General features: G+C 36.8%; 1 protein-coding gene across 1 annotated transcript; it reads right to left on the reverse strand.

Moving 5' to 3' along the window:
• Nucleotides 1–589: 589 nt before the first annotated feature.
• On the reverse strand, nt 590–26036 carry LOC100376175 (2-acylglycerol O-acyltransferase 2-A-like). Its single transcript, XM_006819526.3, has 8 exons — nt 25834–26036; nt 15183–15335; nt 13878–13994; nt 13261–13472; nt 2750–3251; nt 2324–2498; nt 1508–1707; nt 590–881 (listed from the first exon to the last, which is right to left on the reverse strand). Exons 1-8 carry the CDS (start codon nt 25925–25927, stop codon nt 727–729), a joined length of 1608 nt encoding a protein of 535 aa, XP_006819589.2. The 5' UTR covers nt 25928–26036; the 3' UTR covers nt 590–726.
• Between the last annotated feature and the right edge of the window lie 31227 nt (nt 26037–57263).

Consider the following 57263-nt stretch of genomic DNA (forward strand, 5'->3'; position numbering starts at 1 on the left):
CTCATCGAATTTTAAGGTACCAATACAAATTGTTAAAATGTAACAATGCAGAGAGTAATTTGTGACTTGTTTACGCTGAATAAAAAAAGGTGGAGAGGTGTTAGACCTTCAGCTTGTTAAAGCGGGGGAGTCGTCACCTGCGCATGCGTCTGTTGGCCATAGCGTGTCATTGTTTACAAACAAGCGCCTACCCATGAACCTGTGCGTTTTTAGCGTGTGTTGTTAGCGTCGCTTGGGACTCAATTCCCGCGCGTGCGCAGGTGTCGACCCTTCCGCTTTAACTTTTGGCCTTAATGCAGTAGGCATCTAGCTTGTAATCAAACAAACCAGCACTTTAGTCTACCTTGGATTTTACCCATGAAGCTTTGTAAAATTTTCGAGTAGATAATCAAATTTACCTCAATTTTTCTCTTTAAATGTCTATGAATATATCCCTTTGCTTATAGATACGCTAAATATTGTGTTTGAAAATAAGTGCTCTGCCTGCTGCCAAGCTTCATATGATGACATCACATATTTAAACAATGTGTTATGAGTAGCGTCTATCTTTAATCGTGGTTCCATGTGACATCACATATTCCGGACACTGTTGAATAGTTCCGTAAATGAAGTTTATTAATGGATTAAATCTATTTGCAAACACAAGTTGTCGATCTGAATGGCTGGGAGATGTTGCGCTCCCATATACATCAACATTTGTAACGTGCAGTGTGCGTTATGTAACAATCATATGTAGATAAGTTCCTTGTCTTTATAGCCTTCATAATTAACTTTGTGTTCCTCGAAGAGAGCCTTTAATTTCTCACAGTATATCTGATGTAAATTGCGCAAGTCGTCCCGCGTTGGTTCGGCAATCTTCTTCACGGGAATGGGAGCTCCAACTGCGTGTAAGCAAATTAAATGTACTACGTCAGTATTTGTGACAATCGCGAAAGTTACACATATTATATATATACTGTGTTTGTGAAGCATTTTTGGAGATGAACCTTGACGTCATACATTTATATTGCATGTCATGCTAAGCACAATAGGTAATATTCCTCCCTTGAATATTCAGATATATTGACCTTTAATAGTTGTCTTGTTCTGGTTATAACACACACTGTGTAGTTGACGTTGTCGGCAAATTTATTTTATACACAAAAAAAATGCATACTGCGTGCAGCCTTATGCCACACATTACTTGTATCACTACTGTCTAGAATTGGCCAATGAGCATTCTATAATTTCCCTGTTATATGCCATGACCTGGGCTTCGAACACTCCAAATATGCGACAAATTGGATATTAATCAAGTGTAATCATAACAACAATTTGATTGGCCAAAACTCACCAATTCGCCATAGCCGTGATACAAATTAATTGCACTTTACGCCCGAGAATTATATGCAGTAACGATCACGTGATGACCATGATTTAGCCAGTACATAACTGTATACGTGTAGTTCGATCATTGGTCCCACCCACATTATAATATATGAATAATTATTGGCACATTTGTACTTACCCACAGTGTTGATTGGATGTCTATGAGGCAATAGTCCAAAATTGTAATTAAATATTCCTCTACCATGAAAGAAAGGGATAGCAAATCCCATCAACTTTTGCATGAAATTCTGAACACATCTGACCTTTGACCCCTCAGGATTATCGACTTGAGTATAGAGATCAGACTCCCCAAACGAGTAAACAGGAACCAAATGAGCACTGTAAGAACGCAGTGGAATTAATTATACTGAGTAACGTAGATAGAAAAGAATCAAACAAATATTACCAATTTGACATTACAAACACGAACTGATAACGACTTTATAAATCAATGTGTTCAAACATTTCCAGTTGGAACAGTTTATATATATATATATATATGGTATCTTATATTGAACCTGCACTGTAGAACACCTCAGTGAAAGTCTGGACATTTCTCAACTTTTGCATGCAGTACAACATGAGAGAAATTAGAGAATGATTTTGATACAGTTGAGGTGGATTAACTTGGCCAATACGAGGTTAACAAAATGTACAACCTAGCACACATGGAATAGTAGACTGTGGATAGTCCTCGGGCCTAATGTAACTGTGTATCCTGGACATTCAGCAGTCATTCGCAATCTATTCACACCTATTACGTTTATACACAATATTTAATAATAATATAATAATTTAATATTAGGTACGACCGACTGTCGACAGTCTAATGAAATAGCTACATTGTATAGCTTGGCGTAACTCGTATAGTATGGTGCGGATGGGATGCATGTACACACTAGTATATCGATGCAGCATAGATGCAAACATTAACAGTACACATGGCATAACCTACCCATGCTTTAAAGCCATTCGACAGAACCCCATTCTATTCTTCAATAATACAAGACAAGTGCCCGGTTTAGATTCTAAAGATTCCTTAGCGCCACCCACCAATATAACACATGCATTGCCCCTTTCGCTATTTTCAAGTATGTATTCAATACTATCCCGACTTACATCACAGCAACCTATAGTGTGAAATATAAATATAGTGTTGTGCATTATTATATCTGTGTTTATCCCGGCTTACTTACATTACAGTACCTATACATCGAAATACAGTATAGTCTTGTGCAATATTACATGTGTATCCTAACTTACATCACAGTATCTATGCATTGAAATATAACGTGGTGTTGTGTAGTGATATAACACATGTGTGTCGTGGTATAAGTATATGTACTCATTTATCAAATAAACAAACATGACGTTTTCTTACCTGGGAGCATATAATAATCATGTACTATCGGCAAATTGAGCAAAATCTTCATGATCATTAAGTAAGGCGTGATTCCGGGAAATAACTTACTAACCCCTGTTGCTTCGGTGCCAAAGTGAATAAATGCGCCCATTCCCATGATACCATGCGGATGATAAGCAATCACATAGTTATATTGTGGATCCAGTTCGTGCGTTTTTATCAACTTGGCTGGGAAATAGTCTCGGAAATATCTCCATAGTACCCAGGTACGATACCACTTTGCTCTGCGACCACCGCGAGAAGGGGTATGCCAGTCGTAGCAAAGCCAGCACAGATATATCAGAGCTAGCCAGTAATATGATGTATAAAACACCACATACAGGACAAGCAAGGTGGCCATAGTATGCATTATAACAAAACTAAACACAAATTTCAATGCTGCCAGTGTCTCCAAACGTCGATGTAAAGGCACTTTAAAAGGAGCAAAATCAATACCCAAAAATGTAGTCATGTTGGTGGCCTGAAAACAAGTAGAAAAGAAATTACTCAAACCTTGATTAATAATTTGCAGTTAGTATAGCAGCCAGCTGTCATCCGACGAGTAATGCATACCGGATTGATCCGATTGCACGTTTGATTCAGTTTTTCATATAATTAAATATTTGACTGTGACGATCTCACTCCAGAAACTTAGGTTACGTTATTCTCAAAGCCTCGGTCGTGTACTTCCGTTGGTGACGTGCGGATTTTTGTCGCACTCAGTCGATCCCTTAGAGAACTTATCGACTTTAGTATCGACTGTAACAATAATGCCATTGCATTACTAAGATTTGCTGAGACAGCATTGCCGAAAGTAAAGTAAAATGTTATTAGAATGCACTTATATAAGAAATACCCAAGGATTTGGCTACAATCAGGCAAACTTCCATCCTAACAGTTAAATTGACATCTTGAAGAAACAAATAATATTCATCAATAAAAGGGATACGATATAAAATAATCTGGGTATTCTTATATCAACAAATATCCCACCCACAATTTTCTGCGAGTTCTTAAGCTCAAGTCGAGGGATAATGGTAACCTTAGCATAACACAGTAATTACAGAAAACATTCAGTTAATGTACATGTATGCAGTAAAGCAGTGAGGGCCACAATAAGCAGGGATACCATTTATTATTTAAATCAGATTACCCCATACTAAGTATTGTGATGATGAAGTTTATTCCAGTGTGCGAAAGAATGTCTAAACTAGTCAATTATTACTGCACAATTTTGCACCAACTTTCAACAATACATCAATTTGAAAGTAAACAGTCAATGTACACTACATTAAAAGGCAATGTTTAACAAATATTTCATAATGAGGGAATTATTTCTGTGCCATTTCAATTGCGATTTTTTGAAGAGTTGTGGCGAATATTTATTTTTTCGCAGACACTTTTTCTCTTCGTAACAATTGACTTAGGAATTGGATTCATTGTCATTAATGCGACTCAGACATATAACATTGCCATTAACAATGAATTAATTAACAATCAATTTTGCGTCTTATCAATGACATTTAGTAGGTGGTTATTATGCAGATAAAAAACAGACAGGGGGCCCAAGAACTGTTTAATTTTCTCCATAGGTCATATGGAGTAGTATTTACTTTGCTGTCGTGTATTTTATTGCATTGAATGATAACCTATCATAGTAGGCATGTAGGGGAGTGAACTGTGTGCGTGTGTGAAATACACATTGAGTATTTTTGGAACAGGTAGATGGCTATTGACATCTATTTCCGAATATATACTTGTTGATTTCAGTGTGTAGGCAAGTCGCGTGACTGTGATATAATGTTCAAGTTAAGTTCAATGAAATATACATATATCATTGCGATCGTAGGAAATGTATGCTTGAAGTATGTTGTCATATCTATGTCTGATTTAATATTTTCACCAATTAAGTCCGGAATATATTTATAAATAATGCATCTAGAACCAACCTTGATTTAAAAACTAGTTGATCGCTATCATTATTTATACCAAACTGAATTAATACAATGCTGGATATCATGTATACCACATGCCTTGACTATAAAACACTAAAGTGTAAACTAGTATTTCATATCAATATACAGTGCAGAACACATCAAACCTTTATGATTATTATTTTGCAGGATTTATTTTGTAATTTTGGTTGTGCATTAAAAACCGTATATTTGAATATTCAGCCAGAGAAGCATAAGAGAACCAAACATGTGTTCAATTGTGAAACGAGCAGTTAGGTCAAGTATTAAGTACTGCCTGCAGTGGATAACGTGATGCATCGTTAGTATCACACACCTAAGGGCTGATAGGTCAGATGTGATATAGGTCATCTAACTACAGTCACGGTGAGAGGTTAATACACACTCATGAAAACACCCATAGTAAACAATGTCCTTTACATGATAAAATCTCTCCTTTGCCAATGCCACCACGATATGGCGGAATGTTATCAACTACTGAAAGAAATTAAATTGAAAATTATAATAAACATTTCAAATACTGATCGTTTTACAATTAATCAAAACATGCATTTTCATTGACCAAGCATATAATGTGACATCATAAAGTTGAATAATGTGTAGGGGGCAAGGGGGGATAGCTGGTACAGGTTACAGGAATTAAAAACGACATTTTACATTTTTGCAGGAAAAGAAAATTCTATTTACAGTAAAAAATAGGTTTTTACACTTTACAAATAAAGCAAATTCCTAACTACATTTTACATTTTTATAATATTTTTGATAATTAGAGTTTAAGAATCAAAATTGAAAACTGTGTACGAATTAAGACATTTAATTTGGAAAATGCTTTATACGCTTACAAGAAATAATACATGTATCTTTGTACAAATTGTGAACAAATACAATAGCTGATTACATTTTACACCTTGCCCATGTCTACGGATTACATTTTTTATTTATTTAAATTACCTTATTACGAAAATAAAAACAATTGATTACAGCTTACGAAAATACCGATCCTCTGTGTAGTTTTTACATGTTTACCAGAAGTCGGTTCTCCATATGACCCAGCTAAGGCATATTGTATTAGATTAGACTACGGTTTCAATAATTAATATTGAAATGTTTACCATAATAATAACTGTATGCACCATTGTCCAATAAATCAACATACCGGCTTTCGTTTATTTTACTATTACATTGTAGCTGTTTCGGTGCATGATAATGATTACACTTAAAGCGCGGTGGTCGTCTCGCAGCGCGTGTTCGAATGTCATGTAAATAAACAATGTATTTTATACGCGTTGTATACGTCGCTATGAGTCCCACATCGAACAGGACGCAGCACGACGACTACCGCCCTTTAACAAAAGTATACTGTAATAATACTATCTAGAATATTCCTATTCGGACATTGTGCCAAATGTGCTAGATAGGAATCATCTATTTATATCCTCAAAATGATACCATTGACGGAACAGCGATATCTGCCTACAACACTAGATTTCAAACCTTTTATAAACACTTGTAAAACACATATACACTAGTAAGGTTGATGGTGAGGTGGGGGGGGGGGTATCAAATTAGTGAAAACGAGAACTTATTTCACTCACCAAGTTATCAGGAAGAACAAATCAGTGTATGTCAATGTGCGGTCACACAGTTCAGGACAATTGTGATTGCAGTAGATTCTAAAACGATTTACACAGTGGTCAGTGACATTTCATCATTAGAACTCGGTGATGCCGTAGTTCCAAGGGACAGCACACTGAGTAAGCGCACCGCCAAATGCACTCTTCTATTTCCCTGATATAAGACGTTATGACAGAAATGGGTGTCGTACAATTGACAAACAAGTTCGAAGTCCATATCATATCTTATCACAGCCCCGGTCACAGCCATACATGCTTGTCACCCAACTTGTGCAGCGCCATCATACACATTGTGTTACATAACAGAATATTTTAGAGCGAATACTTTTCTTTGCAATAAAGAAATATATATTAGGAATCAAAGATTTTCATAATAATAATTTAACACACTACCATGATCAGCAATAATTTCAAATAATGTACAAAATCAACCACAAATATAGTATTATTTTTCTTCAGCGAAAAAAGCTCAAATCACGGATATATTTGCAAGAATCTTTGAAATAACTTCTAAGATAAAGTTTATCATAAAGCAGTATTCCATAATATCCCATATCTAGAATTACATCTCAATAATTGCTTTGTTTGAACTTGCTTCCAAGTCTGTTCTAGGAGAATACAACATTACTAAAATTAATTCTGCATGTACTAGCTAGCCACAGATACACATTGTAAGTCTATGGAAAGATATATTTGATGCAAAATGTAGGTATGAATGAAAAAAACAATAAATCAATGATCAAGAAAAACAAACAAAAAATAGACTAAACTGAAGCTTAGAAATAAAATAAGTATATTTTCCCCGAGATGCTGAATTGTTCGAGTAATGAACATAGAGTTACAAACATGACCACGCCCTTATTTTAGAAACCACGGCCAAATTGTAACCTGATGTTCAATTAGCGTTTTACAGAACTTTGAGTTACGGGCAACATATATTTTTGTCTTTGTTCACATTTAGTAACGCAAACTTTAATTAACAGTTGACCGAACTTCGAGTTACGGGCAAGATGGATTTTGTTTAACGTTGTGTATTTCCCATAATTCAATGTTTGATTAACTGATAATTAAAATTGGAGTTACTAAATTTGAATGTTAAACAATAACTAAAAACAGTGATGGTCCTAACTTGTAATATACCGGTACTTGTTTTTAAAACAATTTATAATCACAAAAGAAAACGTATGTAATGAAAATAAGTTTCACATTGTGTAAAGGCTATTATATCCCTCAAATCTATTATGTTGTTAGTCACAAGGGCAGAGATATGTCACAAAACATGCTATGTTTTTTGTGAGTTCTGTGCTACCTGTCGAAGAACGGTGAAAAAAAGTTGAAGAAACAGCATAAACTCTATTTTGAAGCAATCCGGAGCAACAAAATTTCTTACATGTTGCACATGTAGGGGTAATCTTGTTACATTGTTCAGGAGTCTCAGCAACTATCCCAGAGTGCAGTTTCACCGTGATGGTTGCTAGATGGTGAAAATACCCAGATGTCAACCCTAAAGATTAGTGGAGATTCTAACCTTGCATCTCACTGATTGACTGCCTAGGAAGACTACTGATGCACAGAAATACAACCTGTACATAGACTTTTGAATGTGCTGAATTATTCCGTGTCAAATTGTAGATTTTTTCATGAAAAATTTTGGGAAACTGTTATATTTTGTGGACAGGTTATTATAAACAAGCCATGCATGGCACAGTCCCAGTTAGTTGTCGAATTTAAGATATATAGTTTTGTTTACAGTAATATAGCTGGAATATAAACATGTCAGGAATATGATTTTGATGATTGTTTAACATTTAAATGATTGACATTTGTATCTGGTTGTCAAACGAGTATTGAGAAATATTGCTCTGGAACTGCATTAATTAAGACAAAATCAGCCATTTTGAAAACATGTATAATGAATATATAAAATTTGAACATAGTCAATCAAAGCATGTCAGAGATATGGCTCTAGAAGCCCATTCATTAAAACAAAATGGCCACTAGTCAGCCATTCTGAATCCGATCTAAAAAATAAAATAACGTGCATCAGGAACCAGTAATGTCTAATGCATGTACCAAGTTTGAACAAAATCTATCTGTAAACAGCAGAGAAATTCTTGATTTTGATGATTTTTTAGCCAAAAATGGCCACCATTCGGCCATTTTTAATAGAATCATCAAACCAATATATCTGTATATCTATGACATGATGTATAATGAATATTTAAAATTTGAACATAATCAGTCACAGCAAGTCAGATATGGCACTAGAACCACATTTATTAAAACAAAATAGCCACCAGTCAGCCATTTTGAATTTTATCTGAAAACAAAATAATGTGCATCAAGGTCCTATAATGTCCAACGTATATACCAAGTTTGAACAAAATCCATCTGTAAACAACAGAGAAATACTTAGTTTTGATGATTTTTAGAACAAAAATGGCCACCATTTGGCTATCTTGAATCAGATCGTGAAACAAATTGATGTGCATATGTACAATATCATGTATGATGTATGTGTGAAGTTTGATTGTGATTGGTCCAGGCATTTCTAAGATACAGGTCCGAACGCATGCATGCACGGACGGACGGACGGACAGACAGAGGTCAAAACAGAAGTCCCCGTTTTCAGACTGCAGGGACTAAAAACCATCTCATGGGGTAAAATTGTGTAGAATGCATGACCATCTTCAAGTTTAGTTTCATATACATGTATTATACTATATTATACATGTACATTTGGGTAGCAAGAAAAACATATCATAATCTTAGCCACAGTGACAAATAAACAACAAATGCAATATTACAAACTTTTATTTCTGAAACTTTATGAAAATGTTTTATTTTATTAAGTATACATATTTCATGGTGAATTTGCACAAAGAAACCACCCTTTCCCATAATTCATCAAGTTTACTTGCATTCTATGCATGCTAATTGATAATCTATACTGGTTTTATTACTATATACATGAATCTATCATCAATGGCAAACACCAAGTACAAATGATAATGTCATGACAACAAGCCGAGGCATATGACAGCATTCTACATTGTGGTTTGAATGCGATGCAGACAAACAAACAATTTAATGGTTGACCAAGAACATGAATTGTTTCATATTGTTAATCCCTGGCAGTATAACTAGGAACAAATGGGGGAATACAGCATTTCACACACAAAAATATTTCCAATAAATAACTGTTGCAAAAGAATGTTCCACTAGTAGAAAAAAAGAAAGAAAAGTGTACACAATTATAATAAGTGAGGCGCTGTATAAAGATTAAGATACATAATCATGGGTTACACTAACTCATTGCCAGTGGACATTATCTGGGTTTCTACCAACTTTACGCCAGGTTTGGCTACAAAAAATTTCATTTTCACCACCAATGAATAACAATACATTGATTCTTCCTGTTGTGATATAAAGAAATATAATGTATATATAATGTATGTATATATATATATATATATATATATATATATATATATATATATATATATATATATATATATATATATATATATATATATATATAATATATATATAGGACGTGGGTTGAAGCAGAATTCCTATTGCATAATAATGCTAATTTAACATAAAAAATCAATAATACCGGTAATGTCAATTTATTCAAAATTTGAAACATAAATCGTCAAAATACCTCATTTTATTTTTTTGGTCAGCCACCTTTGTTTGGATCAAAAACTTATGTTGATGTCATAGAATTCATGGAAAAACAAAATGGCCATCAGTCAGGCATGTTGGATCAAATTAACAAATCGTTGTGAAATGCATCAATTACTCATTACAGTTGATCCTTCCACCAACTCATAGATACCCAAGATCTGGTTATTACACTGGTAATATGTCAAAGAACCTCATTTTTTTATCTTGTCAAAATACTAACAACCATGTTGATTTTGAAAAGAGTGATCTATGATGTCAAAAGGGTCAAATCTTCTAGGTCATAAAGATGGCAACCTGACGAAGGGCGGATATTACTCCCAGCATTGGAAAGACGTCGTTGCCATGTTTTGTCACAGAGAGAGATGATTACCAGATGAGTTGGCAGTGATTTTTCCTAAACTGAATTTATTGCTTTCTAAACCATATTGAGACCATGAATGAATGTTTTTTATATTTTATATTTCGCTATATGTACTCATTACAAACCACCTCAGACTTTGGTTTTAAACTAAGCTGCAACATTGTATACACAAACCACATAGGTACATTGTACACGTAATAGGATTTTATCGATAATATCAGTTAAATTAAACATCAGAACATTGATAATATGAAGCATATTCCAATTTTGTACATGCATCTGACAAATGATATTTCAATGTTATTTGCTAAGTGGTAATTGCTAAGAAAAACCTGTATTAAACATCATGGCTAAAGCTGATTTACTCTTAGCAGAAACTAAGCCACTAAAACAATGAAATATGTGACAAAACTTGGTGTTCCTGTATTGTACAAAAGTAAAAACGAATATTAAGCATTAAATTTTAATTGTTTAAATACAAATATGTTATTTTGTTTTCTTGCTACCACTTTTTGAATTAGTTTTAGCTTTCTTCTTACTTTTTGGATTTGCATATTTTGCTTCAAGGCTAGAAAAGAAGTCGTTCATTTCTTGTTGCCTTGAATTTTGTTTTCTTTTGATCATAGCTTGTAAAGCATCCTCGCTATCACCTAATCCAAGTCTCTTGGCAACATCCTCAGCTTCAGCTGCTTCTGCCATTGCCTGTAAAATAATACAACATAATTATTTTTCTGTAAATGAGTTTTAATTATTGTAACAAAAACATAGACAATTTTATTTTATTTTAATTAAATATTTAAATTAGATAGAAATAAACATTTGTATTTCCAAAAAACTTAATACATAATCAAACTGAGAAACTTGTAATAAGACCTATAAAACCTCTCATTTTTGATGTAAAAAATGTTTGCATATTGTGATGAAAGAATATCCATACTGCATTATGTGATTATATGCAAGTAACACAATAGATGTTCTAGTTTCTCCTTTTCCACACACCTGCAGACACACCAAGATGCGAGTGTGTCATAAATAATACCTATTCATATGCATACAATCATAGGATGTTTTATTTGATACATCATGATATATAGCACTGAAATGTATCTCCTTTAGTCATTCACTTTGTACAGAATCACTAGATGATGAAAAGAATATCTGCACTAGAGTACGTAATTTTATGGGGAGACTTTAAAAAGTGGACACACATACATGTAGCCTGCAAACACTCACCTTTCTCATTATTTTCTTGTAATCAGTCTGCCATGATCGAAAAACGGCTTTATAGTTAGTAGTATACCTCATGTAGTGAGCAGTACATAATAGTACTTGTATGATAGTGTACATGAATTTGTAAATTTGCTAGTATTAGATAAACTAGTGCAAGGCCTCACTATTACAAGAGAGGCAAATAACAGGCAAAAATATATTGCAGGCATTTTAATTTTAGTGCTACAATGCAATTGCATGAACAGCACAAATTATTTCCAATTCTACACTCAGTTGAAATCTGAAGACCAGGAATTCTCACCTTGCCACAGAAAACAATCAACACAATATCATCATTTAAATAGGCCAAAGCTGTTTTGAACAGCTCCAAACTTAAGGCTAACCAGGTGAGCTTTGCAAAAATATAATTGAATTATTGTAATATGGTCACACATTAACACAAGTTTGTGTGAATCTAGTGGGAAAACAAGACAGCACTGCAAAAGGAATATATGCTGTATATGTCCGATATTCCACCTTGAGCAATGCTTCAAACACTGCCCAGGGCGATCTTTAGGCACATTTTTTAATCGCTATCTCAGTCCATTATAGTCTCAATAAAATAGTCATGACAAGGGTTACAAGATATCAAGAATAATCCTGTCAGTATTATAAGTGAGACTTTTACAATCTAAAAGACATTTTTTTTCGTGGTATATTTTTTATGTAATATAATAAATATGCATTAGTTTTAACTTCATTGGTATTTTTGAGTATTTAAAACGCTGATTATTACTCAGTCATGATGATAATAGCATCAATTTGTAACGAAATACAAGTAAAATTCAACTTATTTTCAATTAACACTCAATGTAAAATTATATTTGTTTCATCCATGGGTTGACCTGAAACTGTGTCATTTTACCTGATAGGTCAAGCCAGTTGTTAACCAATCAGAATGCTCAGTGGTGCCAGTCAAAAGTATTCAAGAATTTCTGATTAGCATCAGATGCAAATTGCAACACAAAACAGAAATGATTCACAAGTGTTACAGTTACGGATGTTTGCCACTGATTTTTATGGGAAAAAAATGGCACAATATTTTGTAAAAGAAACAATAAATTGGGATTTTGGGGAGATGAACTTGTTTAAGGTAGTCACAATTTCACATCATATTCTTGAACAGGTGTCAGTGGCTACAAATTATGTAAACTGAACTCCAATTTAGGTGTCTATATGATTCACAAGTGTTACAGTTACGGATGTTTGCCACTGATTTTTATGGGAAAAAAATGGCACAATATTTTGTAAAAGAAACAATAAATTGGGATTTTGGGGAGATGAACTTGTTTAAGGTAGTCACAATTTCACATCATATTCTTGAACAGGTGTCAGTGGCTACAAATTATGTAAACTGAACTCCAATTTAGGTGTCTATATAGATTGAAATGTTCTAATACTGACTCCTAAATACTTACAGGACATTTCTGACACTTTGATCTGCACTAGATATTTTCTGTGACTCAAATATAAATTGCTGAAACATTGCGATTTTGGATGAGTGATGTATTAGATAAATATGGTATATATAAGAAACCAAAAAACAATAGCATACAATACCTTTTTCTTTCTGGCTTTTTTCATCTTCTTGTTTTCCTTTGTAAATGCATCAAATGGTGGTAATTCAGTTTTATCAACACAGTCTTTCAGAATGGTTTGAAATCTGTCTTCATCTTCAAATGTAGCACACAATACTGTATTTAATATCATTTCCATATCACCTTGGCAACTCATGTAAGCACTTTTCAAATCATTTAACTCTTCATCAGAACCTGTAAGAACCAAAGTGAAGGTTGCATTCATAAATAGATGACAAATGATGTCTAGAAAACAAGTGGGTTTTGTTGTTTGTTGTAAATAATCTACTTTATGACTACCGGTAATATGAATATATTCATAATTAATATATGACATTTTCCTTCAAGGTTGGAATATTTTGCCAAAAAAATGAAATATTTTTTCACAGAGGTGGTAGATATAATGCTGTGATTGTTTTGTTATCACATGTATACTAACTATTTAGAGGTATGGCAGGTATTTTTAGCAAACTAGTAAAACAATTACCACATGTCATATCTGACTAGGAGCATTCAGAAATTCACCCCCAGTAACTGACTCAATGATGTGAATTTACCATGATCAGCTGACCAATAGGGGTTAACAAACATGATATATACCTTTGTATTTCTCTTCAAATTCTTTGATATCTTTAACGGAAAGTTCTTTGTATATTAATTTCCAGTATGCCAACCAATCACGGTTCTGTTCTACATCTATTTCATCATCAACCTCACCTACAAAAACACAATACACATCGTGTTGGTCAGTAATGTAACACTGCAATAAACATGGAATATACAGCTTTAATTTGTAATCAAATAAAATAAATTACACAATGTGAAGCCATGGTTGTTCCAAAGCACAAGTTCGATATTTGTCCCACATAAACCAGTAAGCACATACATTGTTTTTTGGCTCTCCGCTCCACTAGGATTGCCCTTAAAATCACTTTTGTGTGTGGTGTCAGCGTTATTTTCTGTCTTCACATATTATTCTTCTGTTATTTTTTTGGCTGGAACTAATTCGCCCACTGTTGCCATGGTAACACCAAACAAACTTATTTTTTAATAGCTTTGTAACAAATGAATCTCCTCCTACAAATTTAGGACTAAAACTGTTGGACACAGCTCATTCTATTCACCTTGAGTGTGGGCAGAAGAATACTATTTGCTTTTTGACATCACTGAGAAATTTGACCTTAAAGTTGGTGTAACTTCTCACAGGGAACAGCTTTTTAACTTCTCTGATTTTTTTGGGCTAGGCCGATTTCGTCTATACTTTTCGTTCATATTGTTGAGTGGTAAAATCTGAAATAAAATTCTGACTCACTGTTGCCATGGCAACAGTCCCAAAACACTGATTTTTGAATACTTTTGTTTCAAATGTATTTGTATTTCCTACCAGTCTTGTATTACCGGTAACAGTGTTCAAATGATCATGCTTTTTATTTTGGCCAAGTTGCACACTGACAAGAGATCTCAGGCACCGACATTGTTTCACTGTAACAACATAAGTCCCAACACAACTATGAACTTTGACTGGACTGTAAATGCTGTGTTCAATCAAAGAATCTAGAAAATACAATCACAAAACAGTTGGGAAAAAAAAAAGTTTGTAATTTAATTGAAATCTAGGTTAAAGGGTCAACTTGCGTGAATATAATGATAACATCAAAAGATGTACATTTTGTACTAGTAATATAGTGGTGTGACCTCAGAAGACTGAATGCTCGTTGCGAGCGTATATGGGGCCCCAGTTTTAGTTATAAACCAACGTTAGCTTCGTTAGCTTTGTTCTATCATGGCAACAGCCGAAAACATGTTGTTTGTTTTTTTCAGCGAAGCGAATTGCCCATCAGCCTACATGCTTGTTTAAATTTCACACTTCTTGGCAACAACCACCTTATAACAAAATGATATTACCTGATTCATCGTATAAAGCTCTCCTGTTAGTGTCAGAAAGTAATGTATAAATTTGACTCAAAACTTGGAATTTTTGAGTAGCATCTTCCTTATCCACATCTTGTACTCTATCCGGATGAAATGATAAAGACTGACGATAATATCCACGTTTGACTGAAATTAAAAATAAAAAAAACATTCTTGATACCTGTGAGTGAATCGTGCAACCACAAGTATGTTATGATAGTAAATACAACACACTTCAGAAAAGCATAAACCACATTTCCTTGTTTCCTTGTTTAAATGCAGCTCAGCTCCCATTGGCATAAAACAGTGTCAGCTCCCATTGGCATAAAACAGTGTCAGCTCCCATTGGCATAAAACAGTGTCAGCTCCCATTGGCATAAAACAGTGTCAGCTCCCATTGGCATAAAACAGTGTCAGCTCCCATTGGCATAAAACAGTGTCAGCTCCCATTGGCATAAAACAGTGTCAGCTCCCATTGGCATAAAACAGTGTCAGCTCCCATTGGCATAAAACAGTGTCAGCTCCAATTGGCATAAAACAGTGTCAGCTCCCATTGGCATAAAACAGTGTCAGCTCCCATTGGCATAAAACAGTGTCAGCTCCCATTGGCATAAAACAGTGTCAGCTCCAATTGGCATAAAACAGTGTCAGCTCCCATTGGCATAAAACAGTGTCAGCTCCCATTGGCATAAAACAGTGTCAGCTCCCATTGGCATAAAACAGTGTCAGCTCCCATTGGCATAAAACAGTGTCAGCTCCCATTGGCATAAAACAGTGTCAGCTCCCATTGGCATAAAACAGTGTCAGCTCCCATTGGCATAAAACAGTGTCAGCTCCCATTGGCATAAAACAGTGTCAGCTCCCATTGGCATAAAACAGTGTCAGCTCCCATTGGCATAAAACAGTGTCAGCTCCCATTGGCATAAAACAGTGTCAGCTCCCATTGGCATAAAACAGTGTCAGCTCCCATTGGCATAAAACAGTGTCAGCTCCAATTGGCATAAAACAGTGTCAGCTCCCATTGGCATAAAACAGTGTCAGCTCCCATTGGCATAAAACAGTGTCAGCTCCCATTGGCATAAAACAGTGTCAGCTCCAATTGGCATAAAACAGTGTCAGCTCCCATTGGCATAAAACAGTGTCAGCTCCCATTGGCATAAAACAGTGTCAGCTCCCATTGGCATAAAACAGTGTCAGCTCCCATTGGCATAAAACAGTGTCAGCTCCCATTGGCATAAAACAGTGTCAGCTCCCATTGGCATAAAACAGTGTCAGCTCCCATTGGCATAAAACAGTGTCAGCTCCAATTGGCATAAAACAGTGTCAGCTCCCATTGGCATAAAACAGTGTCAGCTCCCATTGGCATAAAACAGTGTCAGCTCCCATTGGCATAAAACAGTGTCAGCTCCCATTGGCATAAAACAGTGTCAGCTCCCATTGGCATAAAACAGTGTCAGCTCCCATTGGCATAAAACAGTGTCAGCTCCCATTGGCATAAAACAGTGTCAGCTCCCATTGGCATAAAACAGTGTCAGCTCCCATTGGCATAAAACAGTGTCAGCTCCCATTGGCATAAAACAGTGTCAGCTCCCATTGGCATAAAACAGTGTCAGCTCCCATTGGCATAAAACAGTGTCAGCTCCCATTGGCATAAAACAGTGTCAGCTCCAATTGGCATAAAACAGTGTCAGCTCCCATTGGCATAAAACAGTGTCAGCTCCCATTGGCATAAAACAGTGTCAGCTCCCATTGGCATAAAACAGTGTCAGCTCCAATTGGCATAAAACAGTGTCAGCTCCCATTGGCATAAAACAGTGTCAGCTCCCATTGGCATAAAACAGTGTCAGCTCCCATTGGCATAAAACAGTGTCAGCTCCCATTGGCATAAAACAGTGTCAGCTCCCATTGGCATAAAACAGTGTCAGCTCCCATTGGCATAAAACAGTGTCAGCTCCCATTGGCATAAAACAGTGTCAGCTCCCATTGGCATAAAACAGTGTCAGCTCCCATTGGCATAAAACAGTGTCAGCTCCCATTGGCATAAAACAGTGTCAGCTCCCATTGGCATAAAACAGTGTCAGCTCCCATTGGCATAAAACAGTGTCAGCTCCCATTGGCATAAAACAGTGTCAGCTCCCATTGGCATAAAACAGTGTCAGCTCCCATTGGCATAAAACAGTGTCAGCTCCCATTGGCATAAAACAGTGTCAGCTCCCATTGGCATAAAACAGTGTCAGCTCCCATTGGCATAAAACAGTGTCAGCTCCCATTGGCATAAAACAGTGTCAGCTCCCATTGGCATAAAACAGTGTCAGCTCCCATTGGCATAAAACAGTGTCAGCTCCCATTGGCATAAAACAGTGTCAGCTCCCATTGGCATAAAACAGTGTCAGCTCCCATTGGCATAAAACAGTGTCAGCTCCAATTGGCATAAAACAGTGTCAGCTCCCATTGGCATAAAACAGTGTCAGCTCCCATTGGCATAAAACAGTGTCAGCTCCCATTGGCATAAAACAGTGTCAGCTCCCATTGGCATAAAACAGTGTCAGCTCCCATTGGCATAAAACAGTGTCAGCTCCAATTGGCATAAAACAGTGTCAGCTCCCATTGGCATAAAACAGTGTCAGCTCCAATTGGCATAAAACAGTGTCAGCTCCCATTGGCATAAAACAGTGTCAGCTCCCATTGGCATAAAACAGTGTCAGCTCCCATTGGCATAAAACAGTGTCAGCTCCCATTGGCATAAAACAGTGTCAGCTCCCATTGGCATAAAACAGTGTCAGCTCCCATTGGCATAAAACAGTGTCAGCTCCCATTGGCATAAAACAGTGTCAGCTCCCATTGGCATAAAACAGTGTCAGCTCCCATTGGCATAAAACAGTGTCAGCTCCCATTGGCATAAAACAGTGTCAGCTCCCATTGGCATAAAACAGTGTCAGCTCCCATTGGCATAAAACAGTGTCAGCTCCCATTGGCATAAAACAGTGTCAGCTCCCATTGGCATAAAACAGTGTCAGCTCCCATTGGCATAAAACAGTGTCAGCTCCCATTGGCATAAAACAGTGTCAGCTCCAATTGGCATAAAACAGTGTCAGCTCCCATTGGCATAAAACAGTGTCAGCTCCAATTGGCATAAAACAGTGTCAGCTCCCATTGGCATAAAACAGTGTCAGCTCCCATTGGCATAAAACAGTGTCAGCTCCCATTGGCATAAAACAGTGTCAGCTCCCATTGGCATAAAACAGTGTCAGCTCCAATTGGCATAAAACAGTGTCAGCTCCAATTGGCATAAAACAGTGTCAGCTCCCATTGGCATAAAACAGTGTCAGCTCCCATTGGCATAAAACAGTGTCAGCTCCCATTGGCATAAAACAGTGTCAGCTCCCATTGGCATAAAACAGTGTCAGCTCCCATTGGCATAAAACAGTGTCAGCTCCAATTGGCATAAAACAGTGTCAGCTCCCATTGGCATAAAACAGTGTCAGCTCCAATTGGCATAAAACAGTGTCAGCTCCCATTGGCATAAAACAGTGTCAGCTCCCATTGGCATAAAACAGTGTCAGCTCCCATTGGCATAAAACAGTGTCAGCTCCCATTGGCATAAAACAGTGTCAGCTCCCATTGGCATAAAACAGTGTCAGCTCCCATTGGCATAAAACAGTGTCAGCTCCCATTGGCATAAAACAGTGTCAGCTCCCATTGGCATAAAACAGTGTCAGCTCCAATTGGCATAAAACAGTGTCAGCTCCCATTGGCATAAAACAGTGTCAGCTCCAATTGGCATAAAACAGTGTCAGCTCCCATTGGCATAAAACAGTGTCAGCTCCCATTGGCATAAAACAGTGTCAGCTCCCATTGGCATAAAACAGTGTCAGCTCCCATTGGCATAAAACAGTGTCAGCTCCCATTGGCATAAAACAGTGTCAGCTCCCATTGGCATAAAACAGTGTCAGCTCCCATTGGCATAAAACAGTGTCAGCTCCCATTGGCATAAAACAGTGTCAGCTCCCATTGGCATAAAACAGTGTCAGCTCCCATTGGCATAAAACAGTGTCAGCTCCCATTGGCATAAAACAGTGTCAGCTCCCATTGGCATAAAACAGTGTCAGCTCCCATTGGCATAAAACAGTGTCAGCTCCCATTGGCATAAAACAGTGTCAGCTCCCATTGGCATAAAACAGTGTCAGCTCCCATTGGCATAAAACAGTGTCAGCTCCCATTGGCATAAAACAGTGTCAGCTCCCATTGGCATAAAACAGTGTCAGCTCCCATTGGCATAAAACAGTGTCAGCTCCCATTGGCATAAAACAGTGTCAGCTCCCATTGGCATAAAACAGTGTCAGCTCCCATTGGCATAAAACAGTGTCAGCTCCCATTGGCATAAAACAGTGTCAGCTCCCATTGGCATAAAACAGTGTCAGCTCCCATTGGCATAAAACAGTGTCAGCTCCCATTGGCATAAAACAGTGTCAGCTCCCATTGGCATAAAACAGTGTCAGCTCCCATTGGCATAAAACAGTGTCAGCTCCCATTGGCATAAAACAGTGTCAGCTCCCATTGGCATAAAACAGTGTCAGCTCCCATTGGCATAAAACAGTGTCAGCTCCCATTGGCATAAAACAGTGTCAGCTCCCATTGGCATAAAACAGTGTCAGCTCCCATTGGCATAAAACAGTGTCAGCTCCCATTGGCATAAAACAGTGTCAGCTCCCATTGGCATAAAACAGTGTCAGCTCCCATTGGCATAAAACAGTGTCAGCTCCCATTGGCATAAAACAGTGTCAGCTCCCATTGGCATAAAACAGTGTCAGCTCCCATTGGCATAAAACAGTGTCAGCTCCCATTGGCATAAAACAGTGTCAGCTCCCATTGGCATAAAACAGTGTCAGCTCCCATTGGCATAAAACAGTGTCAGCTCCCATTGGCATAAAACAGTGTCAGCTCCCATTGGCATAAAACAGTGTCAGCTCCCATTGGCATAAAACAGTGTCAGCTCCCATTGGCATAAAACAGTGTCAGCTCCCATTGGCATAAAACAGTGTCAGCTCCCATTGGCATAAAACAGTGTCAGCTCCCATTGGCATAAAACAGTGTCAGCTCCCATTGGCATAAAACAGTGTCAGCTCCCATTGGCATAAAACAGTGTCAGCTCCCATTGGCATAAAACAGTGTCAGCTCCCATTGGCATAAAACAGTGTCAGCTCCCATTGGCATAAAACAGTGTCAGCTCCCATTGGCATAAAACAGTGTCAGCTCCCATTGGCATAAAACAGTGTCAGCTCCCATTGGCATAAAACAGTGTCAGCTCCCATTGGCATAAAACAGTGTCAGCTCCCATTGGCATAAAACAGTGTCAGCTCCCATTGGCATAAAACAGTGTCAGCTCCCATTGGCATAAAACAGTGTCAGCTCCCATTGGCATAAAACAGTGTCAGCTCCCATTGGCATAAAACAGTGTCAGCTCCCATTGGCATAAAACAGTGTCAGCTCCCATTGGCATAAAACAGTGTCAGCTCCCATTGGCATAAAACAGTGTCAGCTCCCATTGGCATAAAACAGTGTCAGCTCCCATTGGCATAAAACAGTGTCAGCTCCCATTGGCATAAAACAGTGTCAGCTCCCATTGGCATAAAACAGTGTCAGCTCCCATTGGCATAAAACAGTGTCAGCTCCCATTGGCATAAAACAGTGTCAGCTCCCATTGGCATAAAACAGTGTCAGCTCCCATTGGCATAAAACAGTGTCAGCTCCCATTGGCATAAAACAGTGTCAGCTCCCATTGGCATAAAACAGTGTCAGCTCCCATTGGCATAAAACAGTGTCAGCTCCCATTGGCATAAAACAGTGTCAGCTCCCATTGGCATAAAACAGTGTCAGCTCCCATTGGCATAAAACAGTGTCAGCTCCCATTGGCATAAAACAGTGTCAGCTCCCATTGGCATAAAACAGTGTCAGCTCCCATTGGCATAAAACAGTGTCAGCTCCCATTGGCATAAAACAGTGTCAGCTCCCATTGGCATAAAACAGTGTCAGCTCCCATTGGCATAAAACAGTGTCAGCTCCCATTGGCATAAAACAGTGTCAGCTCCCATTGGCATAAAACAGTGTCAGCTCCCATTGGCATAAAACAGTGTCAGCTCCCATTGGCATAAAACAGTGTCAGCTCCCATTGGCATAAAACAGTGTCAGCTCCCATTGGCATAAAACAGTGTCAGCTCCCATTGGCATAAAACAGTGTCAGCTCCCATTGGCATAAAACAGTGTCAGCTCCCATTGGCATAAAACAGTGTCAGCTCCCATTGGCATAAAACAGTGTCAGCTCCCATTGGCATAAAACAGTGTCAGCTCCCATTGGCATAAAACAGTGTCAGCTCCCATTGGCATAAAACAGTGTCAGCTCCCATTGGCATAAAACAGTGTCAGCTCCCATTGGCATAAAACAGTGTCAGCTCCCATTGGCATAAAACAGTGTCAGCTCCCATTGGCATAAAACAGTGTCAGCTCCCATTGGCATAAAACAGTGTCAGCTCCCATTGGCATAAAACAGTGTCAGCTCCCATTGGCATAAAACAGTGTCAGCTCCCATTGGCATAAAACAGTGTCAGCTCCCATTGGCATAAAACAGTGTCAGCTCCCATTGGCATAAAACAGTGTCAGCTCCCATTGGCATAAAACAGTGTCAGCTCCCATTGGCATAAAACAGTGTCAGCTCCCATTGGCATAAAACAGTGTCAGCTCCCATTGGCATAAAACAGTGTCAGCTCCCATTGGCATAAAACAGTGTCAGCTCCCATTGGCATAAAACAGTGTCAGCTCCCATTGGCATAAAACAGTGTCAGCTCCCATTGGCATAAAACAGTGTCAGCTCCCATTGGCATAAAACAGTGTCAGCTCCCATTGGCATAAAACAGTGTCAGCTCCCATTGGCATAAAACAGTGTCAGCTCCCATTGGCATAAAACAGTGTCAGCTCCCATTGGCATAAAACAGTGTCAGCTCCCATTGGCATAAAACAGTGTCAGCTCCCATTGGCATAAAACAGTGTCAGCTCCCATTGGCATAAAACAGTGTCAGCTCCCATTGGCATAAAACAGTGTCAGCTCCCATTGGCATAAAACAGTGTCAGCTCCCATTGGCATAAAACAGTGTCAGCTCCCATTGGCATAAAACAGTGTCAGCTCCCATTGGCATAAAACAGTGTCAGCTCCCATTGGCATAAAACAGTGTCAGCTCCCATTGGCATAAAACAGTGTCAGCTCCCATTGGCATAAAACAGTGTCAGCTCCCATTGGCATAAAACAGTGTCAGCTCCCATTGGCATAAAACAGTGTCAGCTCCCATTGGCATAAAACAGTGTCAGCTCCCATTGGCATAAAACAGTGTCAGCTCCCATTGGCATAAAACAGTGTCAGCTCCCATTGGCATAAAACAGTGTCAGCTCCCATTGGCATAAAACAGTGTCAGCTCCCATTGGCATAAAACAGTGTCAGCTCCCATTGGCATAAAACAGTGTCAGCTCCCATTGGCATAAAACAGTGTCAGCTCCCATTGGCATAAAACAGTGTCAGCTCCCATTGGCATAAAACAGTGTCAGCTCCCATTGGCATAAAACAGTGTCAGCTCCCATTGGCATAAAACAGTGTCAGCTCCCATTGGCATAAAACAGTGTCAGCTCCCATTGGCATAAAACAGTGTCAGCTCCCATTGGCATAAAACAGTGTCAGCTCCCATTGGCATAAAACAGTGTCAGCTCCCATTGGCATAAAACAGTGTCAGCTCCCATTGGCATAAAACAGTGTCAGCTCCCATTGGCATAAAACAGTGTCAGCTCCCATTGGCATAAAACAGTGTCAGCTCCCATTGGCATAAAACAGTGTCAGCTCCCATTGGCATAAAACAGTGTCAGCTCCCATTGGCATAAAACAGTGTCAGCTCCCATTGGCATAAAACAGTGTCAGCTCCCATTGGCATAAAACAGTGTCAGCTCCCATTGGCATAAAACAGTGTCAGCTCCCATTGGCATAAAACAGTGTCAGCTCCCATTGGCATAAAACAGTGTCAGCTCCCATTGGCATAAAACAGTGTCAGCTCCCATTGGCATAAAACAGTGTCAGCTCCCATTGGCATAAAACAGTGTCAGCTCCCATTGGCATAAAACAGTGTCAGCTCCCATTGGCATAAAACAGTGTCAGCTCCCATTGGCATAAAACAGTGTCAGCTCCCATTGGCATAAAACAGTGTCAGCTCCCATTGGCATAAAACAGTGTCAGCTCCCATTGGCATAAAACAGTGTCAGCTCCCATTGGCATAAAACAGTGTCAGCTCCCATTGGCATAAAACAGTGTCAGCTCCCATTGGCATAAAACAGTGTCAGCTCCCATTGGCATAAAACAGTGTCAGCTCCCATTGGCATAAAACAGTGTCAGCTCCCATTGGCATAAAACAGTGTCAGCTCCCATTGGCATAAAACAGTGTCAGCTCCCATTGGCATAAAACAGTGTCAGCTCCCATTGGCATAAAACAGTGTCAGCTCCCATTGGCATAAAACAGTGTCAGCTCCCATTGGCATAAAACAGTGTAAAATGATGGTTAATCCCCAGACACTTTAGTGTATTAAATTGTTTAACTCCAACCATGAATATTTAACGTAGCTGTGAATAGTCAATAATTTAGTTGTGATTCATGCATGGAAATTCAGAGTTATGACCTAGCTGTTTGGTTACACAAAATAACTAATACATCTAGCATTGGGTCTCAGTTACCAGTTTGGGAAAAGGTACATGTATCTGACAATGAGAATTATCATAATTAGCATTGTTATGTCGTTTGAACAGCGATGTAAACAATTGCAACCAGACAACAAGAGTAACTGGCTGATAAGCAAATTAACAAAAGCTAAGATATGCGTGGATACAAACCTTGATTCAAACCCAATGCTGTATTTTGAGTTTGAGAACTAAAATTTGGCTGATTACATGCATCTGATTCAAAAAATGAGGCAACATGGTCAAAGTTCACAGTTAAAGTTAAGCCAAACAACATAAAGCTCCCCAAGGAAAGAGCTTCACAAATGTAGGAGAATGCTATTTTACAATCTTTCTCTAGATATTTGATTTTTCACCAATATTATGTAGTTCGCCAAATTGATTTTCCAGCAAAGAATTGTGGGTGACATCATATCCACAGTTGTGAAAAATTGAGAAAATACTTTAACACATAAACAAAAGTGCAAACATAACGCCAAACGTTATGTTTTTCAAGTTTGCTGTCAAGTTTTCTTAAGTTACTCCACGTTTTTATCATAGATTACTTCAATATTTCACAGTTACCGAAATTTTGTATCTAAGAAACTGAACCAACAATAACACAGTGCCATTGAATGACAACAACAAAGTATCAATCTACCTTTAAAAGAATCAATCAAGCCATAAAAAAATATAATTTTGGCATAAAAATGACCAAATGTATGTTGCATATATATTTACTACCTCTTTGGTGAAGCAGGTAAGTTCTGAATGGCATTTGTAATTGTACCAAGCTATAGTACTAGTGTAACACCTTAAAGTTTCTATCCTTGGTAGCTCATGTAATTCATCACTGGTGTCAAATAGAACCATAGTTATTTTAACAAAATGTTCTGGTATTATTGGTTGACTAGGAAATAGGTAAGGGATCAGAGATATTGGTGGCATATCCACATCACTTTTCCAGGTAAGTACAGATACCCCTCCTCACTTTTCTGGTGCAGAGGTCATTCACAACGACAATAATATGTATTATTGTTCATCTGTCATCGTAACGCCATAAGTTACAGCATGCCGTAATTTTGCAGTATTTTACGGGGTATATTCATCCTACCATATTAGGAAATGTGAATTCCAAATATGGAATGAATACGTACGTAAGCGTCCTCTAATAATAAAAACAAACATGGCTGCTACCAGGATTTGACTGGACTCCACACAAAGAAGTTTGCTGATTCTGTTCTAAACTTTTGGATTTGGCATTCACATGATGTATCCTTGGAAGGAAAAGATGTATAATAAGACAGTATGCTTTTGCATCAACCTCCACTGCTCATCGCTCGATATTCCCACTGTACTGTCTTAATAATAATAATATTTATTCGCCATAGATTGTAAGTATTACAGGGAAATCATTAAATATAGTAATAAATACAAGTAAATTATGAAAATATGTAAGATAATAATAATAATAATAATAATAAAACTTTCAATAATCTATCAGAAATCATGCATTCGTACAGTTATAAAAATATTTTTTTTAAACTTTTTTGAAACAGGCACGATTGTGATTGTTTTTAAATATGACGGAAAGTTATTCCAAAGTATAATTCCCTGGTAGTCAATAGGTGATTGTCCCAAGCTAGTTTGTTTTCTAGGAAGAGAGAAATTAGTTGAAAATCTAGTGTTATAGTTGTGTTCTGGGAAAAAGAAATAGTCACACACATTACGAGGGATTCTATTAGAGTGAAGATCATGGATAAATGTGCATGTGTATTTCTTCGTTCATATATGAGGTATCCTCGTAATAACCTCATAGTATTGACAGATTTTCTCACGCTACGCGCTCAAAAATATCAACACTGATTTGAGCGATGGATAGAACGAACTTCAAATACTCACCCTGCCTTTCGGTTGATTGTTTTTCCACCCCTAAAATCTTGTATAAATCACTAGTACCAAACAATTGTTCACAACTCTCTAAAAGTCGAGGCATTTTGCTGAAAATGTCAAAAGCTAATGGGATACCAATACAATACAAACTCACACGTGATTTTACTTGACACTGCAGATGTCATAACGCATGCGCAGACCGACTTGACAAACCCCGCAACTTTGACGCTAGAGGGCGACTGACACGAAACCGAAAACTCCATGCAAGGCTCAGAAACTTCATAAACGACAATGTTAAACATATGACGAGATTGCTATATGAAAATGATAACCAAAGTTGAAAACATGGCTCAAAAATTGGAAATCAAGACACACCTACTGTATTTAGTGATTTCTCTAGGTACGCATCCAATTATGTATTTCCAGGTTAAGTTCTCATGTATTTTCATTTTAAATTGATCTAAGATCTAATAACTCAAGCATATACATATTTATTGTCATCCTAGGTTATATGAGTAACATAGTCTGTGATCTTGTACAATGCACACATCTACCTCTATGTACACAATAAATTAAACAAGATTAAATAAATAAATTAAAATACACAATTGTACGCGTTATACCCAGAGATTCTGAGACTACATAATAGTTTTAATAAGTATATTTCAATACTATTTTTAGAATCTAATTCGCATAAAATAATTTGATTTATGCCTGTGTTCAGCATATTCTAAATTATTTACATTTCTAGTGATTTATGAACAAGGAATTAAAAAACAACAAATTTTCCTAATTACATGACAACCTTGATCAATGTCCAAGCTTAAAGTAGCTTAAAGTATTGATTGTCACGTGACTACGGTAGTAGTAACTTCGGTTTGGATCGAGCTCTGCAAAAAAAAATGCTGAAAGTTTCTTCCGTGTGAGTATTCCGTTAATATAAACTAAGTGTTATACCTAGTTCAACTACAGTATAAACGGGCATCGAAATTGTGGCATGGAGAGCTGCTGTCGGGTCGTTTTTCCAACCAAAAAATCCACACGCCACATACAAGATGAACACCAACGAACGATTTGATGTACAGATTGGTATATTGCCTATTTGTTGGTATTATCACTATTGGTAGAGGGTTTGCATTGGTAGAAAAGTTTGCCTCATATCATCTATTATCTAGAAATTACTGGTAAAATCGACACCCGAAGTTCGGACAAAATATGTTACGAGTACATAAGTTTGCCTTTGAACTTAAAGCCATTCTATTGTGTGAGTTGGCATTATGCAACAAGTGTATTCATTAATGAAATGACATTAGAATTTCAAATGAACTCAGAACTGTGTTAGGCATTCGCAAAGATGTTGAACAGCACGTTTTCTACAGTGTGCCGGTGACGTCGAATTAAACCCAGGTCCCGAAGAAGACATCATCAAGGCCATGGCAGACATGAAAGGTATCTTTTTTGTTATATTGCACAATATGTTTAAGCAGGTTGATTAATACGAATATATCCACAATTATAATATATTCATATTTTTTCCTATCAAGATTGTAACCTTGTGTAGCACAAATAGATACAAAATAATCACATCTAAAATGCTATATAATTTTAATGGCTAATTGAAATATACATTAAAATATATTTCATGTGCTACATCACACAAGGGTATATAAATATATATCAAATCAGACAAATTCGTCATTTGCCTAAATATGCAAAGTAGCTATGATCATCTCATTTTTTAATATTAACATTATTTTCCCATTAAAGGGCATCATAGATAATCTACAAATTACAAACTTTCTCAGCAGTATAGGTGAACGGTGACTCTGTGTAGCCCATGGGCTATATAAGAATATATACTTCGATTTTTTTCTTTTTTATTATGATGTTAAGTAGAAAAGATAATACACTACAAAAGCTTCTGTCCATATTTTTTTAACTCTCTGCCATAACTTGACTAGACTACTGTTTTGTTCTCAGAAAAAAAGAAAAAAATGAAGATTCCGCCTTGACAGTCATGTCGCATCTTAAGAGTGCACCAATCAGTCAAGTGTTACTGTAGATTATCCTTTAAAACAACACGGGCGTATTTATAAAATATTAAAAATGGTAGCTATAATAGAATATTTCCGATTTTTTGTTATTTCCCTCGATTTGAGCAATTTAAAACTGAATTTCCTTACAAAAAGAACTGTAAGGGTAAATCGCGAATAATATAAACGACTTTTTCAAAATCATTATTTTCAATAACTTTGTGACGTTAAAAGCGTTCGTTACTGATGTTTTCTCCAATTTCATTTTCAACCACTTCAACTAACTTTGAACCATGGTGAATAAAAAGTTGGTGAGCCGATTTGTTTGAAATTTTAACATCTTGTTTAAATGAACCACACGCAAAGGAATGTGTCTGCGCTTTTCAAAAACATTATTTGGGGAAATACGTGTTTTGAAAAATAAATAAATAAAAGAATAACCTAAACACAAATTGTGAAATAAACATTCAGCTGCACATGTCAAACGTCAAACATTCACACACACTAAGTAGTTGCAATTTTGAAAGCATATCTAATGATATAAATTCAAACTCTCCACAAAGAGTGTTAATGTTAGCCAGAAAAAATGAAGTTAAAACGGAAGGCTTACGAAAGTGAGTGGCTACCTTAAAACCGGAGGAAAACGAATAGATTATTTGCTGCACCATGGATGAGGACGATCGTCACAGATGTCAACCCAAAGAAACCGGAATCTTCCCAGTATACACAAGAACGAAAAAGTCTCACTATAATATACTGTACCTAGTCTCGCCCGATCTGACACAACTATTGATAATAAGGACTTGGTTAGTTAGGGACTGGTCAAAAAGTACAGGGGGATAGGCCAGTGATTTTTGAAAGTCGCGTACATAAAATATATGATCCTTCATAAACATTTGCATGCAATTTGCTAATCTCCCTCTTGAATGGTGCATGGAAAATTGTGACCCTTCCTCCTTCTAAGTGTAAAAATATGTATTAAAACTATATATACATACTAATTGATATTCTACTAGACAGCTTAGAACCTTTCTACTTCAATCAATTATCTCTCATTGAGAAGAGAACAATGTATTATACTGTGTATGTACCACATTTAGGTGATACATACACAATTTTACCGGCACCTTTATGAGTGTTGTGTGCATTCTTTAAAATACGAGATACACATGTTCAATACCACCATTTTATATTCTTATTACATACTCTGGATATACACATTTTTACAACAACACCGAGGTTATAAATATGTTAATGAGAAATAGAATGAAGAACTGTCTTCTAAACAAATGAGTTTTCAGATTTCTTTTAAAAACATTGATATTAATTGACTGACCAATGGAGAGTGGAAGTTCATTCCACAAAAGGGCACAATTGCTAAATGAACTCCAACCATATGTATTTGTGGTACATTTTAAATCTTGTCTTTTCCATAACAAAAGATCAGTGTTAGATGATTATAGGCCACCATGACACATCTATGTAAAGCGATTGCAAACTTGTTATATTTGTTGGAACAATTGCCCCATGTGGTTGACTTTTGGAAACCTGTAGTAGAAAAACGATGGAAAACCTGATACGCGACCCTTGTATTGTAGAATTATCTGCAACAATTCAAGTCATTAAAAAGTCACCAAATATATTCAAATATAGAAGATCATGAAAGGTCTCATGCCACTAATCAACCAATGGCTGCTCGTAGCAATTTAAATGCCTAGCAAGAACCAATGAAATTTTTTAAATATTTTTTTTCTCAGGTGCTCCCTGTTTGAGGGCGTAATCGCCTGGGTCAGAGGTGAGACCAACATGTGGTCTTTTGTTTACTACTTAGCGGCTGTGTACCTGTGGGTTTATTTTGTGTGTATTTTGATGTTCTAATCTTGGTGTTTTTAGTCCCCGTTCAGGCGCAGCCTGAAAAGAGGAGTTATAATTCAGGTTTTGTCCGGTTTCCGTCTCCAACATTTTCTCAGAAATTCTACAGCAGGTATCAGTGAAACTTAGCAGGTTGATGAACAAGTGTATTCCGAGTATGCAGGTAATTTTTTTTCCAGATCTGAAAATCCCAAGTGGGTCTTTTTCACGATTTTTATCAAAAATTACCTCTCCCGGCAACATGCGCATGCTCAGAATAAATTAATTACTGTAAAATACTTTATTTTTGCTTGCAACATTTTTTTGCTATTTTCGCTGAAGGAATGTTTCAGTTAAAATAAAATCCAGCGAATATTCCCTTTTTCCTATATTTTACAGTCAAACTTGTCAAAAATCAATGAAAATAAATTCAATACAAAAAACAGCCAGAAAAAGTCTTTTCAGCGAATGATAATTCCAGCTGAAATAAAATATTTTACAGTAGATTAGATCTGCGAGTAACGCTAGCGCGTGATTTCTCCATTGCGTGCAATTTATTATAGTACTGTTTATACATGTATTCTGTTCGGCTCAGTGGTCTCATTCACTAGTTACTAGAAGAACTAGTAACCTTATTTGATTTCAAGAACTTCAAGAAGACGGCATAAGAGACGTGTTTGAAAGGTAAGTTCTCCAGTTTCTACAAAATTGAATGTATTTTGGGGTGCGATTGGTGTACATTCCGTGACGTACGTGCCAAAAAAGCAAACAATTGTCTCCAATCTACGAAACTAGTTTGTAAATTGTATACCCTGTCAAATTATTGTACACGGACGATTAATTCATGGGGACATAGTTTCAAGTAAAATCGTTATCCGGTCTTTTGCTTGTGTCGCGATTTCCGAAATATCCACAACTCGGGGGGGGGGGGGATGTCCCTGTGTCGATCAACTTATTCATTTTATAATAGTAGGTTGCCTATGATTATATTCGTATTTTTATGTTGTGAGCATTAAACTTTTAGTTGTAATGAAGATTTTGTCGATCTCGTGCGATTCAACATGGCCGATGTGCAGTGACAACACGTGTATGGACGGTCGGTCGAGTAGTCTGCAACGGACCATGAAATCGCCCGGCGTTTTTTCGGCATTTTTTTATAGTTTTTTTTAAAAATATTTTAGATACTTCATTCACTCCTGGCGCCTAAAAGAGTCTAATTTATATTGTACCATACACAGTCACTTGGGGGCTGAAAATCAATAAATACTAATTTTCAAAAAAAATCATCCGCTATACGTATATAAATAAACAAGTTGTGAAACACGGCACCTAGTAAATCGACACCCTGTCGGTTTCAAATGTCGATTTCTTACCTTAAAATGCGAAACAAAAATGTTAGAGGGGGTCAGGTGTTACGTTAATAACCATTGTTCATAATCGCTAACTTGGTTTTATTCAAAACTGCACAAATCCCGCGTTTTCTGATGATATCCGACGATTTCATGAACGAAAATGGCCAGCAGCCAGAATCAAGGGGGATTCGCACAGAGTTCTGGGTAAAGTGCGCATACTCATTTTCAGCCAATCAGGCGTGCCGTAACAGCGAGTATTTCCTTGATTTACCCAGAACTCTGTGCGAATCCCCCTTGATTCTGGCTGCTGGCCATTTTCGTTAATGAAATCGTCGGATATCATCAGAAAACGCGGGATTTGTGCAGTTTTGAATAAAACCAAGTTAGCAATTATGAACAATGGTTATTAACGTAACACCTGATCCCCTCTAAAATTGTTGTTTCGCATTTTAAGGTAAGAAATCGACATTTGAAACCGACAGGGTGTCGATTTACTAGGTGCCGTGTTTCACAACTTGTTTATTTATATACGTATAGCGGATGATTTTTTTTGAAAATTAGTATTTATTGATTTTCAGCCCCCAAGTGACTGTGGTACCATAGTAGTCATTGACACATATTGTGAATAGCCCGAATGGGTAAGCTTCGTTTCGAAGCTGTTATTTCTGCGAACAATGTTAAATTATTCTTTGAATGCTCAGTTTATATTTTGAAAACAACTAATTTTTTGATTAAAAAAAAAAATCATGCCGTTTTCCCCGTCAAAATCAAAGCATAAAGATCTTGCCAGAACATCGGTAAATCTACTACCGCGTTGCGTTCACCACGAGGTCACTGAACCGTCATTAACATATTTAAATGAGCCACGTGTAAATGAGAACATGGCGGATATCCACAGTCACTTGGGGGCTGAAAATCAATAAATACTAATTTTTTTTTAAAATCATCCGCTATACGTATATAAATAAACAAGTTGTGAAACACGGCACCTAGTAAATCGACACCCTGTCGGTTTCAAATGTCGATTTCTTACCTTAAAATGCGAAACAAAAAGTGCAGAGGGGGTCAGGTGTTACGTTTATAACCATTGTTCATAATCGCTAACTCGGTTTTATTCAAAACTGCACAAATCCTGCGTTTTCTGATGATATCCGACGATTTCATGAACGAAAATGGCCAGCAGCCAGAATCAAGGGGGATTCGCACAGAGTTCTGGGTAAATCAAGGAAATACTCGCTGTTACGGCACGCCTGATTGGCTGAAAATGAGTATGCGCACTTGATTTACCCAGAACTCTGTGCGAATCCCCCTTGATTCTGGCTGCTGGCCATTTTCGATCATGAAATTGTCAGATATCACCAGAAAACTCGCGTGCCGTGTTTCACAACTTGTTTATTTATATATGTATAGCGAATGATTTTTTTTTTAAAAATTAGTATTTATTGATTTTCAGCCCCCAAGTGACTGTGCGGATATCGTATCTCTTCGAACATTTACATTCGACCGAAATCATTCGTTTACGATGAAACTAAGTTGAATATTACTTCCAATTTATATAAATTCAACGAATTAAATTTTTGTGCGTTTTTATAATCATTACTGAATAATAATCAACAATTGCAATACTTCGAAAACAAGTAAGTTATTCACTTGCGAAACACAGAATGACCAGATTGTGCTACCGTGATCATTCGCTACCGGTACTAACGACTAAGCAATGTATTCGTGTTTGTATTTATTCGAAACTTCTTTTAGAACATACTTTACTTTTCGTTATCAACAAGATTATAAAAAAATAATGCATGTTACAGTATGTAAATTTTTTGGGGGATTCAATTCCAACATTTCGCGATGCCTATGAACCAAAGGCCTTTCACTCTTCTCTGAGTGTGACACCTAAACCAGAGGTTTTATGGTGTATAAACTGCCATTAAATGAAAAGTCTGTTGAACCTTATTAAAATTTATAAGTACATGTTATTATGCATTTCATTATGAAAACTGACTAAATTAAATGTGATCTTATTTTTAATTATGATTATGATTTATATCGGTAATGACGTTTTCATCCAATATTAATTGTGCAATTGTTAAAATGCCTACCTACACATTTATTGTTTTTGTTTCTGTTGCCCTGAAATAGACATTTGTAAAAAAAAAAAAAAGTAAAAAAATCATGCTTGATTAAAATTAAAAAAGAAGAAGATGTAGTCATGTAGCCCCTTCCTGTTACCTGTTTTCAACTTCTTCCAAAGTAAAACTGGCGAAGCCTTGTAATTGCCATACAATCATCCTTTGTGGGAAAACTTGTATGTTATTGAAAATCTTTATTTTGTTGTCTGTGAATTAATATAATATTTGAAATGGCGTAATGGTGCAAAATATTCTCAAACAATCGGTCTTCTGATGACACTACACTGCACATTTATGCACAGTCAGTATCCCAATGCACGATCACAGCTTACTAAGTGATGATGGTGGTTGAAATGGAAAACTGAATACAAAAATCCAGTAATATCTCAAACGAATTTCCGTCTGCTGTGAATGCATGTTTCGTTGCATCAAATAAATAACCCAATTTTATGACAGAAGCTTGCAATCTTGTGCCATACAGGGTCAAGTGATTGAGCAATAACAAATGTGATTTTATGTATTAGGTCATTGAATGTATCCAAAAACATGGTACCAATGATCTGAAATTTCAGGAGTGCTCGCTGAAGGTTTATCAATCCTGCGTATTGTCTTGTTCTTTTTCAATCCTGCATTTCAGTTACTAGAATTCATACTAAAAAAATAGTTTCTGTTTTTCTTCTAATAATTCGGCCACTTTCAAAAACAAATATTTGTCCATGGTCGAAATGCAAGAAGAATACAAAACTACTGTGATTTCATAGCGATACCTGTAGGGCCATTGTCAATTAGTTCGCCTGATCAACACAGCGTTATACATAGGACTGATATTGAATCACGGAGAGTAAAATCTTGTGATACTAATCTCTAGAACCAACTCAGATTGGTACATATCACTTATGAACCCACATGTGTATATCTTTGACTATACTCATTTTAAACTTTTTTTTTTTACAGTTGTGCTGTGAACTGAATTTTTTCTGGGTTCCTACAACATGGACTGTCAGGGACTTTATTGAAATGTTGTACACAAATTTCATAAAATCCTGAATATATCTAGAAGTCAAAATTAAATGGTTTATAGTATTTTATACCCATTAATAATTGAAATGCAATAATATCACTGCACTAAAAAGACTTCAAACAATTATTGTTACTTCTCCATTGAAGGTTATGAGCAGACCAACCTTTACTTGCTCTGAAAACATAGCTTTTACAATTGTTTAAATTAACAGATGTTGTTCTATGTATAATGAATACACTTTAAATAATAAACCTTACTGTGTTAATAACAAATTGTATTTGACAACATGAGAATGATTCTGATGCCCAGTGATGATGTTCAAACAAACCCAGGTCCTAGTAATATACTAAGACCTGATTAACAAAGAAGTCATGTTCATCAAGGTTCACTCAGATTTATGAATGCAGTTTCTTGAGCAAGTATACATATTATGACAAATAGTTTTGTTGCACTTGTGTACTCTGAGATTCTGAACATGGGTCAGTGGAAGTTTTTAGTTGTCAGTACAAAACTAGATCATCGGAAATCACTTTATGATGAGTTGTAACCACAAAGAGTACATATTTATTCACCTGTTTGCAGATGTTCTTTGTACAACTTTATAATCAAATAACGGACTGTGACATTTCATGTCTTGTTCCAGTGATTTCTCTTGGTGCAATCCAAATACAGTAGGTGTGTCTTGTTAACCTGAGATTTGCAAGAGTTTGAGCTGGCCAACATCTTAGTTTTTTTTCATATGGTTGATTACTGGCATGTTGATTTCCCATTTTTGAGCCATATTTTCAACTTTCTTCGTCATTTTCATATAGCAATCTCGTTATATGTTAACATTGTCGTCTATGGAAATTCAATTAGTGGTATGAGCTCTGAGCAGAGTAGTCTTGGCATCATATTAAGTTTTACTGAGCGTGCAAGTACTTGCATGGGAGAATAACGTAGCAAATCACCAAGAGAATGTATTCTGCTTTTTATTTTCGTCGCACGCATTGAAATTACATATTTCAATTTAAGGTAGAGATGCAGTTTATTTGGCTTGCTTTTTAATTGAGTAATTAGACAATGAAGATGGTATTATATATCTAACATGTTATATATTTTCTGAAAGCTTATTATACAAACTTTGTAAAACTTGTCTTTATTTTAAATATCCAGAATGCGTTTTTGATTTTGGGTCAAAAATATGCTTTTTTGGACAAAAGTGGTTTAAAAAAAATTAGCTTAAAAACTTCAAGTCCATTTGTGGGTAAAATTACATCACTGGATACCTTGGTATACTACTAATTCAAATGCGTCCACTCATCTCTCTAACGACTTTCAAAGTCGCACAGCATGACCTCAAAGTTCACTCTTTTCTATTTTTGCATAATTTATATATCCATGTTAATTGCGGACTTGTTATTTTTGTTCCACTCGCCGTAATAAACTGTCCGGACGCATTTTGAAGGGGGAACACCTTGTCAATAATGTGTGAAAATTTCGAGGCAAATGGCCAAAGCGTCTATCAGCTATTTTAATTTAAAACCCAAGAATTCACCAAAAATAGAAGACGAGAAAAAGGCTAATTTGCATATTTGCGCGTTAAACCGGGATTTACTGCTTTGTCATACTTTGTCATACTTTCTAGACTATTGAAATTGAAAGTTGACGTATAGACATAGACATTTTATGTAAAATCGTTGGACCAGAACAACTGCTCTTGAATATATAAATCAGAAACACGTCATTCATACCAGTGTTTTGATGGGGTCGGTAAAAACACGTGGCAATGTCCAGTAAATATGACGTCATCTCATGAATTATTAAACAGGGGGCGGTCCTAGGAAGGTGACCTTTTATCACGATCAAAACATGGCTTCTCTTCGATGTATTTTCAATAAAAAATCTACGAGTATTTCAGAGCCTATGGTTTACCGTGAAGAGTACAAAGTGGGATATTAAATTATTTATCCTTGATGATTTTTATGTAGTATTGAGAACCAACTCCAGGAAGCGAACGCACAATAATGAATAATTGCGTAATCCTAGAATCGAAACGCGAGGCACAGAAGTTTTGTTCATCGTTTCCAATCCCATTTTTCCCACTGCAACATATTTGTTAAAAGAAATATTTGAATTATGTTCGTTTTTTAAGGAGGCATTTTTTTATTTTTCCGATTTTGGCAACGCCTTATTCAGGGATTTTCTAAGACAGTCGCAGACAATCAGCGCACGGATGTACGTACAAAACATGCTGTTGTACTACCGGCGACGGTCGCCTGCAAGAAGAGAGCTCCAGCTCCTAACGTAAAAGTTTTAAAATTTCGACCGGTTTTAAATAATTTGTGTTGGAAATCTGACATGTTTTAAGAGTGCAAAATTAAGGTGCATTTTCGAGCGGTCGAATTTTTCTGAATAGAAATCGGCAAATGAAAAAAACAGGAGTGCTAAACAGTGTGCTTCGGTAGTTAAAAAAAATGGAATGTCCGTCAAATTTACGTAAACTTCCCCATTTTTCACGGAAAAAGCAAAGGTCGTGGCCGTGTTGCAGGCTAAAAACTCAAAAATCAAAACAAAATCATCAATCAGTAAGTATTATGACAAGGAAAGCAAAACATCAGACGCGGAGAAGCGGTCAGCGCGTCGAAAGAGTTGTTACCGTAATGTATCAAGTTACCTCTCCCTTATTTTTCATTGAAATTATTTGGTTGTTTTCAATTAATTTTAGCGTACCTTTGCAATTTATTTTAGCATTGTCAGTTGTTTGTTTCATTGAATTAAACGGAGTTCGTCCGGTTGCAAACAAAGCTGTCTCGCACCACCGAGCAAAACTTGCGAATGATCGAAGTACAGGTACCCATTGGACAAAAGATACACAAAAGTTTGTATCTCCCCGACCCAGTGCAATATATCCGGTTAGAATCAAAGCTCACGTGTCCCTTATTTGAGGGACCAGATTCTGCCGTAAATTCGGGATGGGATTTAGAAAAAAAAAATGGGACTTTTAAGGTGTATTTTGGCGTCATTTCAATCATTCCTAATGCCTAAAATAGAGTCTAAGTTTTACCGTAGTCATTGACGCCTATTCAAGAGTATGATGTTTATTGTAAATGGGTAAGCTCCGTTTCGACTATGAGCAGTTATCACTGTAAACAATGTTAAATTAGTCTTCACATGCTCAGTTTATTTTTTGAGAACAATTATTTAAAAATAAAATCTCTCAGTCAATCATAAACTCGGATTCATGCCTTCAGGGAAAGTCATGTTTGGACGCTCACATCGATTTGTTTTTCGTTCGGTGGGCTGATGCCTTCGGTGTAGCTTTTGCATCTTCCGACATAGAAATCATCTGAATCTTCTTTCTACCTCTCTTTCTTTTCACACCACGCATAATGTAATGATAAAAATTAAGAAAAAACGCTGAGGAAATATAATGTTTGGTTTGCTAGCGAGCGAGAACTGATTTGAGAATAATTGCACATGCGTGTGAATTGAATGAACTATGACCCGTACAATCTCGATTTGCATATTGTCAATCAAAGGTCTTGTTATTTGGTTACTCATGCAAATTAGGCAATTGGACATAAACATTGCCACGTGTGAGTGTTTTTTATTTTTAACCAGAAAATAAACAGCAATTTTAATGGTGTTCCAATAAGAATTCATTGGTCAAATTTTCACAGAATGTTCTTTAGATAAAAATCTATATAAAAAACGAAAAAAACTATTTTTGATTGAAATTCACAAATAAAGTGCATCTCTACCTTAATTGTATTAAATGTGAATGTGACGACAAATATTTCTGTATAAAATCGTAAAAATTGCCTTTGAGGAATTTAAAAATCTGCATGTAATTTCAATAAGATACTGTTGATTGTAGTCGGCAGTGGTGGCTGTAATCTGGTGAGAATATTGTACAAAGTAGTAAAAATTGGTTGGGATGTTTATAAATATGATTGCAAACTTGATCTAAGTAGTTGTCCTACTAAACCCCGCAGTTAAAAGTATGTTTAACCAGACAGTGATACGAGCTGCACATATAACGTTAGGAAATATCGTTCAAACTTGTGAAAAGCGATTGAAAAGTTGATAAATTTGATTGGAAACCTTATCTAAGTGTTGTGTCATCGAACCCCGCAGTTGAAAGTTTTAAAAATACTGAAAAGTCGAGTGGAAGCGATATCAACGGAGGGCCACCCACACAAAGTGTTAAGAAATAACGAACCGTAGTTGTGTAAAGCTAGTGCAAACTGGCTATGTTTGATCCATTTTTGGTTAGCATTTCTGAAAACTCTAGTGGAAAGTTCGAAAAGAACCGTGTAATGTAGAGTTATCTCTCGAAGCATGTAGAGGTCATAGGTCCAATCCAAAACAAACAAGTGAAAACAATATAAATATTGCAACATTAAATGCCAATTAGATTAAAATATAGAAGATTATTATAGCATTTCATGTGACCGACCAATCGCTAAAGTTAAGACCACTTGGTCGTGGTTAGTAAGTGCATGGTAGATAACCTGACTATATCAGCCTGTGAAAACTTTTTTGGGGTAATTCCTCACATATACGACAAAGGCATTTTAATTTGTTTGTGTATTGTTTCTTACTGTTATGTCAAACATTTATAGCAGAATGTTGTGAAAATCATCTTAAATGTTTATGTTTTAAAACTTAGTACTTTTTTCAATGAACACTTTTTGTTTGCTGACGTCATATAATACGTCCAAGCAGTTAAAACAACGTACAAAGTGATTGCAAAATTGGTAGATATTCTAGTATGTTTGACCCAAGTTGTTTTTCTTATCAAAACCTACAGTTATAAATAAGACACAAAGAATATAAGCCAGGGGAAAGCCACCTATAATAGCATATTAGATGACCGTAAAATGTTAAAAAATCCTACAAAGATGAGAAAAACGATTGCGAAATTGGTGGATTGGCTTATATATTTTACTTAATTGTTATCACATCGAACCCCGCAGGTAAATACAGACAAAAATAACTGAAAGACTCGAAAAAGATCCTTACATTAGCTGATTATCGCACTAGCGAGCCGGGATAGGGTAAACAAAGTGCTTACAAAGTTGTGAAAAGCGATTGCAAATTTGGTAGATTTATTTGGGATTGTTACTATCATATTATCTAAACAAGTCCCATATTTAAAAGCTGGAAAATGTGAATAAATATATTACATTAGCATAGTGTTGCTCGAAGCATGTAGAGGTCATAGGTCAGTTCAAGAAGTTACTTGTGCAAAATATATCACTTTCTGTTACTGTGATGTCAATCATTTATAGTAGAGAATCGTAAATTATTTGTCGGCACGTAGTAGGTTTTAAGCTGTTAATACACCGTGCAAAGTTGTGCAAATTTGTATATTTGTTCTAAGTTGTGGGCATGTAGAGCCCCGATATTATATTAACAAGTCCTGTAGATAAAAGTTCGAAAATGTGAATAAATATTTCGTAAATTGCCGTTAAATTAGCGTTGTGTTACTCGAAGCATGTAGAGGTCATAGGTCAATTCAAGAGTTTACTTGCGCTAAAGATATCAATTTTGAAACATCTCCAAACATGAAATAGCCGGGAATTCGCTTCATTTTTAAATAACTCATGCAGCGGTGTTGTTAGGTGACTGACAATGTCTAAAGTAAAGCTCAATCGGGCATGTTTAGTACTTGCATGGGAAACTCCATAAGTTAACCACCTGTTTATTTTTTTTAGGTTTCATCCCACATATGAAAAAGATATGATGCAAATTTCGTGCATTTTCTGTTACTGTGATTTCAATCATTTATAGTAGAGAATCGTAAAATTTTTGTAATTCTTAAAATTAATGGAAAGGTTTCAAATTCTTTCTAATTTTCGAATAATAGGTCGTTGATGCCTTCGGCACGTAATAGGTTTTGAGCTGTTAACACTGTTCATGATCGCTAACTTGGTTTTATTCAAAAGTGCGCATACTCATTTTCAGCCAATCAGGCGTGCCGTAATAGCGAGTATTTCCTTGATTTACCCAGAACTCTATGCGAATCCCCCTTGATTGTGGCTGCTGGTCATTTTCGTTCATGGAATCGTCGGATATCATCAGAAAACGCGGGATTTGTGCAGTTTTGAATAAAACCAAATTAGCGATTATGAACAATGGTTATTAACGTAACACCCGATCCCCTCTAAACTTTATATGCGTATAGCGGATGATTTTTTTTTAAATGAGAATTTATTGATTTTCATCCCCTGTGGTTCAGAATCATGATATACACTGGATGGCTTTCGTAGCATGTACAATGCGAGTTTCCACAGATTTTCCTTTTTGCTGTGATATGTTTTTTCTCCTATATGATGTACATTAATATGCATAAATAATAAATGTATAAATATATTATTATACATCCGTCACTGTATTACCATAACAGTCACAGTGTTATGTAATTTTGCGGTATTGCAGTGGGTATGTTTCCTGTCATATTACCAGGAAATGCGCATTGCAAATATGGAGGACACTTTTGTATACGAAGTTCATATTAAAAAAAATCGTAAATTATGATTGGTTTAAAATAGTTTTTTATATTTCACAGAACCACTTATTTTAGTGTTTCGCTTTGGTTTCTGTGAATGCGAATACATTTGCCATTGAGCTAGGAAGGCGTATTGACGTCGTCTATAAAGAGGGTCGTCACTCGAATTCGTGTTCATTCATTACAATACTTCACGTGGTTAGCAGGTGTGTCAAGATACTGGTGTCACCACGTGGCGTGTGGGAAAATTATGGGTTTCAACGCTGTTACATCTGGTCGCAGGGCTACTTGCAGTCCGTTCATTTTAAATGCCGCTGTCAAGATTCTACTGAATAACTATCTGGAAGTACCCGCTGCTACAGATTTACAACATAATAGTTACGTTGATGATGTAATTACTGGCAGTCGTGGTACTAAAGAAGCTATGCGGTTTGTTGTGAACTGCTCTGGTTTGCCACGGGAATTAATCCAGTGTAGTACAATCTGGGAGTCTGACCAGAGCACATGACGGGTGATGTTGTACTTTGACGACAACGCGGTTCCAAGTGACAAACTTACTAAGCCGGGTTGCTACTTCAGCAATTACTTCAAGTGCGTGTTCATCGACTGACTACTGTAACAGCCGAAGAACCATGAAGTGCGTGAACATTGCCGACTGATTATCTCAACGCTGTGGCCAGAGAATTGCAAGGTGCGTGGACGTCAATGTCTCATGTGTGAACACTTCCAAGTTATCTGAAACTGACATTGTCGCCAAACCACGTTACCAATGGCTACCAACATTTTAAAATTGTAATGTGGTTTACAACCAAGTTAGATGTTTGAATTCAAAGAACATTTCAAAGTTCATTTTATAGCACGATTTAAGGTAGCGAGAAGGTTTTGTGACGTTTTTAAATAAAACATTCTCTGTCTGTTGTCTCGTTCAGAGCAGTAATTTAGGTTATTTATATCAAAAGACTAAGTATCGAGGTGCAAGTTCGCACAAACTGGACAGACATTGTTTACATAATTATCACGTGACATCAAAAATGGCGAACCTTGTAAAAATGACTAAGTACGCGATTGCGAGAGCACACTGCGGAATTTCCTGGTGAAATTTAAGTTATGCATTGTCCGTAATCAAGTCCATTGAAATGCGTCTCCGATAATCAAAAGACTTATTATTCCGATTTCTATGCAGGTTTGTTTTTTTGTCCCCAAATTATTTCATACTTGGCACCTTTAACAGACTATTATTCTGTGACAAAGCATTTTCTTTAAAAACCCAGACATATTTCGCACCATCATTATCTTTTGAACGATAACTGCGAGTTTGAATGTCCTAGTCCGAACGCACTTGATTTGGCGGCGGTCCCAATGAGTCGTTCTCGATCAAAACTTCAACTCGAGAAAAACGCGAAAAACAGTTTTGGTTAATAAAACACTGTAGATTTGCTGCATTATTATAAATATACACTAAAAATGGCCAAACATATTAACCACTGATATCATAGAACTCATAACGAGTGTCAGATCATGAATAATTTCAAGCTCGAGCGCGAAAAATGAAGAAAACTGCTGGCATTTGAGTCCGTACTCCAGGAACGTTCGGGTTTTCCATTGTTATGCAAACGAACAACGAGGGATAATCCTCTGACAAACATTACTGTCCCACTGTACACGCTGACAGTTTACAAACAAGCTAATCCTTCAAGTGTCTCAGATAAGACATCTAATAAAACGGTTTTCATGGTGAAACAAAATGGCCGATGTTTGAAAAAAAATTGCTGTGTCAGAGTGCGACACTGAGTGGCAGATTTTTCTTTGCCTCGTCTGTCAACGCTTTCTTTCTTTTCTTCGCCATTGCGTTAGAAAAAAAATGTATTAGTAAAATAGAATATTGACTTGGAAAATAAAACGATTTAAAAGAAAGTTGTGCAAAGTTACAGTACTCCTTTCGCACAACCTCCCGCCCGCTTCCGCTTTCCAATCACCTTTTTCTCTCGCTTCTGCGACCGCTTGTTGAATTCGACCGGACAATTTCCGCTTTATTTTCGACCGCGCAAACCCCGAAATATCACCGCCCACCTGCTCGCTCGCGCGCATTTAAAATTCGGACTAACAGAATAATTTCCGAGGTTCACATTGTCTTATAATTGTCTTTCTGGTTGTTATAGATGTTGAACAGCTGACAAAAGTTCAAATACTTCTTGTTTTAACTATATATAATTATATGCACGCAACCTGACCCTTTGACCTCGATTTGGCTTGGACTGAATATTTTATTTTAAACAATATTCTGACGTGAAATACAAAATGTATTTCAACACAAGTACGACAGGGTTGTCTGGGGTTTCTTTCCTGATTGTTGAGTCTTCGCAATGTGTTTTGTATAATTATTGTTGTTTTCCCCCGATGCTGAAGGACCGTAAAGCTAAATGGCAGTTACATGCATGGGCTGAGTGAAAGAAAATATTTCTAAGCCTAAAATAAAACCTAATATTACACCTCTTTGTGTATTTGTTAATTTTACATATGTTTGTCATGACAGTATGTTTGTAAATTTCTAGAAAAATATCGTCTTTCGTTGATAATTTCGATTGTTTGTTTGGAATGTCGATCCCCGTTGGTTTCTCCATACTGAGTTTAGGAAGGGCGTCGATCAACACCGTGACAATCAACCGAGAGAAGACAAACATTGACCGTAATTCATGGAGATCATGTCCGTAATTTGTGGGCTGAAACCTCAAATAATTAATCAAGTATTATTATTTTAATAAATATTTTATTTTACATTGCAAAACTAAACCATGCCCAAAACAGAGCTAGAGTTGTTCGCGGTGAAACAACCGCATTGAAGACGATGCAACTTCAGCTAGCCATTTCTTACCTTGAAATAAAAAAAATAAAAATTCGAAGAGCATCGGGGAAAATATTAATAATCATTCTTATCAATCGCTTGCTTTATTTTATTCGAATCCATGAAATTCACGATTTTTTTTACATTTGTTGGCAACTTCCGCGCTAAAAATGATTGAAAATGTGGGTGTGGTTATTTTGCAAAGTCCTGTTGATAATACGGACAAATATGGTTCTGTGACTCAGTTCGTGCTCCGATCAGGTGACTCTCAGCCAATCAATGATGTTGTAACAAAGCATATTTGACGCTAATTGAAGGGTCGTCGTACAATCCAATCACCGGCGTCGATTCACATAGTTGTTTGTGCTGTGACAGGCTTCAAAATTATTCGCTGAAAAACATATATTTTGACAAACTGATGGAATTTGACCTTAGTTCAAAAAGAAAATACTAGGCTAAGATAAATTAGAGCTCACGCGAATCAGTTTTCTCTGCAAGTTGTGAAATAAAGTAAACCAGAGTAGCGTCGATGATTTTCAGCCCTGAAGGACTTTGAATTGTTCATCGACTGGCCACCAAATAGTTATGGCTATAACTAAATTTGACACGTTTTTCATTTAAGCCCAATAAATTATTCATACATGTCAAGCTCTGTTCGATTTTTTCAGGGCATGTGGCCGTTTTTAGTCGAAAATATTTTTTGTGGGAGCACTTTTGCGGTACGTATACGGTTATAGACCGAGCTCATTCAATGATCGTGACTTAATTTTAAAAATTGAATGTCAAATTTTACCAGACGTGGACCGATGTGGATTCGATATCGTTATTTTTGGAATTAATCACTAACATTTCCTCGTTTCTCTGCTCTGTCAAAAGGAGTTACCTAGGCTTTTTTTCACGTAACTGTCTCATTAAAATAAAAATATTACATCTAGAACAAGCACCCAAAACACGTAACAAAAAGTCCCAGTTCAGTTGCTTTCACGATACAAGTGTAATACAGATATTAGATTTGAAGTGTCGTTCAGAATGTAATAATAGTTAATACTAGTTGTATGTTCACACTTTACTATCAAAACCACCATTTCGACCACCCATGTGCCAGTTTTCAGTGTTTGGGCGAGCGGTCAATGTTTTCAATGAGCGAGCGAGCGAAAAAAAAAACGCGATTAAAATGCGGTCGGTTTCCGGTCGGACAAGACAGCGTGGTCGGAAATTAAGCGATAAGCGGTCGATGTAAAAGCAGAAGGTTGGGCGAAATGAGTACTGTATGACCATGTTTCTCCGACGAAGTCTCGACTGACAATAATGCTGACAATGGACGTTAGATAAACACGCATTGTTTGCAACTGGAAGCTTATCACCCGTTATATCAGAATCGTCAACAACAGAGTATAAACACTATGCAAATATCCATGAAACGGCAGTTGTAGTCTTTTCTGCTAGTGTTTTAAAACACTAATTTGAGCAACGTTATTTCGCAATTTCGATCTTTTGTAAACCTGGGGTGATGTATCAAGGTCTAAAGTAACCGTTTTATCAATTTTTGAAAAATCGAGAAAAAAGTGAAAATTTCCCTTCTCGCTACCTTAATGTATAATTTATATCGGTATTGATATCGCATCACTGCCACCACTGTATGTATAAAAATACGGCTGACGAACCAGGTGACCAGGTGCACCAAATCACATCAAGAACTATCAGTATACTATATAATATATTTTATTTATAGTCACTATATTTTTACTAATAATTTGGTGTATAATTTACACTATACACATATCAATGATACGCTTAAATAAAATGCTATATCCAACATTCCTGAAATCATTATTCATATTTCACTTCATTGTTGATTCTGTACGCAACTATTCCATATTGAAATTCTCACCTAAAAATATGATGCGTGTTTGTGCACAAAGTTAAACAAAGATCTGTTGGTAGCAAATGTCGGTATTTCCTCCATAATTTAGATTGATTTATTTTAAATCGTAAATATTGATTCAATATTCAGTGTGTATATATTATGTCGCAAACACAGTGGCGATAAACCCATAAGCCCTCGTAATTTACTTGTCTCAGTCAACTCAGGTGATTGAACCCAAAATTGTCATATTCGTAAGTTGACAATTTATCAAATGTCAATTTTATGCTAATAAAAATTTGATAAATAAAAATTTCTCGATCTTGTGTGCCAGGTGAAACATGAATGAATGCTTTTCAGTCGTACTTTTTCATTTAATGTCTATGTCACAAATACCAACATGACGCCAACATACATATAAGAGTTAAGTAAGAATTTATTGTTAGTTTATTGAGTGTTTCTGTTTTGGCAAAGTATATATTTATATTTATCATAAATAAAGTATAGCATGTAACATGGCTTATTGCACTATAATTAATTTTATCCTCAAACTAGTATGAAATGCTTTTATATCTTTTTTAGAACCATTCAACTTACTAATATGTAATGTAGACTGTACAATACTATACGTGGTCGAGTTTACAATGAATATGTAGATGACGACTCATTCTTGACATATGCCGATTGCCTTCAATATAATCAATGGTACCCAGAACGGTGTCAAGCATGATTTATCAGAAGTTAGTCCAATGGCTAGTCTCCCCATGTATCTCAGCATGCTTATTTGTTATAGGAGTCAACTGGATAGTGTAGTACATAGCATATCAGTATTATGTACTGACGATCGTAGGTTCGAATCGTACACTAGGAGATAGACTTTCACTTTTATATTAATATACAGATGACGAGTGATGAGCAGTGTGGGAAATAATAGTATTATATTGAATTATTTCAACAGTTTCTAATTTGTATGCAACTCGTCAAATAAATGTTGATCGAATGAGGTTGTTTATCTGTCACTCTAATAGACAATGAGATCACGTAGTATTACCAATTTTTATCAAGGTAGTTCTCAATATACACCTTACATACACAAAATTACATCTCCTGGTCATTATTTTCATTGTCTTGTCAAATGAAATGAAGGAAAATTAAAATCTTTAGCTCCACGGACCGTTGGTTAGAAACTCCCCCCCCCCCCAAAAAAAACTGAACAATTTAACTAGATTTTTTGTCACACGCAACGTAATAATACCGTAATTGATAAAGTACAGGTGTGATGGTTCAAATACCAAAATGGCAACAGTAACAGAGACTTCCCTGGCGGCGATGATCAAATACGAACACGGAGCCAACAGATGAGGTTTCAACTGGTACTGGTATTATTATACTCTGCAAACATCAAGTACAATAACGCGGTAAAACTCCACTACTCCAATAACTAGATCCTTAAACTCCAATACAATTCAACGAGATCTCCGATCTGATCTCAGTGCTGAACAACTCCCCTATATATACCCACACTGTCTATAAATAGACCATTACATAAGCATACATAATGAGTCTGGAACTTACTACAAATTTCTAGAATGTTCCATTACCTTATATTGCCTTCTACAGTGTCCTATTACCTATTCAACCAACTTCTAAAAATTCCACCCAGACACAGTACGGTTCTAGAACATTCTCAGTCACACGGAAGTAGTAAACAAGTCGTATGCGACATGCCTCCCCTCTAAAGAATATTATAACATATAATATTACATGACTAGCAACGACGTCAATGATACGAATACGATAACAATTTCAAATAAAACAATACAATATATCAAATCGAACTGAATAAAGCTCTGAGTACAAAAATTCGAAAATCACATACAGTAGAATATAATACAATATGAAATACAGTCATAAACGAATAACATTCTACTATACTGTTCAAAAGTTCAGGTAGTCAGGTAGGTGACGTCTCCCGCTCAACATACAACTTTAACATATTTACATGACGCGTCTTCACTTTGTCACCTACCCTCACTCGATAATCGTTTTCGCCTATTACCTGCTCCACCACATAAGGACCCTTCCACTGCATCAATAGCTTGTTGTTGTCAGTTGGCAGCAAAATTAACACCTTATCTCCTTCCTTAAGCACTTGTTTCTTCGTTTTACGATCATAATAACACTTGTATCGGTTTTGTGCCTTTTGTAATTCCTCTCGAGCAATCTCTAAAGTCTGTTCTAACCGATCTCTCAACTCAAACATATACTGGTAACTATTAACTATCTCAGGAGTATCGCTCTCTTCGGTCCATAACTCTTTAAGGATCTTCATTGGGCCTCTAACCGTACGACCATATAACAGCTCAAATGGGGAAAAACCCGTTGACCCCTGTGGTACCTCTCTATACGCAAAGAGTAAAGCACTAATATACCGATGCCATTGCCTTGGTTGTTCATGGCACAACCGCTTTAACATCTTCTTCAAAGTACCATTAAACTTTTCCACCAGTCCATTACAAATGGGGTGATAGGGCGTAGACATCAGTCTCTTAATGCTGAGCAATCTTAATACTTCTTGCATACATTCTGACACAAAATGAGTCCCCGTATCACTTAGTACTTCTTCTGGAATCCCCAATCGGCTATAAAAGTCAATCAACACCTCGGCTACAGTCTCCGTATCTATATTTTTAAGTGGAACGGCGTCTGGATACCGTGTAGCATTGTCCACCATAGTTAAGATGTATCGATGACCCCCGTCATTGGCTGGTGTAATTGGTCCAACCAAATCTATAGCCACACGCTTGAATGGCATATCAATTAAAGGCATCTTACCTAATGGGGCCTTTACAACTGATCCCTTTGAAACAGTCTTCTGGCACACATCACTCGACCTACAAAAAATGGTAACATCTTGATGTAGCCCAGGCCAATAAAAGCTAGTCACAATCCGGTCTTCTGTCTTCTTTATCCCCATGTGTACACCAAATATTGAATCATGGGCAATCTCCATAACACGAGTCCTCAACAGTTTCGGCACAACCACTTGACGTACCGTCTTGCCTCCTGGAACTGAACGATCCCGATACACACGATATAACAAGCCTCCATATACCTGGAACTCGGTTGTATGGTGCCCTCTCACTTCTGGTTCTCTCTTATTATAATATTTCTTCAACAATGTGTCTGCTTGCTGCATCTCGATTAATTTGTCTTTTGTTACATGTGCTCCAGTCTTTACATCACACACTTTGAGCGGCTTCACCTTACCAGATTTCTTCGCTTGCGCTCTGGTTGTTACTGCTCCACTCACATTCCACACTGGATCCTGGTCATCTGGTGGTCTTGCTCCGGGCACATTCCCAACAATTAACTCATAGATTGGGTCCTGCACACATAATGCTTCAACCGTGCCTCTCAAATATGGCGTATCAATTTCCACCATGGCGACTGGAACCCTTCTTACAGTACGATCAACCATCAACATATGACCCATCTTTTTTGTATACTGGTCATCTAGTACCAAGCTCTTCTTGACTATAATGCCATTACACCCAGTGTCTCTCAACATGGTCACAACTGTGTCACCAACCTTCCCTTGACCCACAGGCAAAGTCCTGTCCTCCACAACCCCACTCCGTTCCATACATGCACCATTCACAACCTTTAACTGCTCCCCCGATGCCAACAACAAATGGTCCTTCTCAACCATTTTAGGCACGTCACCGTTAATTTGAACAGCACAGCTAGCTAGCACTGATATTAGACTCCTCTTTAACCACTGCAGCTGCACCAGTAGTAGTGCTGGGTTTGATGCCCTTTCTTTCTTGACCCCTGTGTTGTCCACTACGGCAGAACTTAGCCACATGTCCTATAGCACCACATTGAAGGCACTGTCCACCTTTGTCATGGTTGACATCAGTAACGCGGGATGGACATTGTACTGCTCGATGACCAACACCCTGACATACATAACACCGGATACTACTACCCTGTCCCACATCAGTATTTCTAATGGCCGTCTTATTATCGTTACGCCTCACCTGGTCCTTTGTGGATAACTGTCAACCATGTGCCACTAGGTACTGCTTTGCTATTACTGCCAACTCATCTAAATCTTTGGGTGCTCTTTCTTTAAGATAAACCGCAAGATCTTTTGTACAGGCACCAATAAACTGCTCCTTCACCATCAAGTCGGTAACACCATCATATGTTGCTGCAGTGCCTGACAACTCAACCCATTTAGCAAAATAATTCTTAAGCCGCACAATTAACTGGTCAGGACTCTCGGAACTTTCAGGTTTAATTTCACGGAATCGCTTCCTGTATCCATCCTCTGTGAAATCGTATCTTGTCAACAGCGCCACCTTCACACGATCATAGTCAACTGCATCAGTATCGGACATCCTGGAATATAATTCCAGTGCTTTACCAGTCAACAGCGCACTCAATTGTGTGGCCCATCCATTTCTATGCCAACTCGCATTCGTTGCAAACCTCTCAAACCGCAATAAATAACTATCAAGTTCGTCCTTACCATCAACAAATGCAGGCAACTTTGGTGACTGTGCATCACTGACCGCATTTCGTTGACCACCAAAATCAGCCTGTTGAAACCCCGGCATTGCTGCTTGCAGCTCTTATTTCCTCAACTCAAATTCTCTTTTTCTTTTCATCCACTTCCAATCGTAACTTTTCCCTTCTTTCCTCAATCTCCCTTTCCTTTTCTTGCTGTTCTGCTTCCACTTCCAGCCGTAACTTTTCCTTTCTTTCCTCAATCTCCATTTTCCTTACCTCTGCTTCCCTTTCTTTTTCTCGCTGTTCTGCTTCTATTCGCAATTTCTCTCTTTCGCCTGCTTCCGCTTCCAGCCGTAACTTTTCCTTTCTTTCCTCAATCTCCTTTTCTTTTTCTCGCTGTTTTGCGTCCGCTTCCAGACGTAACTTTTCCTTTCTTTCCTCAATCTCCATTTTCCTCACCTCTACTTCTATTTCCATTTTTGCCTTTCTCTCTTCACTCGCCGCTTGTCTGTCAGCCCGCTGATAACTCAATTGCTCCAAAATAAATTTCCTTTTGTCTTCTCCAGTCATTCCCAGTTCATCCGCCCATTCCATCAACTCTTGTTTCGACATATCTTTTATCTCGCTGGCCATGTTGTCTTCTATATATCTTCACTGTTCCCGGACGAGCCCCCAGATGTCACACGCAACGTAATAATACCGTAATTGATAAAGTACAGGTGTGATGGTTCAAATACCAAAATGGCAACAGTAACAGAAAGACTTCCCTTGCGGCGATGATCAAATACGAACACGGAGCCAACAGATGAGGTTTCAACTGGTACTGGTACTATTATACTCTGCAAACATCAAGTCCAATAACGCGGTAAAACTCCACTACTCCAATAACTAGATCCTTAGACTCCAATACAATTCAACGAGACCTCCGATCTGATCTCAGTGCTGAACAACTCCCCTATATATACCCACACTGTCTATAAATAGACCATTACATCAGCATACATAATGAGTCTGGAACAAATTTCTAGAATGTTCCATTACCTTCCATTGCCTTCGACAGTGTCCTATTACATATTCAACCAACTTCTAAAAATTCCACCCAGACACAGTACGGTTCTAGAACATTCTCAGTCACACGGAAGTGGTAAACAAGTCGTATGCGACATTTTTGTTGTGTACCTTTCTTGATGAGTGTACATTGAAATATGTTCATGAGAAGTCGATCGGCCAACAATTGACAAATTAGTTACCAAAAACCGATTAAAACGCTTAAATAACTTATTCTGTGACACTATTTGCTCTACAAATGCATTGGGTTGACCTTGTTAGATTTCTAAATTTCTTGAAAATTAGCAGCCCAATTTCCCTGATAGTTGGTATGGTTTGTAACAAGTTGATAACAGATGAAATTGCCATAGCAACACGCATGTAAAAACTACTATGGTTGTGATTCAGAACAATGTAGAAACAATAAAATGCCATTCGAAATGAAATGCGACCTATTCACCCTTGCATATTCGTGGATACAACTACATACTGTGGTTAGACTACACGAACATTCTAAACATTATCTTCTAGGTGAAATTATCATGCCATATAAGAAATATTTTCATCGAGTACGTGTACGGAAAAGAAGTGACTCCAAACAATGAATTTATATTTTATTTGACTTTGTTCAGCAACTTGAAGAGACATTTTCCTCAGTTCAGTTCAATGTCATAAATAGTAACAACTGTTGTCACAATGTTATTACGAAAATGACCTGACCATCATTAATATTAAGTAATCCATTCGACAAATACTCATGATAGGTTGATGAACTGTCCAAACAGATAGTTAAAAAAATAAGTGTACTATAGTTAATATTAACTTATTATTATGCTTTGAATTATCTATTACTTTATATTGAGAAAAAACAAGACGACTCTTTGCTCTGACATTCAAAAGTTTTAAATGTTGCTGAATATTGAGGCGCTTCTACTTACCAAAAAATACGGGCTTAAAACAAGCAATAACTGGCATATAATAAACTACATCTCACAAAATATATATTATGCAATCTGCTCATTGAACGACAACTTAACTCCTATGATGGCTCGTCACACAATGAGTAAAGTGGAATGACACTCAAACATAAAGGAGTTAATGATTTCAATTGAAAAATAAAGAAACAGATGAGTATAGCATCGTGGTAAAATGAAATGAACTCGTATTGGGTGATCGTCCAGTAGACGTTTCACAAATGGGTTAGATGTGGCTGGGTTAGAGAAGGGGATTCATGAAAAAAAAAAAAAGCAACAAGTACCTCGAGCATTACGTGTGAGATATCGCATGACTACCAAGGCGATATCCATGATATCGAGCGACGCCGAAGGCACAACGTCATTGTAAATTGAAAGTAGCATGGAATCATATTTACCAGAATCATATTTAACTTTGTTGTATTTCTATGATATAATCATGAAGCCAATTTTGGTCAGGAAATGTTGACTGATAAGCGTCATGCCTGTTGTCACGCAAATTGCTCGCCCAGTGTGGCCGTTATGGCCATCAAGGTGCGAATTGCCTAGAGTAAAACGGTATTAATGCACAGCAGAATTATGATGCCAAACTTATAGAAACTTACCGCGATCCTCTAGCTCATCACTATTTTCCAAGATATTTTATCAACATGGTCCTAAATCACACTCAATACCCATTAAATGTATGAACAACCATGTATTAGTTGGAAAGCGTGATCGGCCCAACTTCGTTCCCTGTCTGACAATTCTGGACAATAAAAATCGTAAAATGGTGTGTATGTCACGGAGCCAACCCAAATTACGGTGCCATATTGTACGATTAAATTGTGAAAGCTCATTTATTAGCAGTTACAAACTATTACATTTTATTAAATTTACGCCATTTTCATGAACACTATTCCCAAGGTTAAACCCTAAATGCAACGCAGAAAGGTTGCATTTGAAACTGACAACTGATTGCCAGACAAAGGCGATCTAACTAATCTCCTGACTAAATAATAACACACACTTGTGTTCCACCCCGCAAATTATAACACCAAAATACAAATTGCTGACAGCAAGTGGGAATCTTCACACAAGTAAATCCAACATGATTTTACCCATTCAACTGTGTACGTTTTAGCTGGCGTCAGTGCCAAGTGATAAACTCGTTGATTTCTATGATTTAATCACATAGTTTATTATCTGTCATTAGAAACATATTAACATGTATTAACATATATTGAAAACTTAATTCATCTTAAAATAAGCATTTTCTATGTGTAGCGCCCTTTAGTTTGCGGGGCGTTTCTGTAGTTAAAATACAATGTCACAAAGCAAGTCATTACTACTTGGTTGACGGAAGACTACATAAGACTACTTTAGGTAGTTAGGTATACCTTGCCACATCGTTAAAACATTCTGCATGTACGCCGTTTCCGGTGCGGTCATTCGTTTACATAATTTTACTGACCTATTTTACGGCTATATATACATCACAACCTTAAATATTGCATTGCTCTGACTACACACTTAGTCTAGTTAGTAATAACAATATTGTCTCTATCAATTAATATGCGAAAAAGCATGAAAACTGGTACATTTTATCATTCTGTTTAAATAATGACGTGATCGGGACAGGTCCTTGCAAGTTAATATGATTTGTTGTATAGTGCTTAACATACACATGCAATTGTTATCGTTTATAACACAAACACGCTATGCAACCAATATGTAACTTCTACATAAATCGACATTGGTTGATAAATCAGCTGTAGTAATCACAAAATCACGTAACGCCAGCGTTCGTTGTATGTTTTTCTCAATAACTCGTATGGCATGATTTGAAACCAAAATTTGCCCGTGGTGCTCAGTAAAGTGTTTATATAATTGTTCTGAGCGCATAATAGGATAACAATAAACATGATTATGGGAGTGTATAGATGCATACATTCTTTATTATAGTTATAGTTGGAAGTGATAGGTGTAGGCATTATTAGATTAAGTAGATAAAATATAAAATACCGATATTATATGTATTTATAATCGGTATTGAGTTTAATTGAACGAATCTGTTAACATTTCTCCAAAAGATTCCTGAACGAATCTGTAACCCCACTCACATTACTTGATAACCTCTCGGATTCCCATGTCCGCTACTACCCTTTGAATATGATAGAGATAAGCTGCACCGAAATGACAACTTTCCACGTTAGGGCCGCTTCATTCAAAGATAATGTTGGTGGTGACTTAGGCCTAACTGTTCTGGTACTAGATGGATTCATTAGCGATTATTGGTACTAAGCTTGACACCAAAATAATCGTCACTATTTACCATCGCCATTACAATTCACTCTTGTATATTCCATTACTAATTAACACGGGACATTGAACTATATTGTTTTCTGCTTAATAACATGTCACACATCGGACGCGGGGTTGAAGATAAACGTAGCTGACGTAGGCAATTGCTGATACAGGGCATGGTATAGCAAACATAGTTCAACGAACTATAACGAACATTTCACCATACGGTAGTAAGGGGCGTATCCCACACTAAACTGTGAGTATTCAAACTATATGTAAATTGCGATGAGGCGGATCACACACATTATTTATGCTATTTAGTTCGATTTTGTGGAACGCAACTAAGCACGCTTTACCCCGAATACAGCATCGTTTAAAGTTTGCCGGAAATAAAATACGTATTAATTATATTCTTCCTCGCTCGAATCATTCTAAATCATAGAAAATTGTAGATTTGTTGAACAAGTCTATGTTTGTGTTTTTTTCTGGACTATGGTATGCGTGTTTACATTCGGGCAGAAAAATCACTAGAAGAAGTAAACTTATAAAAGAGTCCTGACGACGTATTGTTCATTTATACCGCATCTACAATCGCTGAAAAAAAAGAAAAAAATCCGACTAGTGCCCACTGAGTAGTTACCTGAATATTGTTGTGTTTGCGTTAATATTACACTGCTTGCAAACGACCGGATTATGCAACAGGCGACAAACCACAATAGTTTTGGTAATATCTGAATTTGAGGAACCTGTGAACATTTCATGGTGTTCTATGTTATAGATAATATGGAGTTATTAATCAGCAATCGCCGTGTGAACCTATAATCGAACTGTTTTCAGACCACGAATTGTCAGCGTAGAACGACACAGTTACATTGTACAAATATTATTAATGTAATATTTGCTTGCTGTAGTGTGCTTCAAATGTTATCTCAAGTATTAATATTTGTTTTGTTGCCATGTATGGTGTAACCACTCTCAGGAATTCCAATACTAATCACTTTGAAATTATAAAAAGAACAGGCTTTGCTATGTCCGTCGGCTGTGTGGTTAATCTTATCGGACCTCGTATCGAAAAGCTTCATTGGCCCAGTGATTGTACAAACGAATTTAAAATTAGACCTACATCCGTCTCTCGACGGTTCGCATATCTGTAGCCTACTTCTCTCTCACCGAGCACATGGGTCAGTGTTTCATAGCTTTTTGATGACAAATATCTCAAGTTGTTGAAACGTATACATATTATTTAGATAATCTAATAGTGCAGTGCTAGTGCGACTCATTTACTTAATTATCGATATATTGTTTTATAAAAGCAAAATAATCAGCAGACACAACGTGAATAAGCTGGCAACACTTTAATTTACTTTGATTTGGAAAAGTAAACGTGTGTATTTGTGGTGTATTTGTATTGCTAAATATCCACTCAGAACAAATGACAGAATGAAATAAAGTCAAGGGAAATCAAATCAGCTATAATAACTACTACCTCTATGTTTTTTATTGCACTTCATGGTAATTGGTTGGTCATTTCAAAGAGTAACATACCTCCGAAAATAAATAAAAAAACACATGAGCATTTTTTCAGTAATCCATTATATAGATTGTCTACTGAGGCGACTTCTGAAGACAATATTCTATCGTTCGTTTGTTAGATTTGAGTGACAGTAGTAGGTAATGTTATTGCCTGGCCGTCAGAACATCGAAAAACAATAAGATGCAATCGATCTCATTTAGTGGCAGAAACAACCTAGAAATGCATCCTCGCCATCGCTGATATATTACAATGTTGCTTGTATAATTAGGATCCTGTATTGACTGTGGAGTCACATCATTCGATACAGACACCAATAATTTACGTTCGTATGTGTTATAGTTTTGATCTATTACGATGAGTATACACTGTTATATCCTACAAACATTCTTCTTGTTGTTAATCGGAATAATTGTTTCATTGGGTTTCAGCTTCGGTCATATTTGAAGGACTGTAGTCAATATGGTACTCAACGCGTGCAAAATACATTGGCCTTTAATAATTACTTTAATTATTAATCATTGATTGAAGTGGTGATTATTGGTTTCAAATACAATCGATTTAAGCAAAACTATCCTTCATACCATATGAGGATGCGTTATCCTATATCGGATATTATGAGACACTTCTACTCACTAAAGTGTAACTGTTACATAATAAAACTATTTCATGATGCCATGGGACTATAGCTCGTTTATTTTACAAAACAAACTTTACGACCAACTTTCTCAAAAATTTATGTGTAGGCTTTTATCGTAAAGATTAAAATGGTACTTCATACTCATCACATTAAAGCTATAATATTTAGATTCATATCATTTTCATCACGTACTTGAGCATGTCTACCACAATTAATGCTTTTAATAATATTTATTTTCAAGCTAGTAGAAATTTGTTTTACACACAATCAGCATATCCGTTTTTCGCCGCGCTTTGGTGAGATATTTGGTGAATTACACCAACAAAACAAAGATATATTAAGACATTGCATTATAACAAAGTTTGTAATTTTTCGTTGAGAAAGTATTGTTAACGATTTATAGATTTGTTTTTTCCGCGATCCCTCCAAACTACAAAAGGAAATAACTATTTGTATATGTGTATAAGGAGTGATATTAAATGTGTTATAAACCAATACTACCTGAAAAATCTCACTTCATGGAAATATATTACTTATTTTTGTTATCCTTTGAGTAACCTCAATTCCTCATAGTATATTTCATAATAAAGTTACGTTCATATTTCTGGCATAAGTACATTTTCCGTTATAAAAATAATTTGAATTGTTGAAAAACGAGATGAATATTCTGAGCTTAATATATTGGTACGATTCATTAAATATTCATATTTCAAGCACTGGTGGTACTCTTCAAATTTAATTGAGAAAAGAAGTTTTTCACCGTTAAAATTTAATGTGTATTCGCTATACTAAGCTAATTCATTGTACTATCATCCTGACATATTATAAATCCATCATTCTATAGATGTCTGG

Source organism: Saccoglossus kowalevskii, chromosome 1, assembly GCF_978046115.1.
Source record: "Saccoglossus kowalevskii chromosome 1, keSacKowa6.1, whole genome shotgun sequence".
NCBI classification, from domain to species: Eukaryota; Metazoa; Hemichordata; class Enteropneusta; family Harrimaniidae; genus Saccoglossus; species Saccoglossus kowalevskii.

Excerpts from the sequence above, each read along its gene's own strand:
- LOC100376175 (XM_006819526.3), bottom strand. The coding sequence starts at position 25,927 with ATGCCTCGACTTTTAGAGAGTTGTGAACAATTGTTTGGTACTAGTGAT. Across the intron at positions 3,252-13,260 it reads AAAAAGCCAGAAAGAAAAAG|GCCACCAACATGACTACATT; the intron begins GTATTGTATGCT and ends ACTTGTTTTCAG. Across the intron at positions 2,499-2,749 it reads TGATTATTATATGCTCCCAG|GTTGCTGTGATGTAAGTCGG; the intron begins GTAAGAAAACGT and ends TTCACACTATAG.